The 72,089-nt window shown below is 38.6% G+C and overlaps 1 long non-coding RNA gene across 1 annotated transcript; it reads left to right on the forward strand.

The window, feature by feature from the left end:
• Positions 1-27,191: 27,191 nt before the first annotated feature.
• On the forward strand, positions 27,192-49,419 carry LOC143852053 (uncharacterized). Its single transcript, XR_013236636.1, has 3 exons — positions 27,192-27,351; positions 30,039-30,091; positions 48,882-49,419. It is a non-coding gene; the product is annotated as an uncharacterized LOC143852053 (long non-coding RNA).
• Positions 49,420-72,089: the final 22,670 nt, after the last annotated feature.

The raw sequence follows: 72,089 nt of genomic DNA on the forward strand, positions 1-72,089 counted from the left end.
TATATATATATATATATATATATATATATAATAAGGAGGAAATCTATTGTAATAACGAGGAAAGGTCAAGTTACTGTTCATGCCTACGTGTCAGCCTCCCCTGCGCCCTCGCATATATTGTTTTGGTTTTTGCTTTTTTTTTTCATTTTCCCTTGGCTTACGTGTCAGCCTCCCATTTGCCTTCACATGTAGAGAGTGAGAGAAAATAGAGTCGAAACAAATATTGCACGCGATAGGCCTAAAATCTCGGCGGATATTTTCTCACGAGTCTCTCTCTCTCTCTCTCTCTATTTCGGTTGGTATCCCCATCTCAGCGTCCCCACCTGCTATTCTCTCTTTTCGTTTTCCAAAAGCCTATAATTATTTCTCTTCACAACTTTCGACGCTAACGTTCCCACTTTCCCTGAGAATTCTAAGTAAGCTAGAATTAAGGGATTTACTCCTATCTTCTTGCCCATCTTTGGTCTGTTTCTTTAAGTTCGTTCTTTTTAATTCGGTAGATCTGTTTTTGTCTCTGTTTATCTACAACATCAAAATAGAATCTTCGTTTTTGATCTTTTGTGACGATCCAGCAGAAGCCTCTCTTATATCCCTCTTGTTAAAGAGTTTTACGTAATCTCTGCTGTCTATGAATCGTCGGTCATCAGCCTGTCCGGATGGCTTGAAACCCTAGCTATTTGAGGTATTTATTTAAGACTCTGATTTTGGTTTTCAATTTCGTTTTCTTCATCAAACAGAGATAGAAATGTTCCTTTTTCTTTCTATTAATATTCCAAGAATTTTTCTAGGAGAAGATAGCATTTCTTTAGCATTTCGGGTTTGAAGAACATCACAGAAAGGGAATTTCTTAATCTTTCTTCCATTTGATATCTATTCCCAATTACTATGTCCATCTTTCTTTCATTTTATGGCCGCCAGAAAACCGGCCGCGCAAGAACGACCAGAACATGGGTGATAAACACACCCATTTCACAGTCCTATGTATTCTCTCTTGATCTCAATCACTTTTTTTATGGTTTCAAAGCTGAACTCTGGCTCTTGCTCTCAATCCCTTTTTTTATGATTTTTTCCCCTGATTTTGATTTGTCGGCTGATTCGCTCTTTATCCCTTTTTTATGATTTTTTCCTCTGATTTTGATTTGTCGGCTGATTCACTATGCAGAGTTACAATTTGAGTTGAAGATGGTTTCTTAATGGCAAGCAAAAAGACCCAAGAGACTGATACTTTTATTTATCCAATGATTATTTGTGATAAGTGTTTGGTGTTTAGTCTGGGTTGCTCTCTCTATTGGGCTTCCTATTTATATTTCTCCTTCTTTTTATGGTTAATGTATATTTTTCCTTCTTTTAATGCCCATTGCTTTGCTTTCTAGACCAGCGCCCGCAAATTTGTCCAATATTTAATTGGATCGGTTTCTTCTAGCCTATAACTTACCAAATTATCATCGTTTGTTGAATGTAAATTTGTTGAAGGCAATTTTTCAAATAGATTTCCAAAACTTGAACTCTCCCGTTTTTCTTTGGGGTTTTGCTGGCTTTCCAATTCTTTACTCAGAGAGAGTAAAGAGAGAAATTGAGATTTTAAGACATTTTTTTGCAGGAATGAGCGCAAAAAGAGTGTAAAGAAACAGAGCCCTACTCTCTATCTCTCTCTCTCTCTCTCTCTCTCTCTCTCTCTCTCTCTCTCTCTGCCTATTTCCATCCGTAAACCATTGAGATCTTGATCAAAAAGGCCTTTAGTCTTGAAGATTCGTTTCTGCCCTCCTCTAATACGTGGATCGTGTGTGAACGGATGGCTGTTTTTATGATAAAAACATTGTATTGCTAGGCTATGGCTATTTTTAATACACTTCTCAGTTGCCTGTTTTTTGTTCTTCTTACTTGTGGGATTAATGTGGGTAAGGATTGAGAAACTTGGATTGTTCTGTTCTTTTTAGTTTTGAGTGGTAAATAGCATTTTTTGTTTGCTCTGTTTATATTTTTGGGTTTACTTTTCATTCCATTGTAAATATGGTTTCAATGTTCCACACCATACAGTGCCTATTCACTAGATTTATGCACATATGAAATGTACAGGGATGAGATCTTGGGGGTGCAGTTTGAAAGATGTGGCCAAAGTGCTTGCTGAACATTGATTGAAAACGAGGAGACAATTGAATTTGGGTAAGTCATAGATTAGGTGGATTTCAATGCCATTTTTTGTTTTGTTTTGGTCATGGGTTTTGTTTTCACCTTTTTAAGCTATCAGTAGCCTGAAAATTCTATTTGTGGCTATGGTATTCAAGGTGAAGTAAATCTCTCTCTCTCTCTCTCTCTCTCTCTCTCTCTCTCCTTCCTGTGATTCTTGCTGAGCATGCATTTTAGTAAAAGTAAACTTCAAACTATCGTAGAAAAAAAAGGATGCAACCATTATGTTTAATGTTTTAAGCTTATGTAAGATAGCTTTGGTTGTTTAATAGGGGACCTGGAATCATCTGATGGGATAGGATGAGATGGGATTAGGGGCATCAACCACAGTTTTTGTTGAAGTTAGGTGATGTTTCATGAATTTTGGTGTTCTTTTAGACCAGAAATCATTTGGTCCTTTGGTTCTTTTTTTTTTAACACTTGAGGGAGAAAGTGATAGACGAGGAGAGTGAAGCTGAGTTTCTGGCAGCGGTTGAACTTAATAAGAAACCTCTGGGGCGGCGGTGTTAAGACTTAATACAATGGTGCTAACCAACTTCTCTGGCAAGAATTGATGTCCGGGTCTTAGGAACCACATCATTGGAACCAACTTACCGTTGGGGACATGCATTTTGCGTTTAAGGTGCAACCCAAGTTTCAGAAGTATTCCACGTCATCGCCGACACATTTGATCTTAATCAGATTTTAGGCATCCTTAATTCCCTGTTTATATTGCAAGAATTTATTTGAAAAGAAAGACTTTTCCCAAATGTCCTGCTTATAAAACTCATAATACATAACTCATATATTTTGTTCTTCATTCATTCAACTTTCATTATTTTCGATCTAAAATAACTTTTCCCTCCCGTGCGCACGGGTTGTCCTACTAGTATATATATATATATATATATATATATATATATATATATATATATATATATATATGAGAAAAGAGAAGGTACTCCTTGGAGTAGATAACTTATCTACTCCCTACCTTAAAATAACAGTTGGGGCCACATTGTTTGGGTGATCCAAAGCATCCATTTGATGCGCCCTCACATAGATAGGGTGTGCCCAAAAAATCAGCTCGATAGGATCATCCTAACCCTACGAACTGTGGAGGCAAAAAATGGACAGATTTGTGCAAGCTTATACACGTCCATTTTTGCCTCCACAGTTCATATGGTTAGGATGATCCTATCGAGCTGATTTTTTGGGCACACCCTATCTATGCGAGGGCGCATCAAATGAATGCTTTGGATCACCCAAACAATGTGGCCCCAACTGCTATTTTTAGGTAGGGAGTAGATAAGTTATCTACTCCAGGGAGTACCTTCTCTTTCCTATATATATATATATATATATATATATATATATATATATATATATATAAGCTTAAGCTCACCAAACTTATGGTGAGCTAGCTTGCCCAATCGCATGGGTCCCACATTTTGGGGAGTGATCCAAACCATTCATTTCCAAGGCCTTATCATAAATAGGGGGTGTACCAAAAATCAGCTCCATAGGATCATCCTAACCCCTCCATTTGTGGAGGGCAAAAATGGGGCAGATTTGTGTCTGTCCATTTTTGTCCTCCACAAATGGAGGGGTTAGGATGATCCTATGGAGCTGATTTTTGGTACACCCCCCATCTATGTAAGGGACTTTCAAATGAATGGTTTGGATCATCCGGACAAAGTGGGCCCCCATGTGATTGGGCAAGCTAGCTCACCATAAGTTTGGTGAGCTTAAGCTCACCAACAGTTTCCTCTATATATATATATATATATATATATATATATATATATATATATATATATATATATATATATATGAGGAATAAGATTGTACGCTCGACCGTACCTAAAGTTAGGTACGGTAGAGTGCCAAATCACATGGGTCCCACATTTTTGGTGAGCATCTAAACCATTCTTTTGCAAGGCCCCATCATAGATAGGGTGCATACCAAAAATCAGCTCCATAGGGTCATCCTAACCCATCCATTTGTGGAGGCCAAATGGACAGACAGTGTTTGTCCACAAATCTGCCCATTTTGGCCTCCAGTTTTGGAGGGGTTAGGATGATTCAATGGTGCTGATTTTTGGTATGCACCCTATCTATGATGGGGCCTTGCAAATGAATGGTTTAGATGCCTACCAAAAATGGGGGACCCATGTGATTTGGCACTCTACCGTACCTAACTTTAGGTACGGTCGAGCGTACAATCCTTTTCCTTATATATATATGGGAAACGTTTTCTGCGTGATACCTCAGATAAGTTATCTGAGCAAGAGCTCAAAAAATCATGTGGGCCCACATTGTTTGGATGATCCAAAGCATTCATTTGATAGGCCCTTACATAGATAGGGTGTGCCCAAAAAATCAGCTCCATAGGACCATCCTAACCCTTAGATTTTTGGAAGTTAAAAATGGACAGATTTGTGGAGGTTTATACCCATCCACTTTAACCTCCACAAATCGAAGGGTTAGGATAATCCTGTGGAGCAGATTTTTTTGTGCACACTCTATCTGTCTTTGGACTATCCAAATGAATGCTTTGGATCATCCAAACAATGTGGGCTCATATGTTTTTTTGAGCTCTTGCTCAGATAACTTATTTAAGGTATCGCACAGAAAACGTTATATATCTATTATATTAAAGATGATTGACTTTCAACCATTTTTGCTGATGTGGACATCCTCTCTTTTGCCAACTGAGCCTCTAATCTCCTTAACAACGGATAATAATGGATGTCACAATGTACCGTTTCACAGTTTGTTTTCCAAAAGCACCCATCCTCCCGAAGAGATGCCAAATCAGCCCTTCTTTAACGCTAAAAATACACCCTTAAAAATTAGGTTCTACGTTTCACTTGATCCTTGAAAGCTGTCCTTAACTGGACACCATTCCAATCACGTCTTATCTGTATTTTTCCCATACGCCCCTTCTCCGTATGTGTTAATTTTTTTAAAGATTGCGTTCGCAGTTCGCACCGCTAAAAATTAGGTCCTTTATAGATCCCTACAAATCAACCAAAAACACACCCTTTGTTAGGCCCTTCTAAATCGTTTGAATCCCTAAAAATCAGCCAAAAACACACCCCTCTATATATATATATATATATATATATGAGAAAACGGTTCCTACACATATGTGTAGATAAGTTATCTACACACTAGCTTAAAATACAGTGGGGGCCACATTATTTGGGTGATCCAAACAATTCATTTTTAAGGCCCTCACATAGATAGGGTGTCCATAAAAAATCAGATCCCTAGGATCATCCTAACCATTCGAACTGTGGAGGCAAAAAATGGACTAATTTGTGAAGGTTTAAAGACATCCATTTTACCTCCACAAATCGTAGGGTTGGGATGATCCTATGGATCTGATTTTTTGTAGACACCCTATCTATGTGAGGGCCTTTAAAATGGATGGCTTGGATCACCCAAACAATGTGGGGCCCCACTGTATTTTAAGCAAATGTGTAGAGAACTCTCTACACATATGTGTAGGAACCGTTCTCTCTCTCTCTCTCTCTCTCTCTCTCTCTATATATATATATATATATATATATATATATATATATATATATATCTCAAAAAAAACCCCTCGAAATATCCATACTTCTTCATCACTCTCTCCCTCTCTTTGCATTTCTATCTCTATCTCTCAAACATTATATATTTTCAGAAATGCCTCCTCTCCTCTACCAAATTAAATACATTTCAGCATTGCATCTTTCTATTTCAACTTCAATATTCTAATCTAGAGTCCTCCACACCATCTTCCTTGCCTCTACCCTTCGTCAATCCCATATCTGCTCATTCTCATTTCTTTCGCTTCGGATCCACCATTGTTATTAGACACAGGTATTCTTTTATTGTGCTATGTTTATTTTGTATTTTATCCATCTGTGTTTTAGATGGACTTTTTCTGCATTCAGTTCCTTCTTGCACAATCAACATCATTTACACCATTTTGTCATAATTATCTACATTTAGATTCGGACAATAAAAATAGGACGATTATAAATTCGCCCCTTCTCGATACCATATTGATTTTTAGTCACGTCCCTATTTTCTAAATCGATCCCAAAAAATCACTTCACCCCTAAATTGATACCATCCACTCCCCTCTCTCTCTCTCTCTTCCCGAAAAAAACTCCCTAAAATCAGTCCCAAAAAATCTGTTGAAACATCCACACCCCTTCAATTAAGGCAACTCTGTGAAAATGATATATATATATACACATTATCTTTCCTTTTTTCCTTCAATTTGTTGTTTTATTTATATATCACCCTTTTTATTCAATTTAAAAAACCGAGCATCGCATGGATGGTACCACTAGTCCTACACACTCACACACACGCCCACACATATAGGGGAAACGTTTTCTGCGCGATACCTCAGATAAGTTATCTAAGCAAGAGCTCAAAAAATCATGTGGGCCCACATTGTTTGGATGATCCAAAGCATTCATTTGATAGGCCCTTACATAGATAGGGTGTGCCCAAAAAATCAGCTCCATAGGACCATCCTAACCCTTCGATTTTTGGAGGTTAAAAATGGATAGATTTGTGGAGGTTTATACCCATCCACTTTAACCTCCACAAATTGAAGGGTTAGGATAATCCTGTGGAGCAGATTTTTTGTGCAACACTCTATCTATCTTTGGACGATCCAAATGAATGCTTTGGATCATCCAAACAATGTGGGCCCATATGTTTTTTTGAGCTCTCGCTCAGATAACTTATCTGAGGTATCGCGCAGAAAATGTTTCCCCATACTGTTCACCGCTTACGTGGCAGCCCTCTCCTTCCTCCCTCAAATCTACGTGTCAACTTATTTTCCTACGTGGCACGCATTTTCACCGGATATTATAAAACAACTTTTCGAAAGATCACGATTCATCCCTAATTTATTTCCATAAATTAAGCATCCATTTACGTTTTCTCTTCCCCCTCTTTCCATTTGCAAAATCCCTTAAATTAAGTAGATTTCCTTCAATCCCTTAAATTAAGCAATCTATATCTACATAGATTTCCTTCAGGCCAACGTTCCCAATTCCCTAGCAGATTTTAATACTGCTATAATTAGGTGAATTTTTCCGTTTTTTCAATAATGGTTTTAAATAGAATTTAATTGAGAAACTTATCCCTAATAAAATTTGATAATTACCCCTTGAATCCAAACCAAATTAGAAGCGTTGGAAGGATTCCCATTAATTGCATAATGTCCTTCATCATACACCGTTTCCTATTCCCTCCCATCTCCCACTTAATCTTCCTCAACGACAACCCAATCCCTTCATCTTCCTCTTTACGAACTTTATAATTATTTTACCCGCCTTATCTTTCTCCTCATAACAACACCCTTCTCCCTCATGCTCTTACCATCATCCAAAAAATGGACAGATACTGTTTGTCCATTTTGCCCCACAAATGGACACCCTAAGGTGATTCAATGGAGCTGATTTTTGGTGGCCACACTACCCATGAAAGGGCCCATCAAATGAATGCTTCGGATCCCACTCAAAATGTTGCCCCACCCTTTTTCTGCGCTTGAGCACAGTAAATGCATGCTCATATATATATATATATATATATATATATATATATATATATATATATATATAATAAAGAGGAAGGGGGGTTTACTACTCACTGCTGATGTGGCAGCCCTCCCCTTCCTCCCTCGAATCTACTTGGCACCCTATTTCCAACGTGGCATCAGAATTTCCTACGTTGCATGTTAGAAATTGAAAGGAAATTTTGGCAATTTATTCCAAACGCGCCCTTACTCTTATTTCAAAAACTTATGAATTGTGATTCGTGTATCCCGATTCCAGAATTTATTGGCATTTATTAAAAACCTTAGCCCTTACCAATTCCACACTCAAACGTTTCCAATTGTAACGGACGTTTCCACTAGTGCACTTAATTTCCGCTATGCATGACATAATTTTGTTTTAGTTTTTCTCGCCCATTTAATTTGAAAAATGAACACATATTCATATCCAAGCACCTCTCTCTCTCTCTCTCTCTCTCTCTCTCTCTCTCTCTCATCTGTCCTGTATAGCTTTCATTTCTCTGGGGATGATTAAGGGTCTCCTTCAGCTTGATGAAGCTTTCAAGCCCTCTCCACCAACCTCTGTCTTTGGAACGTCTTCCCATCGCCACCTCCCCAACCAGATCCAACGGCAAACGAAGAGCAATATTCGCTATTTCTGATAAAAATAGAGATAAAGGAAACGCAAACACACTTCATTGATAATATTTGATCTGATTACAAAGATAAAAACTGATAAAATGAAAAGATATTATGTCATTTGATCTGATTACAAAGATAAAAACTGATAAAATGAAAAGATATTATGTCAAAACAATGAAACTCTGAATATCAAGATGTTTATGACATATGATAGATGAGACTCTCAATCCTCTATTTCGTCAAGTCTCGCCTTCTTCTGTTTACGACCTTCAATATCCTCCAGCAGCCATTGATAATAACCTGGGGATACTCTTCCACGTACTCCTCCCCCAGGTACTGCTCCTCCAATGCTTCCTCTAGGAGTCTTGTCTCGCAAAGAAACCAAGGTTACTTCAGATTTATGGTCCCAGTCTTCACAGATACTTTTGGCAATAGGACGATTGGATTTTTCGAGAGGACGGACTGGTGTAGAGAGATAAAATTCAGTTTGAAGGCCCCCATTTGGACATTCGGTCTGGAGTCCTTCATACTGAAGAAAAATTCGATCCGGGATATAGAAGGAAGTCTTGTCCAGACCGAGGAATTGAATACACCTACTATCTCGGGTTTGAATTAGACCCCAATGACCGAGGAAGAACCTCCAAGTGATTTGGTCAGCCTGAAGGGAGCTTAACCAATTAACCCATCTGCTTTGGTGAAATTGAAAGTTTTATGCTCCCATGACTTACGCTTGGATAAAACAGGATCTTTATGAGTTCGAGGTATAAAGATTCAGAGTTTTAAACAAAGCCAAACATATAGAAGGGCTGGAGAACCCTTGAAAGAAGTACAGACCTTATTGGCAATGTCATCCAATCCATTAAGGGTTTCCGCGAGGATAGTTGGTACTGGATTACTTCCCCTGGAAATTTGGTCAACAAAATCTAAGAGCGAAGGGGAAGTATTGTCAGTTTGGTGAGAAAGGAGCCACCTAGCATAAACACAAAGGACTAAGGCATGAATGCGACTGGTTTGGTGTTCGCGAGTGTATTTCCCCAAATTTGAAAAAACTGTGACCAATTGAGGAACTGATAAATCCTTTTCATTTAAGAAGAACTCAACATGCTTAGGTGAAGTGGGAAATAATTTCTTAAAACTAGTGTGGTAACCCAACTTAGATTCGAGCTTGACAAGAGGACCTTTAGAGTCATAGGACAATAAATGACACCAATCCTCAAAGATCGGACACATTTCTTGCTTGCCAAAGCGGAAGACGTGAAGATCGGGTTGCCAAAATTCAACAGCTGCTTTGAGGAAATTCCAGTCTATTTTGATATAGGGTAGACTTTGAAATGCATCAAGGTTATGACCGGCACGGTTTTCTACAAGGCGGTACCCTCTTTCATCATCCTTCCATTTTTTCAAATTCGCATTAGACATGATGGATCACCTGATAATCAAGGAAGGTAAATATGATGAGAATAATGTCAACCCTAAATATGAAGATTTAGAAGAATGATATTTGTAATAAATCATGTACTCAAAGGATACAAGTAAGATCGGATTTTTCATCTTTGATTTCGAGATGATCCAAGGGTAAAAAGGTAGATGATAAGCGAACATGGATCAAATTGATAATCAATGGCTCATATGATAGACCAAGGTCATAAAAATAACAAAGTAAGGTCATGGACCGGATCTAAAATCAGAATGATGGACAAATATATCTGATCAACTTAGACAAGGAATCCCTACTAAAAAGTAGGTTCTAATCTAATAATCAAGGAATATGGGTGTAGAATTTATCATCAATGGATTCAAGAGATAGACCATGGTCATAAGAGTAGAAAGTAGAAACTACTGACCAGGTCTAAATCTGAAGGATGGACTGATATCACAGATAAGGTTAGACCAGGAGACCTCACCAAATGAGTAGGTCCTAGTCTAATCAAATATATGGATCAAATTTACCATCACGGATTAAAAGATAAGCCATGGCCATGAGGGTGGCAGGTAGAAACCACTGACCAGGTCTAGACCAAAAAGATGACATGATATAATTGATTTGGATTAGATAAGGGGACCTCACTAAATAAGTAGGCCCTAATCTAATAATCAATATATATATATATATAAGTTTCCTCTATATATATATATATATATATATATATATATATATATATATATATATATATATAACCTGACTAGGGGCACCATCCCTAGACTAATCTAACGGAGTCAGGGAAGTCTTGACTCATGACAGACTAATGAGTGTAATAAGACCGTGTTGTAGCCACACGAGGTAAGCTACCATAGTCTATAAATGAGACAAGGTTCCTAACTCTAGGTTTCACATGTGTAAGTAACACATGTTCGTCTTTATATGGAAACAAAGTAACAATGCAATATATAAAGGGGGTAAGGCTGAGGTCCACTTGGCCGGGTGCATAGTTACTTGTATGCCGTGACTGTCGCCCAGCATACGAACTATGTCCGTTTTACACACGAAGTGTCCAACTGTTGAGTATACTACTAGTGCGGTAGCGCTAGAAGGCGGATATAGCCCTCGCGGCTCCTACTCATAGTATCCTGAATAGGTCATCTGATATCCCATCCACAACAAACCACAGCAGAAATAACCACAAAGTAGGAATATATATGCAAGGATGCAAGTGGTGTGTAAGCCCTTGTTTTATTTACGTACTTATTTTGGGCCCCTGGTTTTCTAACGATAAGTTCCCATTTAACTTGATTTTGGCCCAAATTTCTTCAAAATTAATAATAATGGCATTTTTAACAGAGTTAGGCAATTTTTCAAGAACTCCCTAGCAGAGTCGCCAGCCGGTGGGCCCTGATCCGAGGGCCTACCAGGATGTTTGGTTTTCCATTTCATTGCTCTGTTACTATATATGGAGGTAGTTCGATCTGAAAATAGGACTTTGGGATGAAGGCTAAGAGAATCAACATGAATTAGTTTGAATAGAGCAGATTAGCAAGAGCAAAGGGCTGCATGGAGTAATGTTTGTGTTCTTCACCTTCTAATTTCCATTGGCAAAGGGACCAATACTCTAGCAACCTGGGAAAAAAAGAAGAAGAAAAAAGAAAGCAAACCAAACCGTGAAAAGTTGTGCAAAATGAGGGGGAAAGAAGATAAAAGTAACTAAACAGAGGAAAGGAGAGGAAGAGGACCTGCAACCTAAGGAGAACGACTTCCCGAGTTATATGAAATGACCAAAATTCCTAAATATACACAATAAAAACCCAAATAAGTGGGCCACAAACATGTATTGAGAAACATTAAAGAGAGAGAGAGAGAGAGAGAAAGAGAGAGAGAGAGAGAATTACCCTGCAAGGAAGCCTTATTCGAGACAGAGTGGGTTTCAGATCTGGTCCTTGGTGCAGAGATCGGCTCTGGTTTCTCTCCGTTTCCTTTAATATATAAGCGAGGAATGGTTTCTCTCCGTTTCCTTTAATATAGAAGCGAGGAAGAGACACACGTATAAGGAAGATAGAATATGGGATCCCTAGAATATATATACGAAGTTGGGATCCCTAGTGTGTGTGTGTGTCTATATATATATATATATATATATATATATATATATATATAATAGGAGGAAATCTATTATAATAACGAGGAAAGGTCAAGTTACTGTTCATGCCTACGTGTCAGCCTCCCCTGCGTCCTCAAATATATTTTTTTAGTTTTTGCTTATTTTTTTCAGTTTCCCTTGCCTTACGTGTCAGCCTCCCATTCGCCTTCACATGTAGAGAGTGAGAGAAAATAGAGTCGAAACAAATATTGCACGCGATAGGCCTAAAATCTCGGCCCGAGATTTTGGATATTTTCTCACGAGTCTCTCTCTCTCTCTCTCTCTCTCTCTCGATTTCGGTTGGTATCCCCATCACAGCGTCCCCACCTTCTATTCTCTCTTTTCGTTTTCCAAAAGCCTATAATTATTTCTCTTCACAACTTTCAACGCTAACGTTCCCACTTTCCCTGAGAATTCTAAGTAAGCTAGAATTAAGGGATTTCCTCCTATCTTCTTGCCCATCTTTGGTCTGTTTCTTTAAGTTCGTTCTTTTTATTTCGGTAGATCTGTTTTTGTCTCTGTTTATCTACAACATCAAAGTAGAATCTTCGTTTTTGATCTTTTGTGACTATCCAGCAGAAACCTCTCTTATATCCCTCCTGTTAAAGAGTTTTACGTAATCTCTGCTATCTACGAATCGTCGGTCATCAGCCTGTCCGGATGACTTTAAACCCTAGCTATTTGAGGTATTTATTTAAGACTCTGATTTTGGTTTTCAATTTCGTTTTCTTTATCAAACAGAGATAGAAATGTTCCTTTTTCTTTCTATTAATATTCCAAGAATTTTTCTAGGAGAAGATAGCATTTCTTTAGCATTTCGGGTTTGAAGAACATCATAGAAAGGTAATTTCTTAATCTTTCTTCCATTTGATATCTATTCCCAATTACAATGGCCATCTTTCTTTCATTTTATGGCAGCCAGAAAACCGGCCGTGCAAGAACGACCAGAACATGGGTGATAAACACACCCATTTCACAGTCCTATGTATTCTCTCTTGATCTCAATCACTTTTTTTATGGTTTCAAAGCTGAACTCTGGCTCTTGCTCTTAATCCCTTTTTTTATGATTTTTTCCCCTTATTTTGATTTGTCGGCTGATTCACTCTTAATCCTTTTTTTATGATTTTTTCCCCTGATTTTGATTTGTAGGCTGATTCGCTATGCAGAGTTACAATTTGAGTTGAAGATGGTTTCTTAATGGCAAGCAAAAAAACCCAAGAGACCGATACTTTTATTTATCCAATGATTATTTGTGATAAGTGTTTGGTGTTTAGTCTGGGTTGCCCTCTCTATTGGGCGTCCTATTTATATTTCTCCTTCTTTTTATGGTTAATGTATATTTTTCCTTCTTTTATTGCCCATTGCTTTGCTTTCTAGACCAGCGCCCGCAAATTTGTCCAATATTTAATTGGATCGGTTTCTTCTAGCCTATAACTTACCAAATTATCATCGTTTGTTGAATGTAAATTTGTTGAAGGCAATTTATCAAATAGATTTCCAAGACTTGAACTCTCCCGTTTTTTTTTGGGGTTTTGCTGGTTTTCCAATTCTTTACTCAGAGAGAGTAAAGAGAGAAATTGAGATTTTAAGACATTTTTTTGCAGGAATGAGCGCAAAAAGAGTGTAAAGAAACAGAGCCCTACTCTCTCTCTCTCTCTCTCTGCCTATTTCCATCCGTAAATCATTGAGATCTTGATAGAAAGGCCTTTAGTCTTGAAGATTCGTTTATGCCCTCCTCTAATACGTGGATCATGTGTGAACGGAAGGCTGTTTTTACGATAAAACATTGTATAGCTAGGCTATGGCTATTTTTAATACACTTCTCAGTTGCCTGTTTTTTGTTCTTCTTACTTGTGGGATTAATGTGGGTAAGGATTGAGAAACTTGGATTGTTCTGTTCTTTTTAGTTTTGAGTGGTAAATAGCATTTTTTGTTTGCTCTGTTTATATTTTTGGGTTTACTTTTCATTCCATTGTAAATATGGTTTCAATGTTCCACACCATACAGTGCCTATTCACTAGATTTATGCACATATGAAATGTACAGGGATGAGATCTTGGGGGTGCAGTTTGAAAGATGTGGCCAAAGTGCTTGCTGAACATTGATTGAAAACGAGGAGACAATTGAATTTGGGTAAGTCATAGATTAGGTGGATTTCAATGCCATTTTTTGTTTTGTTTTGGTCATGGGTTTTGTTTTCACTTTTTTTAAGCTATCAGTAGCCTGAAAATTCAATTTGTGGCTATCATATTCAAGGTGAAGTAAATCTCTCTCTCTCTCTCTCTCTCTCTCTCCTTCCTGTTATTCATGCTGAGCATGCATTTTAGTAAAAGTAAACTTCAAACTATCGTAGAAAAAAAAGGATGCAACCATTATGTTTGATGTTTTAAGCTTAGGTAAGATAGCTTTGGTTGTTTAATAGGGGACCTGGAATCATCTGATGGGATGGGATGGGATTAGGGGCATCAACCACAGTTTTTGTTGAAGTTAGGTGATGTTTCATGAATTTTGGTGTTCTTTTAGACCAGAAATCATTTGGTCCTTTGGTTCTTTTTTTTAACACTTGCGGGAGAAAGTGATAGACGAGGAGAGTGAAGCTGAGTTTCTGGCAGCGGTTGAACTTAATAAGAAACCTCTGGGGCGGCGGTGTTAAGACCTAATACAATGGTGCTAACCAACTTCTCTGGCAAGAATTGATGTCCGGGTCTTAGGAACCACATCATTGGAACCAACTTACCGATGGGGACATGCATTTTGCTTTTAAGGTGCAACCCAAGTTTCAGAAGTATTCCACGTCATCGCCGACACATTTGATCTTGATCAGATTTTAGGCATCCTTAATTCCCTGTTTATATTGCAAGAATTTATTTGAAAGTTTTGAAAAGAAAGACTTTTCCCAAATGTCCTGCTTATAAACCTCATAATACATAACTCATATATTTTGTTCTTCATTCATTCAACTTTCATTATTTTTGATCTAAAATAACTTTTCCCTCCGTGCATCGCACGGGTTGTCCCACTAGTGTGTGTGTGTGTGTGTGTGTGTGTGTCTATACATATATATATATATATATATATATATATATATATATATATATATATATATATATATATATATGGGGAAACGTTTTCTGCGCGATACCTCAGATAAGTTATCTGACCAAGAGCTCAAAATATCATGTGGGCCCACATTGTTTGGATGATCCAAAGCATTCATTTGATAGGCCCTTACATAGATAGGGTGTGCCCAAAAAATCAGCTCCATAGGACCATCCTCACCCTTAGATTTTTGGAGGTTAAAAATGGACAGATTTGTGGAGGTTTATACCCATCCACTTTAACCTCCACAAATCGAAGGGTTAGGATAATCTTGTGGAGCAGATTTTTTTGTGCACACTCTATCCATCTTTGGACTATCCGAATGAATGCTTTGGATCATCCAAACAATGTGGGCCCATATGTTTTTTTGAGCTCTTGCTCAGATAACTTATCTAAGGTATCGCGTAGAAAACGTTATATATCTATTATATTAAAGATGATTGACTTTCAACCATTTTTGCTGATGTGGACATCCCCTCTTTTGCCAACTCAGCCTCTAATCTCCTTAACAACGGATAATAATGGATGTTTCAATGTACCGTTTCACGGTTTGTTTTCCAAAAGCACCCATCCTCCCGAAGAGATGCCAAATCAGCCCTTCTTTAACTCTAAAAATACACCCCTAAAAATTAGGTTCTACGTTTCACTTAATCTTTGAAAGCTCTCCTTAACTGGACACCATTCCAATCACGTTTTCTCTGTATTTTTCCCATACGTCCCTTCTCCGTATGTGTTAATTTTTTTAAAGATTGCGTTCGCAGTTCGCACCGCTAAAAATTAGGTCCTTTATAGATCCCTACAAATCAACCAAAAACACACCCTTTCATAGGCCCTTCTAAATCGTTTGAATCCCTAAAAATCAGCCAAAAACACACCTCTATATATATAGATATATATATATATATATATATATATATATATATATATATATAGAGAGAGAGAGAGAGAGAGAGAGAGAGAGTTAAGTGAAGCTACACATACGTGTAGCTAACTTACCTACACCGACGGTTTAAAATATAGTAGACCCACATTGTTTGGGTGATCCAAACAATTCATTTGATAGGCCCTCACATTGATAGGGTGTGCTCAAAAAATCAGCTCCATTGGATGATCCCAGCCCTTCAAACTGTGGAGGTAAAAATGGACAGATTTGTGAAGGTTTTTACACGTCCATTTTTGCCTCCACAAATCGTAGGGTTGAGATGATCCTAAGGAGCTGATTTTTTGGGAACACCCTATCTATGTGAGGGCCCATCAAATGAATGGTTTGCATCACCCAAACAATATGGGGCCGACTGTATTTTAAGTCGTCGGTGTAGCTAAGTTAGCAACACGTATGTGTAGCTACACTTTTCTCATATATATATATATATATATATATATATATATATATATATCTCAAAAAAAAAAAAAAAACCTCTCGAAATATCCATACACTTTCATCACTCTCTCCCTCTCTTTGCATTTCTATCTCTATCTCTCAAACATTATGTCTTTTCAGAAATGCCTCCTCTCCTCTACCAAATTAAATACATTCCAGCATTAAATCTTTCTATTTCAACTTCAATATTCTAATCTAGAGTCGTCCACACCATCTTCCTTGCCTCTACCCTTCGTCAATCCCATATCTGCTCCTTCTCATTTCTTTCGCTTTGGATCCACCATTATTATCAGACACAGGTACTCTTTTATTGTGCTATGATTATTTTGTATTTTATCCATCTGTGTTTTAGATGGACTTTTTCTGCATTCACTTCCTTCCTGCACAATCAACATCATTTACACCATTTTCTCATAATTATCTGCTGGCACAAAATTACTGATGTTTTTTTGGGCACTTTATACCATATCTAATATATGTTTTTTGTTTTCCTAATTGGGTTTTGAATTTACTACCTCTGTATGTCATTTTCTACATTTAGATTCGGCCAATAAAAATAGGACGATTATAAATTCGCCCCTTCTCGATACCATATTGATTTTTAGTCACGTCCCTATTTTCTAAATCGATCCCAAAAAATCACTTCACCCCTAAAAATCAGCCCCAAAAATATATGTAGAAACCATCCACTCCTCTCTCTCTCTCTCTCTCTCTCTCTCTCTCTCTCTCCTCCCGAAAAAAACTCCCTAAAATCAGTCCCAAAAAATCTGTTGAAATATCCATACCCCTTCAATTGAGGCAACACTGTGAAAATGATATATATACATTATCTTTCCTTTTTTCCTTCAATTTGTTGTTTTATTTATATATCACCCTTTTTATTCAATTTAAAAAACCGAGCATCGCACGGATGGTGCCACTAGTCCTACACACTCACACAGACGCACACACACACACACACACATATAGGGGAAACGTTTTCTGCGCGATACCTCAGATAAGTTATCTAAGCAAGAGCTCAAAAGAGCTCAAAAAATATGTGGGCCCACATTGTTTGGATGATCCAAAGCATTCATTTGATAGGCCCTTACATAGATAGGGTGTGCCCAAAAAATCAGCTCCATAGGATCATCCTAACCCTTCGATTTTTAGAGGTTAAAAATGGACAGATTTGTGGAGGTTTATACCCATCTACTTTAACCTCCACAAATTGAAGGGTTAGGATAATCCTGTTGAGCAGATTTTTTGTGCACACTCTATCTATCTTTGGACGATCCAAATGAATGCTTTGGATCAGTCAAACAATGTGGGCCCATATGTTTTTTTGAGCTCTATAACTTATCCGAGGTATCGAGCAGAAAATGTTTCCCCATATTGTTCACCGCTTACGTCGCAGCCCTCGCCTTCCTCCCTCAAATCTACGTGCAGCTTATTTTGAGCTCTTGCTCAGATAACTTATCTGAGGTATCGCGCAGAAAACGTTTCCCCATATATGTATATGAGGAAACTGTTGGTGCGCTTAAGCTCACCAAGCTTATCGTGCGCTTAAGCGCTCAATCACATGGGTCCCACATTTTCTGTGGTGATCCAAACTATTCATTTGCAAGGTCCTATCATAGATAGGGGTGTACCAAAAATCAGCTCCATAGGATCATCCTAACCCCTCCATTTGTGGAGGACAAAATTGGGCAGATTTGTAGACAAACGATGTATCTCCATTTTGACCTCCAAAAATGGATGGGTTAGGATGATTCTATGGAGCTAATTTTTGGTACACCCCCCATCTATGTAAGGGCATTTCAAATGAATGCTTTGGACCATCCTAACAAAGTGGGCCCCCATGTGATTGGGCGCTTAAGCGCACCATAAGTTTGGTGAGCTTAAGCGCATCAACAGTTTCCTATATATATATATATATATATATATATATATATATATATATATATATATATAGAGAGAGAGAGAGAGAGAGAGAGAGAGAGAGAGAGAAGGGTTGCTGCGCTCAAGCACAGAAACAGGGGGTGGGGCCACTGGTGGGGGGGGGGGGTTGATCCTAGGCATTCATCATGGATGGGGGGGGCTACCAAAAATCAGCTCCATTAGATCACCTTAGGGTGTCCATTTGTGGGGCAAAAAATGGACAGATACTATTTGTCCACAAATCTGTGCATTTTTTGCCCCACAAATGGACAACCTAAGGTAATTCAACGGAGCTGATTTTTGGTGGCCACACTACCCATGAAAGGGTCCATCAAATGAATGCTTCGGATCCCACCCAAAATGTGGCCCCACCCTTTTTCTGCGCTCGAGCGCCGTAAATGCATGCTCATATATATATATATATATATATATATATATATATATATATATATATAAAGAAGAAGGGGGGTTTACTGTTCACTGCTGATGTGGCAGCCCTCCCCTTCCTCCCTCGAATCTACTTGGCACCCTATTTCCAACGTGGCATCAGAATTTCCTAGGTTGCATGTTAGAAATTGAAAGGAAATTTTGGCAATTTATTCCAAACGTGCCCTTACTCTTATTTCAAAAACTTATGAATTGTGATTCGTGTATCCCGATTCCAGAATTTATTGGCATTTATTAAAAACCTAGCCCTTACCAATTCCACACTCAAACGTTTCCAATTGTAACGGATGTTTCCACTAATGCACTTAATTTCCGCTATGCATGACATAATTTTGTTTTAGTTTTTCTCGCCCATTTAATTTGAAAAATGAACACATATTCATATCCAAGCACCTCTCTCTCTCTCTCTCTCTCTCTCTCTCATCCGTCCTGTATAGCTTTCATTTCTCTGGGAATGATTAAGGGTCTCCTTGAGCTTGATGAAGCTTTCAAGCCCTCTCCACCAACCTCTGTCTTTGGAACGTCTTCCCATCGCCACCTCCCCAACCAGATCCAACGGCAACCGAAGAGCAATATTCGCTAGCCCTTCCCATCTCACTCTCCTTTATTTTCCCCATCTTACCCTGCTATCTTCTTCCCATCCCCCCGTTTCATTCTCTTGCCCAAATCCGGCAAACAATTTTGCAAATAATGTACAAAGGCTCACACAATCCGGCAAGCAATTTTTTTTATTTTTTTTGACACTGCTATGAATGTCTTTGATCCGATACCCAAAATTGGAGGAAAGAAGGATTTTAGAGCTAATTTATCGCCGAAATTGTAGAAGAAAGGGGCCATTTTCGCTAAATAGAAGAGTCATTTCCCATTTCCATAAGGTTGTTGGAAATTCTCTATTTTCTTCCGTCACTTTCTTTTTTCCTTATTTTTTTCATTAACAGCAGTATTTTCTATTGAATGTTGTCGAGAATAGCTTACTCTTTGATTAGAAGGAGAACAACCATTTTGTTTATTTTCTATTCAGTGAAATTGAAGATTTAGTTTTTGGAGATGATATAAATTTTCATTTTTCAAGTAGCCACCACATCATTTTTTTGAGAAAGTGATATCTGCTACATTCCTTTGGTCTTCCCTTCTATGAAAGAGGGTGGAATTATGATCTCCATTTCATGTTAATTACATTTCCAATTCAAATAGAGAAAGCACGAGAATGGGAAATTTCCCTCTTCCTTTTACCTTCTCTGATTCATGTAAGCCTTTCATTGGTTGTGGGGAATCATGGCTACCTTTCTGGAATAAGAGGAGCTTGTGCTTCGAAATTATATTTCGCTGGGTTAGGTGGATCAATGGCCATGTAAAGAACCCATTTTACTCAAAAAAAAAAAAAAAGAATCCATTTTTCGTCAATTTAACTTTAATAAAATTATAATTATCATACAGTTTTTTAATACAATTTTTAAATATATTTTATAAAATGATTATAATAATATCCTTACATACTTAACACTAAATGAAAACTTGTGAACTTTCAATTTCTCACATTTTCTTTTGGATATAAATCCCGTGCATTGCACGGTTGGTCCCACTAGTATCTACTATAATAAGCCGGAAGCTTTTTTTACTGTTCACCCCTGCCGCGTGTCATCGTCCCTTCCTCCCCCAGCTGCTTTTTGTCTGCTTCTTTACGGTTCAGCCCTCCAACAAATTTTGATTTCTCCACGTGTCCCACCCATCCCAATTCCTCCCTCAGAGATATTTCTCTTTCGTCTTCTCTTGCAGATATTTTTAAATAGAAGACTTCTCCTGCAGATATTTTGAAAGAGAAGAAGAGCTTTAATACTCATTGTCATATTACCCTCATTACTATTGTCAAAGATTTTTGACTTTTTCCCCGTAATTGTCATATATTAATACATTGTTTTTGTAGTTTAAAAACTTTGTAACCATTTGTACGTAATTTTTCATTGAAAACTTTATACTTTAGCTAATTTTTTTTCTGTGTAATGATTATTTTTTTGCAACATTTGCCGTGCCATCTTTTCACCGAGGATGGCTTTGATGTGTAATGATTACCTTTTTTTCGTTTGCTACCAACATTTGCCATGCGCATTTTGCACCGAGATTAGATGCCACGTCGCTGTACACGCAGCTTCTGTGTATACATCATCAGCCTTATCTCTTCCGATACGTGTCTAAAAGACAATAAAAAAAACCTCTCATCGTCGGAGATATTTTATTACGTCTCTCAGTTCCCTTCTCTCTCTCCAACGTCTCTGCATCTCAAACACCGAATTTGAAGATCTTGCGAATCGGTAAAACACTATCCAACACATTTGTGTTCTTTCTCAGTTTTTCTAAGATTTCTTGGGTTTTTCATTAAATTTTGTTAGGGCTTTCCAATTTTGTGGAGATTTTGTTTGGGTTTCTTGGGCTTTCATCTCCCCACAATGATTTTGGGTGTGTGTCCCAAAACCCTTTTTTTTTTTTAATTTTACTTTAGGATTCTAGGGTTTTGGGGGTTTCTACAAACCCTACTTTCTCTATCTAACATTCCCTTGATTCTTCTTATTCTTTTCTCAATTGATTATAGGAACGAATGACTTGGGACTTGGATTTGCAGAGATTTGGGTAACATCAAAGGGGATTTTATAAATCCTAATCTTAACTTTTGTGAAATCCATCTCAAGGATTGGTTTAGGTGTGCTTCATTCGTCGGCTGAGGAATTGTGAAGTTTTATTTATTTCCTTTCTTCAATTTGATTATATTTATGTGTTTAACAACTAAGTATGGGTCGTTCTATCCTGGATGTAGGAGTTCTCAAGCCCAAAATGATGAAGAGCCGTATAACAATGTTTTCTCTTTTCGGTCTTATACTAAATACATTTTCAGTTTGTATTTGAATTAATTCTTGGGTCACTCGAAAAATATATAAATTTTCATGCCGCCCCGTGCATCGTGCATCGGCGGGTCTTTACTAGTATATATAAAGCGGAATCCTTAAGCGGTGGTGGTGCCACATGTCAGCCTCTCTCCATCCCGTTTAACTTTTCATCTATATATGTAAAGATCATTTAGTTATAAAAATGAACTGCAAGTACGTTTTTCCAATATTTTAGGCAACGATGATCTTCCCCAAACGTCAACTATAGAATCACAGTTCCTTCTCCCAAATCAGAAGTAAATAAAAGTCGGTCGTAACGGCATAATATTTTGTAAATGGGATTCCGAAAACCGCATAACGTTTCCAAATCTTTCATTTTTTGCTTATTTGCCAGTATTGCATAGACTCCTTCCATTTCCCCTTTTTTGAATTCCAATTTCCCTTCTCATTTTCCATTTGCACAAAACTTGCTGTCTGTCTCTTTACATATTTAGACATTTTCTTCTTCTCTTTCAACAGCCCCATCTCCAAATACTCACCTTTCAACAGATTCGCCGGAGATTTTCGAGTCGTGGATCCCTGGCCTCGGATTTGCCACTGCTGACTTCAAAGGACACAGTCTTCATTTCCTCAATCTAAAAGCAAAACCTTACTCGATCTCTCTCCATCAATGGGTATAGATGGTTGAGTATATGTGTATAAAAAGACAGGTAAATTAGAGGCTTAGAGGTCAATAGTCATAAGGATTGAAACATGACGCTGTTTTCCTTTTTGTTCCATTGTTTTCTCTGAAATGGAGAAACCCAATCAATGGGTTCGATTGTTCGAACTCCATATCTGATATCTTCTTCGTGCCATCTTCTGGTTTTTTTTTACCAATCTAATCATTATTTATTTTTCTTCTTTTGCAGGGCCGCAAGGCTGTGGAAGGATACTTGCAATTTTTTACATGGCTACTTTATTTTTTAGTCCTTCTTTCATTTTTTTTTAAAACTTCTATAAGATTTTCAACCTATCGACATGTTTCACTGAATACTTGAAATCATCACATCCAATAAGATCGTGACCTAAAAATACAGGCCAGAAACACGCAAGGCTGTGGAAGGATACTTGCAATTTTTTACATGGTTGCTTTATTTTTCTAGTCCATCTTTCATTTTTTTTTACTTCTATAAAATTTTCAACCTATCAACATTTTTTACTTCTAAGTAATTGTGTAAATCAGGGATTATGACAGCTATTGAGCTATAGGCTCATGATTTGTTGAATTACATTTTGTTGCTTTGTTATTATATGTTCATTTGCAATGTTTCTGTTTTTGCTTTTCACAAGATATTCTAGATGAAGTTTTACGATTGTTACTTGAGATTTTGATACATAAGCTTGACATCTCTGATGGGGAAAATAAGCTTATATTATTGGCTAGCAATTTTATTTTCACTATGCTTTCAACTAAATATTTGTTTTCTTTCTGGAGTAATATTTTTTGTCAACATTCTACTGTGCTAATGTAGGAAAAACCCTATTAGTTATTTGTAGGATAAAGATTTTCTCGAGGAAAATAGAAGTCTATACGATAGAGTATATCTTTCTTCTAATGTTCATCTGTTTCCTACTTTGAATTTTTTCTATAAGTTAAGAGTCATAAATTCATTGTTGGAAATGTTTTTCCCTTCCAAATGGGCAAAAAAATTGTTTTACTCCCATTTTATATTGAAATAAACAGGCTTTGGTTCCATCAGGTAGTTTCCTTTCTATTTACTACTAATATTTGTTTCTTATAACTGTCGAGGTTTAAAATTTCGGTTTCGGTACCGGTTTCGGACCTTGAAATTTCGAAATTTGGTCGAAAATTTGAAATTTCGGTCGAAATCTGGTACCAAACCCGAAACTAATATTTTATTTAATATTAAATTTCGGCCGAAATTTCCGTGGCCACCTTGTTTGGGTTAGAGATGATTGTTCATTGTTGGAAAAGTGTGCTGCAAGGGTCGTTTAATTTCACTTCATGCATATAAGTCTTGAAGAGGGGTATTTAGTAGCATCAAGTTGCAATCTTTTTTATTTATTTATTATTTATTTTCACACACAAGGCCCTGTTTGGATTTCTATCTCTTCCCCTGGAACCCGGGTCCCATTTCGTGGGCTCATTCCGGGAGGTTTGAAATCTTGAGATTTGGCCTGCTGTGTTGTTTCTGGTGCTGCTTGTATTTGGTTGCCTGGTCTAGGCTGTGTTGTGTTCTTTTGGTCTCCTTATATCGTTGTTGTTCGGTTTTTTCTATTTTGTTGTGTTGCATCTGCTTTTTTGTTTGTCCCTTGGCCACCTTGTTTGGTCTTTTGTTTGCCTCCTCTACAGATGTGAGGGGGCTTGCTCTCCTGCTTTCATGTTGTATCTTTGTTGATTTTTTAAAAGGCCCTGTTTGGATTGCCAGAGAAATGGATGTGAATGAGGCAGGGACTTTTGCCAGGTACATTGAATTGGGGTGCTGATGGGAATCATACATCCAATTGGAAAATATAACCATATCTCCGAACAGGATCAGGGCTGGATTTTCCAACCCTGAGGGTGGGTCAGGGTTCATTTTTTTAGACCCTGACTTAGGTCGGGTTGGATTCTGGGTTAATGCCTTGGGTACCCTGACCCGACCCGACCCTAAGTTTTCTATTATAGAATTGAACCATCTATGCATGTTTCTTTTGCTAATGTTTTCTATTATCTTGGATTGATGTTTCTTTAGATTATTATTATTAATTGTCTCTGTTACCCGTCATGTTGTTGAATTCATATTGTCTTATTTTGTTCCCTTTCTCTGTTTATTGATCATTTTGTTCTATATGATAAGTGGTTGCTTTATTTTTGGCACGCTTAACAAGTTAACAGGTATTTGCACTAGGGTCAATTAGGGCTGTCCCGGCCCAATTAGGGCCAGCCCTATAGGGCGGGCCATGGGTTGAGGTTCTTCAGCCCTGACTCAGGGTCAGGGTGGGTCAGGCCCGAGATAATGGGATACAGGGTTTGGCTAGGGTTTTGAAAAACCCGACCCTGTTGCAGCCCTAGAAAGAAGCATCGAGCTGTTTTTTCACAAAATAGCAAACGATATATGCCTAGTCAGCCGTGAATAAGAACTGAAAAAGGGGCATCACCTTCAAGAATTGGAGATAGGAGATTGAAGATGTCGGAAATGTTGCAGCGATTCTTTCTACCTAATTTTGATGTCAGATCCAGAGGCCATGAGACACCAACTTAAACACACCCAATCATGTAATAGAAACAAGAAAGAACATCGGTTGCTCTTAGATGAAATGCCTAAAACTGAGAAATAAATCCAGGATTAAAAAACGAAAATGAATAAAAGATGGAATATCTGCTGCAATTTTATTCTTTGTCAATAACACAAAATCACAACTAATAACCACCCCCAAACTACATTTTTCAATCTACGGTGGAGCAGCTTGAATATTTGAACCGAAATAGTGTAGGAGATCTTCTTCTTCAAAAAAATAGTGTAGGAGATGTTTTTTTTATTATTAAATATATCAGGGCGGGTCAGGGCTGACAGGGCCAAACTTGCACCCCTACTTCAGTCCTTTTAATTTCAAGCCACAAAAAATGAAATTTCAAGCCACAAAAAAAAAACTAAAAGATACATGCCAAAGGACAATCTTCATCGGATGTATCCGTTGGATCCAACATCAAAGGTAAAATAAAGATTCGCTGCAACATTTCAATATTCTAATCATATTTTCTTAAAATGATTGGATCCCCACTTAATTTCACATTTTAAGTTTTGTTCATCTTTTTTCATCACAACCTGCATTTCCAAATTGAGAATTTCCATTGAGAATTACACTTCTCTGCTTTTCTACTTTCTAAAAGTTTTTCCGCTTCTTTAATTTTTTTCCTTATTAGCCCTCCAATCTAATCTGTATAGAAATTGAAATTGATTATTATGGAAATGATTTTCAGGCAAAACATATTTACATGGTAGCCAGTCAAATGGACTATTTGGATCATCCTATGGTTACACCATAGCCTCCGTTCTAATCTGTACGGAAATTGATTATATGGAAATGATTTTCCAGGCAAAACATATTTACATGGTGGCCCATAAAATAGTGGATCCCGCTATTTGATTGAAAATAAAGTGATTGAAAAGTTGATCAGCTACTGTATGACTTTGTTTTTTAACACCGAATGGTTGATTAGAAATTATAAGTCAACTTTTTCTGTTATATCAATGAATCTTAGCCTCTATAATAGCAAAATATTGCAACCTGTTTCTTTCAAGCGTTCAGGTTTTTTTAATGCCTTAGTAGCATTTTTATTTTCCCCTTTCAGCTAATTAATTTCTAATTTGGTTTCAGATTCATGATTTGTTTGGAGAAATATCATGAATTCCTTTGTTTTTGGGCTTAAATTTGTTATATATTTCAATTATTCATTATTTTTTGTTCAAGATATATGTCCTTGCTTCTTTGGATGGATTTCTTATGGTATCTTCCGTTGAAATTTTCTATTTTATGAATGTTTTTTTTTTTTTTTTTGAACAAAAAATTACAAATCTTTCTTTTTGGGTCCGCCCCGTGCATCGCACGGGTCTGCAACTAGTATCTATATCTATATAAAGAGGAAGGGGGGTTTACTATTCACCGCTGATGTAGCGGCCCTCCCCTTCCCCATCGAATCTACTTGGCATTTAATTTCTAACGTGGAATTTTGCTTTGCAAAAACTTCCGTCCAAAAGCCCTATACAAACCGATTCGATAGCACTGATGCCGATTAGTTAACGATTCGAGCCCTTTCTTATTCCGAAAATCCCATTAAATCTCATTCCAAAATGTTCCCAAATGTCCCATTAAATCTCCTTCCAAAACGTTACCAAATGTTTTTAGTATCCTTTAAAAATATGGCCTTTATAATTAAATGTTACCATATATGACGGGATATGTCATATGTGTACGTAGCACCGAAATTTGGTTGCTCGTAGATGGCTGGGAGAATAGGAGAAAAATAAGTCAAAAGAGAATTAGACAAGAATGGAAGATGGGGAGAATATTAGGAGGGAGATTTGCGAGTAGTGTTTGGTTGCGCGAGGAAATTAGCGGAAGATGTAGGGCGTCATTATCAAAATATAAGTGGAAGAGAGAGAAAAGTAACAGAGAGAGAGAGAGAGAGAGAGAGAGAGAGAGAGAGAGAGAGATTTTGACAAGAATTTCTCTTAATTCCCCTAACAAATTTCTCCATTTTGGTGAAAAAAGGGGAGAAGATTATGGAGGGAACATCTCCTCCACGTAGGCGACACCTAGGATATAAACCAATAATGATGTCTAGAAGTTGTCTAGCAGTCAAATGTGTAAATGACAACCAAACATGCTTTGGGGAGATCTCATGCATTTGAAACTCCGACAATCCCCCCCAAAACAAGCAACCAAACAGATTATTTCCAAAGTAATAGGGCAGCCCAAACGTTTTCTCTTCCCTTCCATTTCATCCCTGATTTATTTCCAATAATAGGGCAGCCAAAACGTTTTCTCTTCCCTTCTTCGTTCCAATTCCTTTCTAATTCTCTCCAATCTCTTTGACTTCTCCACCATTCCATCATTCCTACTATCCCATTGATTGCTCGAAGAGAGAAACTGCATCTTCTATTCAAGGTTTTGGCACTTGCAGAGGTAAGGAAGTGACGGTAATTTATCTTCCTCAATTTGTTTTAGGTATAGTCTACTTTCACCCCTAAATCCTTCTCCCCCGTTTCATCTTACATAATATAGAAAGATATAAAGCGTTCCTTTCCTTTTTTATTTGTGCGAAAGTGAGATTTATAAAAAACTTCATTGTGACCCATAACGGTAGATTGTTTGTGATTTGTCATCAACCACTCTTTTGAAGGCAATTGGTTGAACCAGTGAGGTCATCCAATCTGTGGCATGGTCCACCATATGAACAGCAGAGAATTTGTAATCATTTATAATCATACAAAATTGTGGCATGGAGAGAAACCTTCTCACCAAAATATGTGGTTAGTAGTAATTAGGATACACAAGGACTTGAACAGCAGATAAGCTTTGTGAAACAGAATATGTGTTTGAATTATAAATAACTTCATTGGCAAGGAACTCTAAATGTGACTTCAGTTTTTATAGTAGTCAATTTAGTTGGTTTTTAATTGGTCTCCAGTACTTTTCAAAAACTACAGTATGGCTTACACCACAGAAAAAAGAAGAAGAACCAACCTTGATCAATTTTTATCAAGAGGCACCTTCAATTTATGTGGATATCCCTCTATACTAATCATAACCATATTATTTCCCTCTTAATTTGGAGAAGAAAGAAAATCCGGTGGATTTTTTTTGTTCGTTATTTCTAATTTATTGTTGATATGCATGCCAAGATCAAAGGTTTTTGTGGATTTCAAAAGAAATTTGTGAGAGGAATTGTAAATCGAATTTTGTGGTTTTGGAAAAAAAAAGTGAAGTAAAATAACTGGAATAAAACATGGGTCTGTATACCATGATCATTATTTGTTGCTTCTTTGCTTATGATACTTTTGAAAATGTGTTCATGTTTGACTACAAATTTTCTCCATGATTTTTTTTTTTTGAGACGGTAAAAGAATATATTAAGAACCGAGCTGGTTCGATCAGGATACATAAAGAAAAAAACAAAATACAATATCAAGGAGGTAAATAATCAAACTGCTCCAGGCTAGAGCGAAATACACCACTCCGAGCGAGAGAGTCAGCCTCTGAATTAGCTGCTCTCCTCACGTGCCTAAAGGATATAGCCGAGAGAAGAGCTAAATCATTTAGTTCATCAAAAAGAGATAAAAACCGCCACGGAGGAGAGGCCTCCCCCCGAAGCCAGAGAATGACATTAGAGGAGTCCCCTTCCACTATCACCTTATCAAAGACAGACGGATCCAACAGTTTGAGCCCACAATGAGCAGCTCTTACTTCCGCTTCAGACGAATCCGCCACTCCAATGGGGCCCGAGAACGCCCAGAGAACATCCCCCTTGGAATTACGGCATAATCCCCCAATGCCTGCGTCCCCAGGATTGCCAATAGAGGATCCATCAAAATTCAGCTTTATCATTCCATCAGGAGGAGGGAGCCAGCGTTGAGAAATTTTAAGTTTGGAAGACCCCTTATTGCAAATAGTCAGCCATCCTTCCCAAAGAGCATATGGAAAGACGAAATGAAACAAAGGAAGGCATCTAGCCCAAGAGATAACCGCGGAGATGATAGATATAAATACCCAAGAAGACGATTTCGCTACGCCCTCAAACACTCGGGAGTTGCGTTCCTTCCAAATGAACCACTATGAAGCCACCAAACACATCTTCCAGAGCAGCTTACCCTTCCTTTGCCAGGGGCACCATTCCCAACTTTTAATGAAATCAGAGATGGAGTAAGGAAGAGCCCAAGATACCCCAAAGCGAGAGAGAACAGAACCCCAGATATCTCGAGCAAACTTACAGTGAATGAATAGATGGTTTATGGATTCACGGATTCACCCGCCGAATAGCATAAAGGGCAATGGTTGACCAAAATCATCCCTCTTTGCCTCAGGAAATCTATTGTTTGGATACGACCACGACAAACTGACCACGCAAAGAAGGATATCCTTGGGGGGCAAGAAAACCTCCATATCGATGCAAAAGGAACCTCTACTTCACTACTCACCAGCTGACGATAAAACGATTGAACAGAGAAAATTCCGGATGAGCACCCATGCCATATTCGGAAGTCAATCCCACTCTTCTTAATATAACATCCTTCGAGCAAGGCCATTAATTGAAGAACAGAGTTCAACTCTCTATCAAAAAAGTGACGACGGAACTGCGGCTTCCATACCACAACTGAGTTTATCCTTGATGTAAGCCCTTCATGCAGTTTGTGTTTTGTTAGGCCTGAGATACCCTCTACAACCACTGTCTCATCATCAGTGCCAGAAGATAATTTTCATCGCATGCATTAGTATAATAATTAGAGACTACATCATTTGCGAACCTACGGATCTATCTTGGCATCCTTTATATTTTGGTTGTCGGTTTCTGCATGCTACTACTTATCTGCATTGTAGCTTGACTTTATTTGCTAACTCCTGCACTCTATTAGATAACCTTCAGAGTTGGTGACAAGAAGAAAAACAGGGGACTGAGAAAAAAAAAAGTGTTCTAGAAGTTGATTGTAGACATGATTGATTTTTTTTTTCAATGGTAGCCAATTTTATTGTAGTTAAAAGGGGACCGAGATGGTCGATACTTCAACTTTCCATTATGCCTATTCACTTGATTTTGAAATCATCCAATTTCTAGGCCACTACTAATAGCCTTTCACTTTCTCTTCATTTCTCAGAAGTACCAGCATTAGTAATAGAAGCCAGAGTTCTTCTTCTCCTTTTCCAAGAGGTAAGCACCTTTCTTAATATTTGATATAGATTATATTTGATTTTTTACCTTTGCAAACAAGATTGACCTTGCAAAGGAGACACTCTACCTGTTCATCTCTTTCCCTAACCTTTTTTTGAAATCATTGTTGATGACTCCTCTAGAGTTCTGTACATTCGGATGTAATTAACGCACTAATAGGGGTATTCCTAACCCATCTTACCCATAAAAAAAAAGAAGAAAAAAGGACCAACCCTGTTCAATTTTTATCAAGAGGCACTTTCAATTTAGGTTGATATCCCTCTATATTAATCATAATCCCCCTTTTAAAGTTTTTCGTTAAGTTTTCAAGCAAACAAAAACGTTAAAGGGGGTGAATTTATCCTCATCCAGTGAACTGTTCTCACATAAACAATGGGGGGGGGGGGATTTTATCCACTTAAGAGGGGGGTGGAATATCATTTTCCTTTAGGATTTAGTTACATCTAATTTACCGAAAAACCATATTATTTAGATTTATCCTGCTGTTGAACTTTCTGTATGGTATAGATGGATCTTTTAATTTTCAATTGGTATTTGATTATTGTAGCATTTCTTCATTTGATTAGATTGCAAAAAAAAAAAGAAAAAAAAGATAGTCCTTTTAATCTCTGGACTTCTTTATATCTTTATATTTTTGGTATCATTAGCTCTCTTTTTTTTCTTTTTAAATGGCAATATATTGGAAGAATGGAACCGAGATGGTCCAAAAAATACAATGAAAAGAAAAATTACATCAAAATAGACTAGAAATACATTTCACGGAGGGAGATGATCAAACCATTCCAAACCCTCTTTATGGACCCCCGATCTCACAAGGGAATCAGCTTCACCATTGGCTGATCTTCTAACAAATTTAAACACTATGGATGAACCTGAAACAAGGTCGGCGATTTCCTCAAAGAAGCTAAGAAAGCGCCACGGAGGTGCAATCTTCCCAGATAGCCAACTGATTACGTTAGAAGAATCACCTTCCACAACCACCTTATCGAACATATCCCTACTCAGACGATGTATACCTTGGAAAGCCGCTTTAGATGAGTCGCTTCTACCAATTGGGCCAGCAAAAGCCCAAGACACCATCTCTGCAGAATTCCTAGCAAGTCCACGAATACCTGCCGAACCCGGATTACCCAAACTAGACCCGTCAAAGTTTATTTTCAAATACCCTTCAGGAGAAGCCTCCCATCTTTGAACTATCTTCTCTCTCCTCACCCCTTCCCAACACACAATTCTCCAACCTTCCCATAGATCAAAAGCTGAAACAAATTGAAACTGAGGAAGACTTTTTGCCCAAAAAATCACCAAAGCAATAATTTTCATAAATAACCAGTAAGTTGACTTAGCCACTCCCATCGTTGACTCAGCACAAAGTCAATGATTATCTGAACCTAAAAAAAAGAGAGCTTAATCTGAGGAAGAATCTGTAGAAAGATCTATGAATGCCATGGGACTTAGAGGGCGTGGTGATCTTCTTCTTCGGCGATTGATGGGTGCCTGGTAAGCGGCTCGGAGAGATTCGGAGTTGGGTGGAAGTGGAGAGGGGGTTCTTCTCAGGCGAGTTCTACTCGGTGTGGCTTGGTCACCTTCCCTAGTTCTCTCCATTACAGCCTCGATTTCTTCCATCTCCGACCCGGTTGCTGAAGTTTCTGATGTAGAGGTTTCTACGCCGTACACGTAGGGCTCATCGTACTCCTCTTCTGTTTAATTTTCCGTCTCGGTGTCATCGTGGATATCGGAGCCGGAGTCTGGTGGATTTCTCCTATCTAGTGACCTGCACATTTTTTTTGATTCGAGGAGTGGTTGTGTGGCTTTTTCTTTATGAGGAGAGGTGGACTTAGATCTTTTGCTGGTCCTGGAGGGTTTCGAGTAGAAGGTTGGGTTCCCGTAGGGGTGGCCACTGGTGCAAACTTGATCCCTTTAGGAGGAAATCCTATCCAAAGAGCCACTGGAGCAAATGCCGTCCCTTTAGGAGGTAATCTTGTCTACAGAACCCCCACTGAGAACCACTGGTCTTTGGTGAAGGACAAGAGAACTAAAAGAATTGAAAGGGTAGCGAGGCGAAGAATGCAAGAAGCCTTTGGGGACTGGAGATGTTGTAGATGTGGTTTTAGGAATTTTCAGAGAAGAAAGGTTTGCTGGGAGTGTAAGAAAATATGGTCAGGTTTTGATTTTAATTTCCCCCCTCACCAAGGAAGGGTAACTCCGGTGGCAGAAAACTTCGTTGGGATGGAAGTAGATCGGGAAGAGCCTTCTCAAAATCTAGGTGTTGATTGAGTGGATCCTCTCTCATCGGAGGGGGTATCTTATAACCTGGAAGCTGTTCCTCTGAAGTCTATAAGTAATGTTGATTTAGGTTTTTGGGGAAGGATCAAACAAGGGTGGTCAGGTGATTTAAAAGCGTTGGAAAATTGGTTGAGTAGCAGGAAGGATATTAATTGTGAAGTTATTGTTCACAAAATATCAGCAATGGAGGTTCTGATCTCTGCCCAGATAGGAGCTGACAGACAAAATCTAATTAATGTCTGGACAGAGGCAATTAATTCTCCTTTTCTTGAACTTTTATTTTGTGGGGAAAAATTTAGTCGTGAAGGGAGTGCACACTGGTGGAGTGTTGAAGCTGTGCCACCTCAGGTTTGGTGTGAGGAAAATTTTAGTAGAATTGGGGAGAAAGTTGGAAGAGTGGTGGAGTTGGACCAGTCGTGCTAGGCTGGGGAGGGGTACTCTCTTGCAAAAGTGCTTATTTCTACAGTTGGGGTGATAAATAAGGAAGTACCTATCCAAGTCTCTCTGGATGGTGCAGTTAGGTGGGTGAGCGTAAGGATGGTGGAGGAGGTGGGGAATGTGGTTGTAGATGAGGACAGTTTATCGGGCAAGGGTTTGGACGATGATGTTTTTTTTGAGGTGGGAGCTTCGGAAGGAGGTCATAGTAGCGAGGGTCTGGGTGGTGGGTCGGAGGAGGGGTTTTTGAATGATGATGATTCTTAGGTTGCAGAGGTGCCCAGAGTAGAAGAAGAAGTTTACGTTAGCATTGAATGCTATCCTGCGCTACATGGGGGGCATGATAGCCCTCTAACATCTGGCGGAAATTTTGAATTTCAAAATAGCCTGTCTCCCATAGAGTACAGATGGCGGAGTGTGTGTGACTTTAGGCCTGACTCATCAGATCTAGTGGACCCCACTTGCCGTATTAACAGCTATATGGATATTTATGAGGCGCTTTCTCCAAGATCTTCTTCAGAGGACTTTTTTAAATTTCATCGGGAGATGGATCTAAGTATAAGTCCGAATGGGCTGCGGGAGGTGGGCTCTATTGAAGAAATCCTTAATCCTTTTCGGGAAGTGGATCAGGAGCTTGGTGGTGGTGGGCCTGGGATGGTGGGCTCCCAATCGCCCTCAGTGGTTTCCGGACGAAGGGAGGTGGCCCATCTTCCGGAGAGGGTTAGGGGTGGACCCTCTCCATCTATTTTTGGGCCTGTGGGTCGGTGTGGCGTATGGGGTGCTTTGGAATCCCCTGAGGGTTACTCGAGTATTGGGATCTCAATTCCATTCCTGTCTAATCAGTTACTCTTTACAAGTGGAATGGAATGCCCTTTTTCCTGTTGCTTGTCTTTCGTTCTCGCCTGAGGTAAAGTCTTTAAGATCAAAGACATTATCCCACGGTTGTAGCACGGAGCTTGAAGATCTTTCTGAAGAACTGGCGGATGTGGTTAGGCATCTAGATTTTGAATCAGTTTCAGAGGAGGATATCTCTGTGGAGGTGGATAGACTATAGAGGGATGATGTTCTGCTCATTGAGGGTACCTCGGAGTCCCTGGAATTTTTCCGTTTTAGTGTGTGCTCGGCGTCCAGGGCTGTGGTGATAAGAGAATGTATTGATCCTTGGGTTTTTAAGCAAGTAGGGGTGGTCTCTTTGAATCTCGGAAGTATTTTTTAGACAAATCAGTGGAGCAGGTTTGTCTTTCGGAAATGGTAAATAAGTTTAAAGGAATTATGGTTCGGTATAATTATCCATCTGAGGCTAGGGAGCTAAGAAGGATCGAGGGCTGTCCTAAGCCAAAGTCGGGCCTAAGTTACTGTAGAAAGAAGAGATCTTGTCGCGACAAAGGAATAATTTTATCTGCAAATATGGAAATGAATACAGACGGTGTCATGCCTGTTTCTCCAAAGCAGCCTCTGAAGCCCTTTCTGGAGAAAGTCGAAGTTCCAATTGGGGATACTATTGGCGATTCTTCACTTGTGGTGGTTTTTGGGGGTAAAGTAGCAAGTAGCCCAGAAAAACTGGATGCGGAATCAAATAGTGTTTCATAAGATATTCAAATAAAGCCTTTGAAGGCTCGTTCGGAGACGGTGGAAGGGTTATTTGGGGATGAAGTCGGGGAGGTCGTTAATATGGAGGACATTGATGGTTTGGTGTCTCATATTCTGGGAGTTAGCAAGAATCTGGGATTGGTTTATGCTAGGTCAGAGGAGGATTTCATATCTGACATTAAAAGCGCTGAGTTAAGGGATTCAAAGGAACAAGAGTCTTTGCGTAAGGGTCCTATCGAGTCTTCAAGGAGGAAGATCAGGGAACTTGAGAAGCTGAGGATGGACATTAACTTTGGTAATGATTTGGTAGGGGACGGGGTTTCTAGTGATATGCAAAAAAGAAAACCTAGCGGGAGGAAGGGGAAGCCGTCTGCCAAGTTAGATTTATAATGAAGATTGTATCTTGGAGTGTCAATGGCCTAAACCATCAGGACAAAAGAATTCAAGTTAAGGAGCTGGTTAAGAAGATTAAGCCGGATCTCATCTGCTTGCAAGAAACCAAAATGGAGTCAGTTAATAGGGGAGATCTTAGAGGGTTGGGGATTCGGACTGAGTGGGAGTTTTCCTTTGTAGGATCTAATGGTGCCTCAGGTGGTATTCTTGTAGCTTGGAATGAGAACGTTTGGAAAAAGCAGGAGGAATGGATAGGAAGGTATTCTCTGTTGATTGCTTTGAAAAAGGAGGCAGATAATTCGATGTGGTTGTTCTCTGGAGTTTATGGTCCGGTTCTTCAAGTGGAAAAGGCTTTGTTTTGGGAGGAACTGGAGAAGGTCAGAGATGCTTGTTCTCTGCCGTGGTGCATTAGGGTGATTTCAATGAGATTATGAAAGTAGGAGAAAGATTAGGTTGTGTAAGAACCAATTCTCAGATCAAAGCCTTTGCTGATTTTGTGACAAAGTTTGAGCTAATCGATTTTCCTTTAGCGGGTGCTTCCTTCACGTGGTCCAGAGGTCCTAGTCGGAGTCGTCTGGATAGATTTATTATGTGCTCAGGGTGGCTGAATTTAGTTTCTGACAGCTCTCAGAAAGCATTGGTGCATTCGGTTTCGGATCACTGTCCCTTTCTTCTTGACCCTCATCTTGAGTCGTGGAGTCCTCCACCTTTTCGATTTGAGTTGGCTTGGCTTAGTTTCCCCCAGATGGAGGATAGATTGGGGAGTTGGTGGTCTTCATGCAGTTTTGAGGGCCCGGCGGATGTGGTGATTGGAAAAAAGCTTAGATTTGTTAAAATCAAGTTAAAAGAATGGTCTAAGGAGCAAAATCAGCAGGTAAATAGTAGAAAGTTTTGGTTGGCAAATAGGATAACAGAATTAATCGCTTTGGATGAGTGTGGTTTAAGGTCTGAGGAAGATTAGCAGGAGTTAGGGAATGTTAAACAGGAACACAAAGGGCTATTGCTGCAGGAGGAAATATCTTGGAGGCAAAAATCAAGGGTAAAATGGTTGGTGGAGGGTGATAAGAATACTGCTTATTTTCATGCGATGGCTAGTGCTCGAGGGAGGTCGAACAGAATTGAGTCTATTTGAGTAAATAGTGCTTTAATTAGCTCTAAGGAAGAGGTATCTTCAGCCATAGTAGACTTTTATTCTGCTCTGTATGCTTCAGAAGGAGTTCTTCGCCCTATTGCTGAAGAAGTGGAGTTTAAGAGTTTGAATCTGGAGGTTAGCTCAAATTTGGAACAACCGTTTGTAGAAGAGGAAGTTGAAAGAGGTCTTTTTTCGATGCCTAAAGATAAAGCTCCTGGACCCGATGGTTTTTGCCTAACTTTCTTCCAAGTTTGCTGGCCGGTTGTGAAATGTGATATTCTAAGATTCTTTAGAGACTTCTATGAGGGGTTGACTCTTGACCGAGGCACAGGGGCTACTTTTATAACTTTAATACCCCAGATCAAAGGTGCTACTAAGGTGACTGATTTTCGGCCAATAAGCTTGGTGGGGTGCTTGTACAAGCTATTGGCTAAGGTGTTAGCTGATAGAATTAAAGTGGTCCTACCCCATATTATCTCGGATAGTCAAAGTGCGTTTGTCAGTAAGAGGCAAATTTTGGATTGTTCTTTAATCGCAAATGAAGTTATCGAATCTTACTCGAAAAGTGAAGCTGGAGGTGTGCTATGTATGTTAGACATGGAAAAAGCTTATGATAGAGTGGATTGGGATTGCTTAGATTTTCTGCTTGGAAGAATGGGTTTTGGAAATCGGTGGAGAGGTTGGATGAGAAAGTGTGTTTCCTTTTCGTGGTTTTCCATCTTGGTAAATGGTTCTCTAAAAGGTTTTTTCAAGTCTTCTCGGGGTTTAAGGCAAGGGGATCCCCTTTCTCCTTTTCTTTTTGTTATCATTGCGGAAACTCTTAGTAGGTTGATGAGTAAAGGTTGTTGCTCGGGTCTGCTGGAAGGTTTTGTTATTGGATGTGATAGAGTGGAAGTTTCTCTTCTGCAATTTGCTGACGATACCATTCTTTTCTGTGCCCCTGATAGGAAGATGATATTAAATTTGAAGGCTACTCTAAGATGCTATGAATTGGTTACTGGTCAAAGATCAAATTTTAGGAAATCTAGCTTGCTTGCTATTAATCTTCCCCCTTCCGAAGCTGAGGAGTTTGCTAAGGTGATGGGGTGTTGGCTGGATTCCCTGCCTTCCTTGTATTTAGGGCTTCCATTGGGGGTGGGAAAACCTGGAAAAGCGCTCTGGACTCCTATAGTGGAAAGGATAGAAAGTCGGTTGGAAACTTGGAAGAGAAATCTTGTTTCTAAGGGGGGAGACTCATCTTGGTCAAAGCAGTGTTAGCTAATATACCAGTGTATTACTTATCTTTGTTCAACTGCCCGGTTAGTGTAGTGTTGAGAATAGAACAGATTCAAAGAAGATTTCTTTGGGGAGGTACCGATAGTAAGGGTGGTATACCCTTAGTGAAGTGGGAAAACGTTTGTATGCCGATAAAGAATGGTGGTCTGGGGATAAGAAAGTTGAGAGAGTTCAACCGTGCATTGTTAGGAAGTGGCTTTGGCGTTTTGGTATGGAACAATCTTCTTTGTGGGTAAAGGTGATTGGTAGCAAATATGGCTTTTTAAATGGGAATTGGTTCTCGGACGATTCATATAGTAAAAAATGTGGGACTGTTTGGCGAAACATTTTGAGGTTCAAGCAAAGATTTGAGGAGGGGATTTAGTTTAAAGTTTACAAAGGGGATCGTATAAAATTTTGGGTGGATGCTTGGTGCTCTGAGGAACCCTTGAAGACTCTTTTTCCTGATTTGTTCTCGGCAGCTTTGAAGAAAGATGTGTTGGTGTGTGATTGTTTTGAGAGGGTGGACACCCAGGTGGTTTGGAAGCCTAGCTTCAGAAGGAATTTTTTTTACAGGGAGTTAAACTCCATTTCTCGGTTACTTTTTTTGATTGAGAATTGCTATATAAAAAGAAGTGGGGTGGATAAAAGAATTTGGATCTGGGATCCATCCGGCTTCTTCTCTGTGAAGTCATTTTACTCTTGGTTGGTGCATGCTTCAGGCTCTCCTCTCGCAGCTAATGTTTGGAAATTCCTTCGGCCTCCATCAGTTTCCTTTTTTGGTTGGGCAGTCTGCTGGGGGAGGATTCAGACCATTGAATTTCTTAGAAGAATGGGAATGTGGCTGGTAGATTATTGTTCGCTTTGTATGGAAGATGGTGAATCTATTGATCATCTGTTTATTCATTGCAAGGTTGCAAGGGAGATTTGGGGCCTCATTCTGGATAGGTTTGGTATCTGCTGGATTTGGGAGAGTTCAACCGTGCATTGTTGGGAAAGTGGCTTTGGCGTTTTGGTATGGAACAATCTTCTTTGTGGGTAAAGGTGATTGGTAGCAAATATAGCTTTTTAAATGGGAATTGGTGCTCGGACGATTCATATAGTAAAACAGGTGGGACTGTTTGGCGAAACATTTTGAGGTTCAAGAAAAGATTTGAGGAGGGTATTCAGTTTAAAGTTTACAAAGGTGATCGTATAAAATTTTGGGTGGATGCTTGGTGCTCTGAGGAACCCTGGAAGACTCTTTTTCCTGATTTGTTCTCAGCGGCTTTGAAGAAAGATGTGTTGGTGTGTGATTGTTTTGAGAGGGTGGACACCAAGGTGGTTTGGAAGCCTAGCTTCAGAAGGAATTTTTTTGACAGGGAGTTAAACTCCATTTCTCGGTTACTTTTTTTGATTGAGAATTGCTATATAAAAAGAAGTGGGGTGGATAAAAGAATTTGGATCTGGGATCCATCCGGCTTCTTCTCTGTGAAGTCATTTTACTCTTGGTTGGTGCATGCTTCAGGCTCTCCTCTCGCAGTTGATGTTTGGAAATTCCTTAGGCCTCCATCAGTTTTCTTTTTTGGTTGGGCAGTCTGCTGGCGGCATAATTGTAAATTCCGTTTCGGTCGCCATTTCGTTTTGGCCACCGAAACGAAATTTCGGTGGGATTTCGGTCATTTCTGTCGAAACTTTTCATTCGCACAAAAAATATATTAAAAAATATGAGCATAATCCAAAAAAATAAAAAATCAATAGAAAAAGATGAAAAACTAATAAATAGTCCAAAATATGAGTCTCAAAAGACATATTCATTACTTAAACACATAAAGTCTTGCACAAGTCCAACTGATAGTCTGATACATAGAAAAACATTAAAAAAAAGGGATACATGAAAGTGAAATATAGACAATAGCTAGTTGCAACAACTCTCAGTCATCATAACCCGGATGATCATACTCAATGTCTTTTTCGTCGTCGTCGTCGCCGCCGTCATCAGCACCTGGACCACCAGTAGGGACATCTTCTTCAAGAGGCATGAGAAAGTCGTCGTCGTCGTCCCCGGCCCCAACCACAGCAGTAGGTGCTTCAAGATTTTCTCACCCAATGTCTTCCGGCGTGAATATGACATCTTCTTCTTCTGCAACCCAATCCATCATGACATCCAGGTGGTTTATGCTCGAAGGGTCACTAGTGGTAGATGATTTCCTCAACAAGTCCCTGAAAAGGAAAACATTAAGTTTAATGTCAAAGGTTAAACTTAAAAGCTTAAAGTGATGAGGTGAGAGTTGAAAACATTATATTACGCTGTATACCTTTCTCGAAACTTAAGATTGTAATGGATAAACACCAAGTCATCTAATCTCTGGTGCTCCAACCTATTTCTCTTTGCAGAGTGAATGTGTTCGAAGGTGCTCCAATTCCTTTCACACCCAGTCGCACTGCAGGCCTGACTGAGGATTCTGATTGCAAAGGTCTGTAATTCTTCCACGTCACCTCCGAATTGATTCAACCATGCAACTGTAAAGTAACAAATAGTAAAGCATTATTTGTTGAGAAACTGAAAGTTAAAATGAATTATACTTAATTAAACAAACAACTCAAATATACCTGGTCCCAACTTCGTTCGGTTGCGGATTGCAAGCTTCATTCCAAGCATACCCTTAGCCTCTCGATAATCCTCAATCTGATTGGTGATGAGGTCTTGTGTAGCTTCAGCAGGTACCACTCGAGTGATGCATGCCAACAAGCCTCTGGATACTTCACTGTGCCTAGAGAAGGTAGGAGTGAAAAAGAGAGCAGGGTTAAGAAAATATCCTGCTGCATGGTGGGGACTGTGGAGTTGCCTATCCCATCTTTGGTCGATGATCCTCCAGATGGGCATGTAATCTGATTTTCTCTTCAACCTCTCCTTGATGTTCTCTTTGGCCTTATCCATTGCCTCATATAGGTAACACATCGCCGGTTTGTCCTGCTGATCTACCAAACACAGCACTCTCACTAAAGGCTCGCTGATGTTTAGAATGTACTTGCATTGGTCCCAAAAAGATTTATCCAACACAGTACTAACTACCCCTTTACTCAGTGGGTGTTGGACAAACCTACTAGTACTATACTCATCAGACACAAACATCTGCTGAAGTGCTTTCCGATTCAACACCAGACTTTGTATGCTAATGAAATTTGTAGCAAATCTGGTTGCAGCAGGGCGGCACAACTCCTTCCCACCTGTGAACTTCTTCCTCATCAAATTCAAGAGGCTTCCATGGTTGTAGATGAACTTTGTAATCGTTCGAGCCCTCTCAACTGTGGTTGCTATGTGAGGAAATACAGTCGGTTTGCACAGATGCTCCAAGATGAGATCTAAGCAATGAGCTGCGCACGGAGTCCAGAAGAATGTACCAAATGCGGCTTCTAGTCTTTTCCCAGCAGCTTTGTAACTTGGCTCACTGTTAGTTACAAATTGCACCACATATTCCGGATTCACCTCTCCGACAATATTTTCAAAGATATTGTATAATTCATCGGCATTCTTCACTATGCCAGATGCATCAACGGATTTGAGGAATATGACTCCTTTAGGGCAGTACACCAAAAAGTTGATTAGGGAACGTTGTTTGGTGTCTGTCCATCCATCTGCCATAATGCTACAGCCAGTGTATCTCAATGACATCTTAATCTCCTCTAAGTAGTTGTTTACCTCATCCACTGTATTCTTCAAAATGAAACCCCTTAAAGCATCATAAGTAGGTGCCTTATAACTCGAACCCACGGCATTCACAGCAACAAACATAGGTTGCCAGAAAGGTGAATTGGCAACGTTGAAAGGGAGATTGGCATCGTAGCAAAGCATGCCAACCGCAATGTCTGCTCTATCCATTATTTCTTTGGTAGCCAAAGCACTTTTAATGCTTGGTTGGGCTCCAGGGGTTGTTCGTGGTGCAAAGAAATTCCTGATCCCTCCTGTGATTTCCTTCTTCTTCCTTTTTGTACCACTCGGTTCTACAAGAACTTCCTTATCTCTTCGTTGAGGCAATTGTGTGCCAATGTCTTCTTCATCCGGCTCTTCTTCTTCGTCTGGTGTGCCATAAAAACCTCCAACCTCTGCTCTGGATAGGCTCATCCTAGCCCTTTCTTTTCTCTTTGCATCTAAAAGTTGCTTCATTCGATATTTTACATCTTCAGTCACTTTTTTGCATGATGCTACTTCACCAGGAACAGCCGCTAAATGTTCTTTCAAGCGGGTTATACCTCTACCCGATATGACTTTGCCACAGAATATGCAAGTTACTTTATTTTTTTGACCCGGAACCAATGTACCGTAAGCCCATGCCGGGTCATCCGATCTAGCGGGTGCCAAACCAATAGAGGATGCTCCTGCAGAAGGTCCCGAGCCCGACCCACTCATTCTGAAATGAAGTAGAAGAAGGGGAAAAATGAATTAGAAGAAAGAAAATTGAAACAAATTACAAAAAAATGAAGTAGAAGAGGACAAATGAAGTAAGAAATAAAAGAAAAGAAATGGAAAGAAATAAAGAGAACCTTGAGGTTGAACTTGAGTTGAAGAGAAGAAAAAAAAATTAGCCTTCACTCACTTGAAATAAGCCTTTGGAAATAGTTCTTGACTTCTTGTAGTGGTAAGTTGAATGTATGCCTTCCTTTTGCTCCAAAATAAACTTGGATTGAGTTGAAGAAGAGGGTAGACTTGTAGGAAATTTAGTAGAATAGATAATGTAAGTGAAAGTAGAGAAAGAAGGAGAATCACTTATGTGAAGGTGGAGGATAAGAAGGTAGGAAAAAGGCTATTTATAGAGTTTTTAATTGATTGTGCATTTAAAATGACTAAAATACCCTTCCCAACAGCTATAAACGGTCACATTTTGAGGTTAAAATGGTCAAAAACCAAAAAGAGCTGTTCCAGGGGCATTGTTGTAAAATCTGCAAAATCCAGTCAAACTAGCCGTTATGCACGATTCCGGCCGGAATGGAGCGGATGAAATTCCGGATTTTGGAAAATTTCGTCCGGAATGGCCGGAATGGAATTCGTTCCGGAATTGGAACGAAACCGGTTCCTTTCGTCCATTCCAGACGAAATGAAACGGAATTTACAACAATGGCTGGGGGAGGATTCAGACCATTGAATTTCTTAGAAGAAGGGGATTGTGGCTAGTAGATTATTGTTCGCTTTGTATGGAAGATGGTGAATCTATTGATCATCTGTTTATTCATTGCAAGGTTACAAGGGAGATTTGGGGCCTCATTCTGGATAGGTTTGGTATCTGCTGGATTTTCCCAAACTCTATACTAGAACTAGTGTTAAGTTGGGATTTTGTGCCTTGGAAGAAGAAAGGGAAATTGCTTTGGAAGCTGTGTTTGATAGCTTTGTGGTGGGTGATTTGGAAATAAAGAAATTCACGAGTTTTTAAGGGAGTGGCTAAGTCAACTTACTGGTTATTTATGAAAATTATTGCTTTGGTGATTTTTTGGGCAAAGAGTCTTCATCAGTTTCAATTTGTTTCAGCTTTTGATCTATGGGAAGGTTGGAGAATTGTGTGTTGGGAAGGGGTGAGGAGAGAGAAGATAGTTCAAAGATGGGAGGCTCCTCCTGAAGGGTATTTGAAAATAAACTTTGACGGGTCTAGTTTGGGTAATCCGGGTCCGGCAGGTATTGGTGAACTTGCTAGGAATTCTGCAGGGGTGGTGTCTTGGGCTTTTGCTAGCCCAATTGGTAGAAGCGACTCATCTGAAGCGGAGGTTAAAGCGGCTTTCCAAGGTATACATTGTCTAAGTAGGGATATGTTCGATAAGGTGATTGTGGAAGGTGATTCTTCTAACGTAATTAGTTGGCTATCTGGGAAGATTGCACCTCCGTGGCGCTTTCTTAGCTTCTTTGAGGAAATCGCCGACCTTGTTTCAGGTTCATCCATAGTGTTTAAATTTGTTAGAAGATCAGCCAATGGTGAAGCTGATTCCCTTGCGAGATCGGGCGTCCATAAAGAGGGTTTGGAATGGTTTGATCATCTCCCTCCGGGAAATGTATTTTTAGTCTTTTTTGATGTAATTTTTCTTTTCTTTATAATTTTTAGGACCATCTCGGTTCCATTCTTCCAATATATTGCCATTTCAAAAAAAAAAAAGAAAGAAATATATATATATATATATATATATATATATATATATATATATATATATAGAGAGGAAACTGTTGGTGCGCTTAAGCTCACCAAACTTATGGTGAGCTTAAGCGCCCAATCACATGGGGGGCCACTTTGTTAGGATGATCCAAAGCATTCATTTTAAAGTCCCTTACATAGATAGGGAGTGTACCAAAAATCAGCTCCATAGGATCATCCTAACCCCTCCATTTGTGGAGGACAAAAATGGACAGACACAAATCTACCCATTTTTTGTCCTCCACAAATGGAGGGGTTAGGATGATCCTATGGAGCTGATTTTTGGTACACCCCCTATCTATCATAAGGCCTTGCAAATGAATGATTTGGATCACCACATGTGATTGGGGAGCCATGTCATTGGGGAGCTTAAGCGCACCATAGGTTTGGTGCGCTTAAGCTCACCAGCAGTTTCCTCATATATATATATATATATATATGAAGTTTTGTTTTTTTGCTATTTAATAAGATACGACGTGCAGATTTTTAGGAAAGTGACTTTTGGAATTCCTACTCTACATAGATACGAACGACTTTCGGAATTCTAACTTTTGAAATTCGGCATACAGAAGGGTGCCACGTGGCCACAACGTTGCGTGTAAAATCCAAACGGGGATGCATTTACAAGGGGGAGATTTTATTACTTAATTTATAGAGAAAAATCGGGAAACGAAAGAAATAACAGTAGGCTATATTGTAGGGCGGGATATCAGGCACGATTTTATTTCACCGTATGCGTTTTGAAATATCTATCTTTTTTGTGGAAATATTAAAGAGTAACGTGGTTTGAAGGATATTAAAGAGTTACGTGGAATATTAAAGAGTTACCATTGTTTTAAAAATTGTATATCTATCTTTTTTGGAATAATAAAGAGTATCGTGGTTTGAAGGATATTAAAGAGTTACGTGGGATATAGGAGGGGCTGCCACATGGCAGCACCATAGCTTATAGGATTCCGCTTTATATATATATATATATATATATATATATATATATATATATATATATATATATATATATATATATATATATAGGATGCGGAACATGCAAGTTATTCTATTTCCATACAAAAATCACAAAAAGCGTCAAAACATCATAAAAATATAAAGGATACTATCATGATGTGTTCAATATATATATATATATATATATATATATATATATATAGGATGCGGAACATGCAAGTTATTCTATTTCCATACAAAAATCACAAAAAAGAGAACTAAATCAGGAAAAAAGCGTCAAAACATCATAAAAATGTAAAGGATACTATCATGATGTGTTCAATATAATGGAAGCATTGCCTTAATGATGAACCCCACTGAAATGTGACGAGAGGTAGCCCAATATTTGAGGATAGTGAACTAAGTATCTTTGGAAGTCAACTGAGAAGGCCATCTATATAAAACATATATTACTTGGAAAAGTCAAAGAAAGTTTAAATAGGAGAAAACATGATCAGTGGTTCGTTGAAATCGGGAATTAGGCTTTAGATGATGCTATTACTCATTGCAACACACTGTTGTTCTCTTTTCGAGAAAAGCATGGAGGTTTAGCCCCTCTCTCTCATCCAAGAGGATGCCCATGACATGGTGTGTTCACTGAGAAGGAAATTGTATTATTTTGATACTAAGTGGGTTACTTATGATTAGGGTTGCAACTCGGGTCTGGCGGGTCGGGTTTTCTAAAACCCTACCCTACCTGAGAAAGTATCTCGGGTCGAGTCGGGTTTTTTTTTTTGGAAAACCCGGGATTCTTAAACCCAACCCGGCCCTGCCCGAGGTAGTTTTTCGGGTTGGATTGGGCCGGGTCGGGTTTCAACGGAAAATGGTCAGTTGATACCTGCAAATATTCCTTCAAGTTGCAATAGATATAAAATTCGTAAAAAAAGTATCATAATCTTTTGCCCAATCTGAAGGATACTCCACCTAGTATCAAAGATGAGATATAAAGAAATTAATAGAGATGAGATAAAAAAAAAGAATCAGAACTGAGAACCCTGCAAAAAAGGAATTTAAAGATGTGTACCTGATACTATTAGATTCGGACACTTGAACAACTAAAATGAGTTGAGAGAGGAGGTCGTTTATCTCAAAGGGTTCTTTTTTATTCGTGGGCTAATTTCGAAGGAACCCTAATCTCAAACCCAAATCTGGAAGAATATGAACCCTATTCCCAAACCCAAATCAGAACCCACATGTTAGAAAAGCCTAAAACATCAAATCTGAAATTGTCCAAAAAAAATATAGTGAGATAGAGAGGGGGTTTGTGGTGGTGGTATTGGTGTAACCTAAACCTGATTAGGTTCAGGTTCTTGGCAAAAACTTTGGGCTGAAAAAAAACCCAGAAAACCCCCTTCTTGCTTCTGCTCAGAGAGAGAGAGAAAGAGAGAGAGAGAGAGAGAGAGAGAGAGAGAGAGAGAGAGAGAGACCTTGGTTTAAGCTGAGGCCGGAGGCGATTCAGTTCTCGTCCAGCTGAGGTAGTGAGGAGGGGAGACGAAGGCCGGAGGCGGAAGTTAGAGAGTGAGGAGCAGGGTCACGAACTTAGAGAGAGGCGGAAGTTATAACTCATAAGTATAATTTTATAATATTAAAAAATGGAAAAAAGCGGGTTCTCGGGTCGGCCAGGTTTTCCACCTTTAAAACCGGCCCGACCTGAGAATCGCTCTGGCTTTGGAAAATTAAACCGGACCCAACTCCTTACCGAACCCGACCCATGCTTTTTTCGGGCCGGGTTGATGCGGGTCGGGTTGATGCGACCCAAGTTGCAACCCTACTTATGATGGGTTTGAGTTTTCATTTGGGATGCTTGAGGGTGCGATTTGTTTTGTATTATTCTTACGCCTTTTTCTTATTTTTTGTAGAGAGGGAGATTTGTGAAGAAAAGGATGAAAGATAGTTAATTCTATTTTTCATATTTTTTTTCTCAGTTTGTCACTGAGTGGCCAATTATGGTCAAATTCCTTTTTTTTTGTAGTTTGTGACGGGATTTTTATGCAATACTAGTTCATTTTGGAAGAGGATTTGCTTGAACATGACTGTAAGTTAATTTATTGATGTGAAACTCAATTAGATATGAAATTCTTCATTGTGGATAGTAACTGTACTTTTTATCATTCAAAAACATGCTACAACCATAAAACAATATCACTTCTTGCATAAGGGATACATATATATGCATGTTTTGTTTTTGATAAATAGATATTGTAGTCTCTCTATCATTTGATTCTTTGTTTTTCTTTGTTTTTTGTTTACGTTTTATCGACATTTTTGTTTTCTCCTTCCTTTATTACAAATACACATATACCGTTTCCTGCGAAGCTATTTGAAAAAGGAGAGGATCTGCTAATATTCCCGGTATTTATCCCAACATTAATCACTTCTTGCATGAGGGATACATATCTATGCAGGTTTTATATGTTGGAAATTTATAATGCTTTTGGTCTACATATATATATTTTTCGTTCGCTTCATTTAACTCTTTTTTTTTTCATTTGATTCTTTGTTTTCTGTCCTCGTGCAACACACGGATCTTCAACTACTTGCATATAATAGCCGAATGATATGAATGAAGGAATGTGATGGAGGATGGTATCCCAAGCACTTTGAGTAGAAAAACTGCAGTCCAAAGATGGCTTCCAACCCAAGCACATGAAGCTTCTTCTAGGGTGTAAACCATATCTTTCTAATTCTAGACTAATAGTACTTTCTAAATCAACCCAAAGGCAACTCCTTTGTGCTCTAAATTGTTAAAACTTAAGTAACTAAAACTAGTTTTTGCATAGAAAACTCAGAAGATAAAAAAAAGCTATCATGAAACAACTAAATTTAGACTTCCTACCTCCAAAAAATAAATGGAGACTATTTCTCCTAATACAAGTTACTAATCTCATCCTAAGTACAATACTTTCCAATTAAGTAAATGTTCCAGTTTAGAAAGTATACAGATTGTGTACATTGTAGTTCTGGTTCATACACTATTGACAACTTGAGGGATTTACGGAATTGGTTTATAAACTATTAGTAGTCTCTTTAACTCAAAAGGAGACCTTCTAACATGAAGCCCTACTCAAATGAACTCCCATTCCCCTTTTTGGAACCTTTTAAAGTGGAAAAGCTCAAAATTGTCAGTCTCTAAACTTACTGATTTGAGCTTTAAAAAGTATTATCAAAATTAGTTATAAAATGTCTTAAAAATTCAGCATACATCGAAGTAGATAGGAATGGTCTGAAATGGAAGTTTTGGTTCTTTTTTGTAGTCGGGAGTCATTGCTGACATCAACAAGAGACTCTTTGGACCCACATTTCCCACCGCACCTTTCTTCATCCTTTGTGTGCATGTTTAAATAATTCTTTGGGACTTTTGGGTTTAATGATTTGCATCACTAATTTTACATCCAGGCATACAGATGTTTTCTTTTTTCTGCAACTTTTCTAATCTGGGGATGTTAAATTTGCATTTGAGTATATTTGATTAAATATTTATGCAATGTACTAAGTTTCTGCAAACCTTTTTCATAGATTAATATACCTCACTAAATTTCTTTTATTGTGACTACTAGGTGACTCTCTTGACCTAGTCTTTCAATTTTTAAACTATGAAACTCATGTTAATTAACTACTTGCTTGAATATGTTCATAGATAATTCTTGCAGGATGTTATCGAAAAGTTTACTATCATATCCTCTATTAGCACAACAGGATGGAAGGACTAGCACTTCTGTCACAAGAACCTTGTATTTGTAAAGATTTCTTAGAGAGAACAACCTCAATGGAGAAACTCTAAATTTAGCATAAAAATTCTCCTTTGATATAACATAAACATTAACTCTTTACAAAAGCTATATATTTATGATAAAAATTCTCCTTTGATAACAGAAACATTTACTCTACAAGGTTCATAAAAATTCTCCTTTGATAACAAAAACATTAACTCTATAAGGAGAAGCATATATCAGTGTCAATATTTACAATCTTTTGCTAATGTTGTATGCTGAAGAAGGGGAAGGAGCAGTTCTTTTATTCTGTATCCATAGAAATATCTATTCCGACATCCTTGTGGCATATGGATATTATATTCCTCTACGACTTTCATATGGATATTACATTTATTTTCTTTTCCTAGTGAAGATCTTTGTTGTAATCGAAGCATTCGAATAGATTTTAAATTAAATTTGAAATTTTAATGGCAAATGCAGCTACCCCCCACCTTTTTTTAATTTCTCTATAAGCCTGTACGAGTGAAATGCATGGAATATTGATTTTTCCTTGATAATAAGACTGAATGTTTGTTTTGATTCTTCCTGGAGACATGAGTGTATGACCGTTGGTAATTACCTGCAGTTGGTGAAGACATGTTTTACAATCCATCATATCCATAAAATCTCATATTAGTGCTCTTGAGATGGACATTGGATTTTAAGTTGAATACATTGCGATACTTAACAATGCCTTTGTTTCTCCTACATCGTTTACTAAAATTTCTTGAAAATCCATGGATTTGTTTATGACATTTTCCCATTTATAGGTGACAGAGATAAGAAGCAGAAGTTAGAGTCAGGAAAGGAACGACAGGTTTCTTTCGATTATCACTCCCAACGTCATTATCTTGAATATATAGCTTCCGTATAGAGTTAATGGTTCTGTCATATCAAGGAGAATTTTTATGCTAAATCTAGAGCTTCACCATTGAGGTTGTTCTCTCTAAGAAATCTTTACAAATACAAGCATCTTGTGATAGAAGTGCTAGTCCTTGCATCTAGTTATGTTATTAGTCAAGGGGGAATATACTGATGTCCTACTCGGGCGCGATAGGGATTTGTGATGGAAACAGGCGGAAGTAAGAGCTCTATTGTTTGGAATCAAATGGTATTCAACACATTCCTCTAACCCCCTTATTGTTGAAGGGGATTCATCTAATGTGATCGCGTGGGCATCAGATAATTCAAAAGGGCCCTGACGGCTGCAAAATTACATCGCGGAGGTTAAGGATCTAGTACGACGGATTCGTCCAACAATCAAACACAGAAGGCGTTTTGTGAATGAAATGGCGGATGAGTTGGCCAAACAGGGTGTGTTGCTGGATTCGATGCAGATTAGTATTCCGGGTGATGTAATGGGAATGGGGACGGGAAGGCTATTACTGTTATTGAAACTCACTTTATTGTAATTTCTTTGGGCTGGAATTATTGTAGCCCGTGCAGGGACATCTTGTCCCCTCTTTGGTTCTTTCTGGGTTAATAAAAGTCAATTTTCAAAAAGAAAAAAAGAAAAAAGATCCATATGTCCCTCTGTATCAATGTGCTCCTCTAATGGTGCCTCAAATGAATCCATTGCTGAAGTAGACGCCTTAATCTCTCTATCATTAGTCTCAACATATGTATCATTAGCCCTCAATAGAAATCAGATCCTCTATCTGCTCTCTCAACACCTCCTGATGGAACTCCTCCTCACCATTAGTCTCAACATATGTATCATTAGCCTCATATGTAGGAATAGGAGATGTTTGTGCGAGACTCAGTTGCCTATGTAATTAAGACATGTTCTTGGTTGCCTCACTTGGGGCCCATTGCTCTTGCCTGGCCTTAGCTTCTCGTTTCCACTTCAACCACAACTCCTCAAATTCTCTTTGTTTGGATTTTTCTTCTTGTCTTCACTTAGCCTCTTGCTCCCTACGTCGAACTTCTGCCTTGTGCCATTGTCAATAGATGGAGGGTGCATAAAGTCTCAAGAAATGGTCTTGAACCTCTTCCCATCAAGGAAGAGAAGAGAGGCCCTGTTCACGGTGTTCCTTCAGTAAATCGACCCATGAAAGCATAGTATCATGCTTCACGGTATCTCGGACACGACATATTCTCTAATGATGGTTTTGACTATAGTATTAATGATAATCCTCAAGAGCATCTATCCATCGCACACAAGTGGCCTGGCAATCACCATAAGTGTAACTGGCATCGTAATATGGCGCATAAGGTGGAGCCATTCCTGTGGGTATCAAATTAATATACCAACTCTCAATGCCGGAATCAATGGGGTCACGAACCACCTCAAACCCACCCTAGCCACACAGCTGCTAGGTCTTAATGAACCAGTTAGGACTGCCCAAACCACTCTAGTTAAAGACTTCGTCAAGATTGCACTTTCAAGATTGAATTGTCCTTCTCTCTAGAAGCTATGATGTTTGCACCATAGGACTTATTGTCATTCTCCAATCTTTTTTGCTGTCAACCTTACAAAATTTCAGAAAATGATGAAGGCGGATAAGAATCAGTGCTGCTGGCAGGTCAAATTTGAAGGCTAATCCCAAGCTTTGTCCATTGCTTGGGGAAGATGGCAAGTAGTGGTCAAAATTACAGCAGTGTGAAGATGTTTTTTGGCTGAAAATCTGCCAGATTCTGCCCTCTGCCTGGCCCAAATCGACGGAAAAGACAACAAAGCTTCAAATCTAAAATTTTCGTAAAGCTGAAACAAAATGCACAAAACCCTTTACCTGCTGCACGTGGTTTGCGGGTGATTGCGTGCATCCATAGGGACTAGGAAATGAACAAAATGAACAAAGCCCGCCAATCACATGGAATCACAACTGCCAATGCAGACTAGGAAATTATAATGCAATTCTAGAATAAAGAAATGCAGTCCTGGGCTGACCTTCTCCAAGCAACACTTCCAAATTCCCACATGAATGAACTATTGAAAAAAATCTGCTGCTCTTTCAACGGAGATAGGCACTGTGGCTTCCTGTTCTATTGTAGTTTTGCACTAACCCCGTGTATCTAGATTTTATCAACTAGATCTTAGTTCTTGCATGCAATTCCACTACTTGGCAAAGAATATAAATCTGGAATACTGCTGGAGGTGTATACACACCCAATCTTTATGATTTTAATGCTATAAGAAGTGGAATGGAGCCAGCTAAGTGCAACAGAGAATGAATACACGATTCTGTAGCAGAAATTCCATTACCAATGATTGCTAATTTTGATGCATTCACCAGAGTCCTTAATTTGCCCAAAATTGTATCAATTTCGAATGAACTCTAACTCCAGACAAGGAAAAAGTCTAAAATTCCAGACCCAACTATTCTGTGAGTCCTTAAGCACACATGGATGTTTATTGAAAGTTGAAATGCAAACCCTAGATAGGATATGAAGGAAGGATCAAACAAAGAATCCACTTGATCCCCAAACCCAACATATGTCTGGTTGCCTTGCTGAAATGTATCTTTCCTCCATTCTAAAGGACCAATTCCAGCACACCTTGTTGCCCTCTGAGTAATACAACCGAGCCATCATCACATGTTTGTTTATCACAAGCACGTGTAAGCCTGAGAAATGATCCTTCAATAGAATCTCGATGTTTAATATCCTCCCAAAATCTGATTTCATTGCCCATATCTATGCTGAATTTAATTCCCTCATTGGGTTTATTAAAAACCTTGCATATGGATCTCCAAGCAGGACTTTTTCCATGATGAGTTGTTTTCACTTCCATAGCTTCGAAGCCATATTTTGCTAAAATCACGCCACCCGAAAGAGCCTCCTTTTCTTCCCCATTTCTCCACAGCATTTACCAAGTAGGGCCCAATTCTTTCATTTGAAATTGCCACTTGGTGCAGCAGAAATGAAAATTACAAGTTTTAAACTCAAATTAAAACCCAAAACAAAACCAAGCACGTACCCAAATAAAAGCCAATATATGGACTAGGGTATGGTGCTGTTTCCAAGACAAACAACAAATAAAACGCTAAAAATCCTTTTATATACTTCAGCTTCGGGACGGGCTGAAGTCTTGGTCGACCATTCACTTAGTGCTTCGACAGGCACTAGAAGTCTTTCCTTGTCTGTGATGGCCTTTCTGATGTGCCGATTGCCCAAGTTTTACTTCAACTTTATTGGCTAATGGAAAAGAGTCATTAACAATCCAAATTTGTTTGGTGACAAGCTCATTACGAGTTTGAATTCGAAGGCTTCCAACATTGCAAGCAACAAGTTGTTGTTCAGTTAGGCGAGTCATAGCCAAAACCCTGTTTGTCATTAGGGTAATTGTAACGAGCACATTTTTCAAAGAGGACTGCGCAAGGATTGTGGAACCTTTATAACCTCCTAAGTAAAGAAAACCTTTGCCTCTCCACATTCGTAGGCCGTCTCGGCTAATGCCATTTCGAGGGCTAAACGAGATGAGCCCTAGGCGAGAATCGCAGATAAGCCTTAATGCTCATCAGAGCCTGAGGATAAAACTCTTTGATGTGGATCCGGTTCAACAGATCCAATGTCGTTCACTGACTCTTCTGATTATTATTCACAAGTAGTGGTCGTACGGGCGTACTAGATTCGGCTTGGGGAACTACGAACTACAGTTAGCCGACAAACACTCCTAATAGGTAGTGTAGGATATGTTGTACCCCTCTGGCATACCTCTAGTGGTAGGCGCTGCCTCCCGAACCTTTGGTGCTCGTAAGCGCCAGCATTCAATTCGGGAATATGTGATGAGTCCTCACGAGAATATACCAAAAAGGGTGCTAGAGTTTATGTTCGTGTCCGAAAAGGGAGGATGATGATTCCAGGCTCGAACACAAAGGGATGCTACGGATTTGCTGCTCCTACGGAATCAAAACAAAGAATAAGCTACTTCTTGACACCTCACGTACTCTTATTTGTTTGGCTAAAACCTTGTCAAAGGGCAGGCAGTGAGAAGATCTGATGAGCACCCATATGGATCAAGATCGGCCCATGAATACTTAAGAGCCATTACTCGACGAGGCTTGTTATGATGCCAGTGCTTCAATATCGGGGATGGTATCCCTCTCGAAAAAGAATCTGAACTTCCACCTTAGACCCACCAGAGGGCCTCTAAGCAGAAGCAGTGGGCTAAACTAGGCCAACTCTTGTTAGCTTGAAAAATTCATCTGTATTCTTCCACTCTTCACCTGTTGTCGTGAATTATGTTACCGGATCAGCAAAGCTTGTGCATAATCACCCGATAGAAACCTTTACCTAATCATCTCTTTAATATTGTTGAATTCAGGGTCGTCCTTGTCAACCCCTTGACTGTTGTTGACACCTAATTGATAAAGTTCAACTAGGTGTTATTTTTCTTAGGCATGTTACCAAATAAAGTTCTATGATCAAAATTGTTCTGTTACCAATTATGGTACACCAATATATCAATAACAAATTTTAAAGTTGATTCAAACTCATAAGGATGATCCCCACTTCTTGCGATAAAACAATAACGACATTAAGTGGCACCCAATGAACACATAGGAGTAGGAAAGCCATCTCTCTCTCTCTCTCTCTCTCTCTCTCTCTCTCTCTCTCTCTCCTTCTTTATTGGGTCTTGCCATAGAGAAGTTGAACAACAAAAAAATGTGCATGACATGTTGAACAACTTATCCTATAATTCACTCCAAGAGAGAGCAGGAGCGAGAGAGAAAGCAATGTCTAGGGCAGACTGTTTCCCTATTCAATTATGTATGCTGAATCAATTGGTGGGAAAAATATTTGCAAAGGTGTTGTTGGGTGCTATTTACAGAGAGACTAGGAAGACACCCCGTGCGATGGAGAGCAAAAAAAGAACTAAATGTTTAAAAAAGAAATTTGGGCAATTTTTTTGATGTAAAGCAGAAAAAAATGAATATAGAAACTTTCTACATACATACACAGATTATGTGAAAAAGAGTTGTTAGTACACTAGAAATATTAGTATTGTCTATGGCGAAAGGACTGCGTAGTCATAGATCCAAGAAGGAAAAGATGAGAGAAATAATATAAGTATCAGTTGTTTAAATTTGTGAAAGTTTGTAATGTTCTGTGAATGCATTTACATACATCCATACACTAGTATTTCGGACCCATGCTATGTATGGGTGTAAAATGGTAGGACCAACCCATTTAAGAAAATATTGCGTCCCATCCTAATGCATAGGTTTGGATAGAGATGGTGTCCTTGGCTTTGTTTATCCTCCGTCGATTATAATCTGGCATGTTCCTTTGAAGGGGAGTGTACATTGATAAATTGAGATATAGAGAAAAATTATGTAGGTTTATAAATTGATGGAGTTTCACCTCAACAATTTTTTTATGGGGGCCTATGTGCAAGATTACAATGAATTTAGAGAAAAATGTAGGTTCATCGGATTTCATCTCAACAATTGATTTTTTTACAAGGGCCTACGTGACAAATGACAGCTGACAGCCGATATTTATCTGCCGATTTTTGTTTTTTATGAATCCACAAAAAATGGCCATAACAAATAAATATTGTGTTATAAGGAGAGATAAAAGCAAACATTAGCAGAGGGACTCGGTTGCCTAGACTCAACTCTATTGATTCATGTGCAAACCTGGTTTGAGGGAGACTGTAACTGATCAGAATTCCTGCCCGTAATGGCCCTGCCTTAGTCATAGGGTTGTAGCAGGTTGGGTTATGGCTGGGCGGAGGGGACATATGATACCGGGCCGTCTGCTAGTGGAGAGCACATAGAATAATAAAAAACAAAAACCATTTCATGAAAAGTGGGAAAAAAAGGAGAAGGCTAGAACGAAGAATTGAAAGAGAGAGAAAACCTTTGGAAATGGAAACAAATCTGTGATTTATTTGGCTAAAATCAATTATTAATCCAACTGTGCACATTTAGAGATTTACGGGAAATGTTTCCTATTCTCCAATTGGTAACATTTCCTAATCTTGTAGGATGTTTAGAGAGATTAATGCCAAACATTTCCAATTATTAATGTTTCCTATTAATTATTCTCTCTCTCTCTCTGTCTCGGTTTTTTTGACGTGCACAAGTAGGGTTGCAAAATCCCATGTTTTGGGTTTTTAATAGCTAATGAGTTTTGTGCTTAAAGTGGGTTTCCCAATTAGATTTAATGTTAAAGGTTAGTTTCTTAATCCAAGTCTTCTACAATTAGCAAGAGTCCATCTTTATTAAACTCTCTATGGGTGTACTTATCAAATTTAATAAGTAAACTAAAGTTTTTAAACAAAAATGAATACCCAAAAGTTGCCTAATAAGACAAAACTCGTAACTATGCCTAACCCTGGCAGAAAAAGGGTTATAACTTGCTCAAACCACGTCCGAATCACTGAATCTTGGAGCTTCAAGAGAATGATTTAGAGTTCTTGCAGAGTGGAACCATGCAGTACCAGACACGAGATAGATCTTCCAAAGAACAAAGCTTTTTTCGAATAAGCCAATTCATTTGGGTTTGTTAGATAGGTATTCGAAAATACCCATCTACTGGGACCAAAATCATGTCGAACGGACAAGATTTGATGTCTCAAAAATTGGTTATACTAAAAAAAATGAAAATACACTGTGATTTTTGGTCTGGGGATCTACGGTCCAGATTTAATTAAGGTTATTAACATTTTAGGCCTGTGTGGGGCTGGGTATTTGTAGAGGCACAAAATGGACCATTTTATATCCGTCCCGTTTAAACCTCCACAAATCAAGGGTTAGCGTCATCCTATGGACATTATTTTCTAGGAAGACCCTATCTATGTTAGGTCCTATGGAATCAATACCTAGCATCACCCAAACGACATAGGCACCTACCCTATTTCCGAGTGTAGCTCAAATAAGCTATCTAAGGGATAGATCAGATAATTTTATCTAATATATTATATATAAATATATATATATATATATATATATATTTAAATTTTTTATTTTATTTAATAAAAATTACCGAATCCACGGATCTTACTTTTTGGGGTTTGCCGAATCTGATACCTCGAATCCGTGTCAGATCTCAACATGCGAATCTGAATCCATGCAACATATATTGTAAGCATCATCAATCAACTTTTCTAGCACTTCTCAAGGAAAATGGTACTTTATGGTGATCTTGTTGATGACTCAGCTTTCAAAGCACAACCTTCATGTGCTGTGACTACTGTCCTTCTTGGGTACCAACAAAGCAGGCACGACACACACACACAAATTGATGCTTTCACCAATATACTCCTTGTCAATCAAATCTTTTACTTGCCTCCACCATTCTTCATCTTCTTTAGGCGACATCTGGTATTATTGCTTGTCTGGAAACAAGACATCGAGATTGAGATCCATTTTATGCTATATATCTCACCGTAGGTAAACCCAATTTGAATCCATTTGGAAATACGCCTGAAAACTCTTCCACGATGGGCTTAGCATACTCCGAAACACTAGAAACGCCATCACCACTTTTTGATTGCGTTTAGACACTAGAGCGAATACAACATCATTGCCTTTCAGGGATTGTTCGAACTCAAGGCGAGACAAAGCACCATACTTAAGGCACTTTCTAGTCACCTTTAAATGGCACTTATATGAACTTCTTTTGATATATTAGAATAAAGGATTCAATGACGATTTCTTAATTTGGAATAGCATTATAATTTGTTTGAACGTCTTTCATTGCCAAGATATTCCATCAATTTTCTTAGTATCCGAAATACCTTTTTAGATTATTGCAGGTGGTTCTTCCGGGCAATTCCACTAGTTGATAAGCCCCTCTTGTTTGGGTTGCTCCTGTTACTTCGAGATGTCAATATAATTGATTGAACCTGACTGACTCACTGGGGCTACTACTTTCAGAACTGGAGTTGTTTGTGGTAGAGATTGTCAGCCATTTTTTTGTGATTTCATTGTACTCTCTTTTTCAAAATATGGCGTATAGTTGAGAGATTAATCACTGTTCACTCATTGGCAGTTCCGATGAGGATGTGAGTTTAGTGTGTGGCACATCCTTGGAGGTTTTCTGCTAAATGATCAGGGGAAAATAAAGACATGAATATCGCACTGAAGGGGACATTTCTGAAACTTAAACAGTTATGAAAAGCATGTTTTTAAATGAAAAAAATCAAGTGACATGGAATTTATGGTCTATTTTTATCTAATTTTGATGTGCAAAGTTGGTGGATGTTAAAAGTTCTGAAATGGATGCTGGTGGATGTTAAAGGACACTACTAGTTTTATCTATTTTGAGAAGCTTAATATCTTGCTATGAAAGAAGAAAGAAACTTATAAAGATTATACCCATTTCTGAACTAGTTTTACACTTTTGCTGGATATAGCCTATACTCTGTAGCAAATTTCATCAGCATCCATTTCAGAAGTTTTTTGAGAAACAAAGGAATTCATAAAATTAATAGCATTTTCGTTTTAGTTCAATTAATTGAAGAAGAAAATGTTTTTTCTTGGAAATGCAGGAAGTGTTTGAAGGTTTCATATGCTACTTGAATTGAAAAAAAAAATGATAATACACAAACATGCTGTATCTTAAACTGTGATTCTGATTTTGAAATCTAAATATCTTGGTAAGAAACGGATGAATTTATGCCAGTCTTCTACTATTTTATCTGTCAGAGAATTCCAAATCTAAGCCTTCTCAATAGGCCACCCTTCCATTGTCTTATACTTAAACTTCTACCAGGATTTAGCCAATGCACTTTGCTCACATTGAAGCAGCTACTACATTATGACATGTGCATTTAATAGAAACGAGTTCAGGCTGATAAACAGAGATGTTCTATCATGGATGTAAAATATAAAAGTTGTTCTCCCATTGCTGGAAGAGAAAATCCACAAAATTCAAATACTAAAACTCTCTTTTTAAAGAGGGTGAAAGTGTGTACCATTTGGATCATAGTTTTAAATCTCTACGGTCATCTTCGACTGCCAAGTCAACTCTCTTTTTCTATGGCCGTGTTCTTGTTCGAGTCAATCTTTTGCCCTACAAATTCAATTAAAACTTCTTTCACTCTCTTGAGTTATGACCAGGTCAATCGGTGCGTCAACCAGGTACTCGACTGCTTGACTAAGATCTATTTTGGCAATGTTTTGACCCTCATGTGCATTTTAAAACACTGGTTTGAATTGTTCTTAGCAAAGATATAGTTTCCCTTTATCGATTTCCTTGTATAACTGATGTGGACTATGTCCCCGATCAAAGTGATTGGATATTGGTAGCATAGGTAGTGATAGTACTTTTTGTTATAGCGGGGGCATTCTTGTCATTTTTTTAATAATAATGTAGCAATTAGGGGCTACTAAGGCAATTAGAGAGAATAATGGAGGGGAAATTGTATTGACATTTTATTGTAATATGGAATAGGAAAGAAGTGAATTGTACAAAGAAGAGGACCACAAAGGATGGCCCATGATTAGACCTGGCAAACGAGCGGGCCGGGCCGGTTGTGACCCGGCCCGTACGGGTCCAGGTAAAATGGGCCGGGTCATTTTGACCCGGAAAATTTTACGGGTCACTATGCTTAGACCCGGACCCGGACCGTACGGGCCGGGCCGACCTGCGGGCCGCCGGATTTCTGACATATTATTATTTACGAATTTTTTTTTATAATAGGGATTCGCTAGCCACCTTCCCCTAGTCTACTTCTCGGCTTGTACACATCCTTTGCTGCAAAGATCTGACAGAAGTACGAATTGCGCAAAGGTGGCTAGCAATAAAATAATAGGAATTTATAATAATCAAACAGTTACTAAGTTTTAAATGAAAAATTACCGAAAAAAGGAACCAAAGTAGAAAAATTACCAAAAAAGTACCAAAAGAAAGTATTAAAATATGACAATTACCAAAAAAGCTACAAAGAAAATAAAAAGAATATGACAATTACGGGAATAAAACGTCAAAATATAACTTTTGTAATTCTCTACGGGCACCCGCGGGTCCACCCGGCCTGGCCCAGTTTTGACGGGCCGGGTGGACCTGCGGGTCCCGGTCACTTTTTGCCAGGTCTACCCATGATCTTCAAGCATGACACATGCCCACTTGGGGACCACTTGTGTAACAAACCACCCGTGTGATTGGGTGATAAGCGTCCTTGGGACCACTTACAAGTGGCAACCAAGGAGGATATAATCTCTCTCATTATGCCTAGTGTCCTAGGGAACACAAGAAAGAAGAGGACAAGTTTGAACACTTATTTGGCTACTAGTCCAACCCTCTCCCCATAAGGGTCTACTTTCCCACTCTTGTTCTATTTTGAATCCAATAGCAGAAGCAGCTTCTTCTCCTTACCTTATCTATCTTTGTTCTAGCTTCACTTCTATATTACTAGTAGGTCGAAGTAGTTAGTTGATCTTTCTTTGAATTCTCCTAGTGAAGCTTAGGAAATCAACTAACAAATATCGAATAGGTTATTCTCAGAAATGCTAAGCTGGAAATTCCGGTGTGGATACCTCGTAGATTATAATTCATAGATCCAGAGACTGAAGATAGATGATCTGTTTTCTTTAACCAGTTACTGTAACTTCCATCAACTTCATCATTGAGTGTTGTTCAAAATCTAATGAAACTCGTCTACAGCTTATCTCTTTTCTGTTAGTTTGATTTTCGTGTACCTCTCAATTATTAGCCTACCAGGATCAGTGTCAAGAAGAATTGAATCTTTTGAAACCCGCAATCAGCCTTGCTATTTGAACTTCAAATAGTTTGTGAATCCTTAATCTGATCTGGTTGAGATCTGTTGGAAACTTGCGTTGATCCAGGCGTCATCGGTTGATCTTGAATTTTCACCGATAACTTCTCAACTATCCTTCCCTGAGTTGCTTTCTTGTTCCTTTCCTATCTGAACCACATCAGCCAAGACCTTGTGTCAGTTACAGAAGCAACAAGTCTGGCTCAAGCATCTTCTATTCCTACATTTGAGGTTGATATCACATATGTAGAGACTGATGGTGAGGAGAGGCCACGTAAGGATGCATTGACAGGCATATAGAGGATCCAGTTTATGTTATGGTTCACAGAGAGGTTGAGGCATCCACTACAAACGGGGATTCATTTGAGGCATCGGTAGAGGAGCCTATTGATACAATGGTTCTTTGGACATTCATGAAGAGCAGGAAGGGTCCAGTAATTAGGATGAGCTTGAGACAGAGATCGCAGTGGATGATTATGGCGAGGCAGTGGACAAATTTTCACCGACAGAAGGTACCTTGGACTTCGCCTTGGTAGAGTTAGACTGATTTATTGAGCTGAGCTTCTGGCAGATGGGCAAAATACACATTGATGGAGACAGATAGGAACTATCGCCAAGATGGGCAAAATACACATCTACGGAGACAGATAGGAGCCTTGGCCATTTAGATTGAGATGGTGGTGGATCCTTGCACAGAGATATCTCCACATAGAGAAAAATGGGCCCTGGGTGAAGGGTTACATCTTTGACCCCGGCATCGTAGTTATGTTGCCTTTGGCCGGTTAGTGAGAGACAATATCCTTGCCTACCCATGACTTGAGCATACACCTCCAATAGCGGAGTTAAGTTTCAGGACAAGCTCTTTTTTAAAGAGGGAGGGGGAGTTTGATATAAACCAAGTCACTGGTCAGAGCTTATGGGGCATCTTTGATAGAGTATGGGTAATTAGTTCGTAGTTTTCTTGTTTTGATTGGGGGTATTTTGTAATATTATGAGATGAGGGGAGTATTTGTAGTGAGGACAAGATTGTAATTAGCGACAGAAGTGTGGGAGATTCTGTAGTGATGCCATATTTGTAAATTAGAAGAATAGAAGAGGTAAAGGATGTGGGGGATGAGGTGTGTACTAGAAGCACAAAACGGGTGCGGGAACGGGGGCTGGGAAGCGTAAGGGTCAAGAAGAGTCTAAGGTTGGGAGCACCGCGGGAGCGTTTATGTAATATTTTCTTTATATGTTTTTCAAAATTCAAGTGCATAAAAAAATTGTAATTTATAACTTTCTTAACATATATCTTTCAAATTTTAAGTACATCTAAAATTAATAATCTCTAACCGTCTTCATGTTGTGCCCTCTTTCCTTGTGCCTTATGAAGATGCCTTTGGGCTTGCTCCAATGAAGTACTTTGAAGAGTTGGAGGAGTTTGATACAAGGAAGTTGGTGATAGTGAGAGTGTGAGACTAATGGTGTAATAGGAGTAGGTTGGGAGCACCATGGGAGCGGTTCCCGTCTCTTTGGGAGTGCCATGGGAGCGGTTCCCATCCAAAGGACCTCCAAATCACGATTTTATCATGGGACAGGCGGCACCCATGAGGAAGGTTCCTGCTTCTAAGGGAGGGGACCACACCTTCGTCACTTGGAGAGCTCCCATGCTTGCACAAGAGGGAGACCACTCAAGGTAATTTCCTAGGCTGCCACTTGTCAGGTAATCCACAAATTGAGGACGGGACCTGCAATAAACAAGTCATTTGAAGACTCATGGCAGCCAATGCAACATGTGGCCTCTATGTTTGCCAATTGTCCTCTGGACCACAGGACCATGGGACACATACCACATCTATATTCATCTTGTTTCCTTGCTTGACAAGTGTCCATGAGGGAACAAGACACTTGTCAAGTTCTCAGCCCATCAAGGACCTCAACCCTCTACTATAATTTGGGGTGAAGTCCTTGCCATTCAAAAAAAAAAGTCCTCTCATTTCAGTAGTTTTGAAGATGAAAATTTGAAATAGTTTTCAAAATTTGGAGGCAGGCTTGGACGAGTTCCACCCCTTTTTTCTTGTAGTTTGTTTGTTTTCCTTTGGACTTAATCTTGAATTTGGCAACAAGGAGTCCTCTCGGCTTGTAAGAGTCCTTTCCCATCCCTCTACTTGTGCTTCAAAGGATTATAACGGTGAGTGTTGGGCGTAAAATCTGACCTTCAGCAGTAGCCAGCTGACCTGAGCTAGCCAGAGTGCCCTCTTTTAGTGATTTTAGAGATGAAAAAGTTTTGGCTTTAATAGTGTTATCAATGACTTTCATTGTGAATGGTATTGATGTCCTCTTTTATTTAATTGGGATTTTAGCTTGGTAATTTGTACTTAATTGGCCCTGAGATGATAGCTAAGATTTCAATATAGGATAGCAATGGGAATCTTCTATAGTAGAGAATATATTAAGACGGAGTAAGATCATTCTGTAGGAGCATATTTTTTTCAATGATATTGAAAGATTTGATTTAATAAGCGCAAACACATCTTCTCATATCTGAGAAAGATGATACATCAAGTTTATATTGTATTGAAGGGAAAGTATACCCTGATGGAAAGTGACCAAAATAACCTTAATTCTGATACATATGAGGATAAATAAACCAAGAGCTCATAGATGCATAGTTTGCTTTCTATTCTATAAGCGATCGATGGGTTGAACTCTGTTTTAAGTTACCCATTCATATATGCCGGCTATGTTTCCTCCTAGAAGAACTGTGCCATCATAAACACTTACATGAATTATCCATTCAATTTAGAGGTACTGTTCCCCAAGATGGCTTCACAGGTTTCTTTTGTGGGACTGGTGCAACACTTTGCCGTGAAGTTTCTTTCTATGTTGCTGGAATGAGACTATGCAGAGGCCAAAAGTATGAAGATTATCTTGCATGTATGTGTTGTACATTAGCTTGTTTTGTGTGCAAGATGGCTTGTCTTCTTTAATCATTGAATCTAATTTACCAGATTTTTCATTCCATTTGTTGAAGTGTGGCTAGTTTTGTGTTGGAATTATGAACAATCTTGGGTTCAGAGTCAATCAACCAACTAACACTTAGATTTCATTGCCCCAAATATTTGTTGGCTAAAAAGATTACAAGAATTTATTTGTCTAAACTTTTCACATGTGGTTGCCGTGTTTCTCAGGTTTCTTGCAACTTTCTGTTGCATTTAGCAGAAAATGAGAAGCATGCCTTCTTGGACAGATCCCAAGTCACAATGGTACCTTCAATTGTTATATTTGATGGTTAGGTAAGACATTACAAGGCATACAAAGTACCTCCCAGATGGCCTAAAACAGGAACAAAATGCTTCTAAAGCCTCAGAATCATGGATGAGTGTTTCATCATTGTGTAGAAATAACAAAAACCCTCTTCACTCTCCTAAAACATAGAAATCTTCTTACTGGATTAGATCTATGGAGCCCTCCTAAAACAAAAAACCTCCTCAGTCTCCCCTAACATTGTTGGATTTCTTTTGTGAGAATACTCAGTAAATGAGAAAGATCTCATCTTTCTTCAATTATAATTTCTCGAGTAGCTGCATCTGGGTAGCTCAAATTTCATGTTTTGCTCATCTTATTTGCCATGGCGAGTGTTTGAATGCTTATTTGTTCTTGTATGCTGATGCCTCAAGACATGTGATTCTGGTAAACTACACACTTTATCACCAATACACTAAACTATTCTCTCAGGGTATGCAAATAGATGCTTCAATTATAAGGTCAAATCTTACCTTTAACATGCCATTGAGTTATGCTTAATAGTAGCGATTGTGTTCATGTTCTAATGATTTTTGTATGTTCTATTGAATTTGATATACGTGCTACACCAACCTCACGATCGGAGCAGGTTAATTCTCGCATCAACTTATAGCTCAATTGGATGGAGGTGAATACCTCTCCTTTGAGGTCAAAAAAGGAAAAAATTCCTCCATTTGCCGAATGAGTTGCAAGTTTTGTAGGACTTATGCCACTTCATTTCTAGGACTTCAAATAACGATGTGAACAAATGACTAGATGTCATTAGTGAATATCTGTTTTGGGAACAATGTTTCCTAAAGGCCACAGAATAGGAAGGTCAAGTCTCAATTCTGGAGACCATCATACTGAAATTAATTTGGGGAGTAGGCAAGTATCTATGGTTGGGCTAGAATATCTACCTCATCTTCTTGCTATTTCGCCACATAAGTTTTTTGCACTATGCCTGTGTAGCATCATTGTTTTACAATCTCAATTTTGCATGCTCTCTGTCTTATGCTTTTTCATTTACCGATATATAGCATCATGATTTTTCATCTCCAATTTTGAGTGCTTTCTTCAGTTAGATGATACGGCAGTTCATTTCTTGAAGCTAACATAGTCCATGCTGTTCTGCTTCTCATTTCTTCAAGTGTGAGAATCACAAGATTTTATGTTATTGATAGTGAATGCACCATCATTTCTGTAAAATATACTTAATGGTCCACAACCAATGGATTTGCTGTTTGTGGATAACTCCACTCTTTTCTGTAAGGAATACTTCATCGCTTGACCCAGCTAGTAATTATTGTTATTATTGGTCGCACAACCAAAGGATTTGCTGTTTGTGGATTGCTTACAGGTAATTCATTGTATCCCAGTTTTGGATTTACATATCTTTTAATTATATTTTTTTTTCAAAATCTGAATTACCAGGCGCTGCAACAAACAAGTCATTTGAAGACACATGGCAGCGAATGCGACAAGTGGCCTCTACGATTGCCAATTGTCCTCAGGACCAGTGGAACATGGGACACATGCAACATCTATTGACAAGTGTCTATGAGGAAACAAGACACTTGTCAAGTTATCAGCCCATCAAGGACCTCAACCCTCTACTATAATTTGGGGTGAAGTCCTTGCCATCCAAAAAATAAGTGCTCTCATTTCAGTAGTTTTGAAGATGAAAATTTGAAATGGTTTTGGAAATTTGGAGAAAGGCTTGGACAAATTCCAGCCCCCCTTTTCTTGTAGTTTGTTTGTTTTCCTATGGACTTACTTTTGAATTTGCAAGGAGTCCTCTCGGCTTGTAAGAGTCCTTTCCCAGCCCTCTACTTGTGCTTCAAAGGATTCTAATGGTGAGTGTTGAGTGTAAAATCCGGCCTTCAGCTGTAGCCAGCCAACCTGAGCTAGTCAGAGTGGCCTCTTTTAGAGATGAAAAACTTTTGGCTTTAATTGTGTTATCAATGACTTTCATTGTGAATGGTATTGATGTCCTCTTTTATTCAATTGGGATTTTAGCTTGGTAATTTGTACTTACTTGGCTCTGAGATGATAGTTAAGATTTCAATATAGTATAGCAATGGGAATCTTCTATAGTCCAGATGATATTAAGACAGAGTAAGATCATTCTGTAGGAACATATTTTTTTCAATGATATTGAAAGATTTGATTTAATAAGCGCAAACACATCTTCTCATATCTGAGAAAGATTATACATCGAGTATATATTGTATTGAAGGGAAAGTATACTCTGATGGAAAGTGACCAAAATAACCTTAATTCTGATACATATGAGCATAAATAAACCCAAGAGCTCATAGATGCATAGTTTGCTTTCTATTCTATGTGCGATCGATGGGTTGAACTCTGTTTTAAGTTACCCATTCATATATGCCGGCTATGTTTCCTCCAAGAACAACTGTGCCATCATAAACACTAACATGAATTATCCATTCAATTTAGAGGTACTGTTCCCCAAGATGGCTTCACAGGTTTCTTTTGTGGGACTGGTGCAACACTTTGCCATGAAGTTTCTTTCTATGTTGCTGGAATGAGACTATGCAGAAGCCAAAAGTATGAAGATTATCTTGCATGTAAGTGTTGTACATCAGCTTGTTTTGTGTGAAAGATGGCTTGTCTTCTTTAATCATTGAATCTAATTTACCAGATTTTCCATTCCATTTGTTGAAGTGTGGCTAGTTCTGTGTTGGAATTATGAACAATCTTGGGTTCAGAGTCAATCAACCAACTAACACTTAGATTTCATTACCCCAAATATTTGTTGGCTAAAAAGATTACAAGAATTTATTTGTCTAAACTTTTCACATGTGGTTGCCGTGTTTCTCAGGTTTCTTGCAACTTTCTGTTGCATTTAGCAGAAAATGAGAAGCATGCCTTCTTGGACAGATCCCAAGTCACAATAGTACCTTCAATTGTTATATTTGATGGTTAGGTAAGACATTACAAGGCATACAAAGTACCTCCCAGATGGCCTAAAACAGGAACAAAATGCTTCTAAAGCCTCAGAATCATGGATGAGTGTTTCATCATTGTGTAGAAATAACAAAAACCCTCTTCACTCTCCTAAAACATAGAAATCTTCTTACTGGATTAGATCTATGGAGCCCTCCTAAAACAAAAAACCTCCTCAGTCTCCCCTAACATTGTTGGATTTCTTTTGTGAGAATACTCAGTAAATGAGAAAGATCTCATCTTTCTTCAATTATAATTTCTCGAGTAGCTGCATCTGGGTAGCTCAAATTTCATGTTTTGCTCATCTTATTTGCCATGGCGAGTGTTTGAATGCTTATTTGTTCTTGTATGCTGATGCCTCAAGACATGTGATTCTGGTAAACTACACACTTTATCACCAATACACTAAACTATTCTCTCAGGGTATGCAAATAGATGCTTCAATTATAAGGTCAAATCTTACCTTTAACATGCCATTGAGTTATGCTTAATAGTAGCGATTGTGTTCATGTTCTAATGATTTTTGCATGTTCTATTGAATTTGATATACGTGCTACACCAACCTCACGATCGGAGCAGGTTAATTCTCGCATCAAATCATAGCTCAATTGGATGGAGGTGAATACCTCTCCTTTGAGGTCAAAAAAGGAAAAAATTCCTCCATTTGCCGAATGAGTTGCATGTTTTGTAGGACTTATGCCACTTCATTTCTAGGACTTCAAATAACGATGTGAACAAATGACTAGATGTCATTAGTGAATATCTGTTTTGGGAACAATGTTTCCTAAAGGCCACAAAATAGGAAGGTCAAGTCTCAATTCTGGAGACCATTATACTGAAATTAATTTGGGGAGTAGGCAAGTATCTATGGTTGGGCTAGAATCTCTACCTCATCTTCTTGCTATTTCGCCACATAACGTTTTTGCACTATGCCTGTGTAGCATCATTGTTTTACATTCTCAATTTTGCATGCTCTCTGTCCTATGCTTTTTCATTTATCGATATATAGCATCATGATTTTTCATCTCCAATTTTGAGTGCTTTCTTTGTGTGCTATTTCAGTTATATATATATATCACAAATTCAGTTAGATGATACGGCAGTTCTGCTTCTCATTTCTTCCAGTGTGAGAATCACAAGATTTTATGTTATTGATAGTGAATGCACCATCATTTCTGTAAAATATACTTAATGGTCCACAACCAATGGATTTGCTGTTTGTGGATAACTCCACTCTTTTCTGTAAGGAATACTTCATCGCTTGACCCAGCTAGTAATTCTTGTTATTATTGGTCGCACAACCAAAGGATTTGCTGTTAATCTCAGGGAACTTCGAACGCATCCTAATTGTTTTTTTTTTTTCGTTCTTTTCTTTTTTTGTTGTGCGTTGGTATTCTCAGGGAAAACATTAGCCGACAGTTCTAATGATGTTGGCCGGTGTTGATGACTACCGGACAAAAGCTAAGTTGGTGTACGGTACTCATAATTCACCAAAAAATGAGGGTAAAACAACTATAAATGAATACATAATTCACAAATTACAACATGTGAAGAAGGGGAAACAATAAGAGGATTATCAAGATTTTAAAAGTTTCTACCGCTGATATATTAGAATGATATTTGGAAATAGATAAGCTAAAGGAGGGGGAAAAAACCAAATCATGGAGCAAATGTTCTTTGAAAGTACCACGACCAAGTAACACGTGTTTATAGTCACAAAGTTAAATTGCCCATTGTAACTTACAGATATGGGTGCCTGTGACGTACAAGAACCACAAATTAGCGTCAGTTTCTCCTTGGCAGAATGGATGATAGGGGTGCAGCTTGGGTCGGGTCGGTTGAGCTTTTGCTAAAAAATGAATTGGAATCAACCTGAACCCAACCCGATTTTAAGGTAAATGCTTAACTCGAATTCCGAAAATCGACCCGAATTGCACCCTTAATGGATGAGCTCGTCCCACAACCCAAAAGTGGGGCATATGCTAACCAGCAGAACAAAAACATATGATGTGATCCAAGTAGTACATAGGTTCTTTAAATTGAAGGATGACAAAGGAATATGAAGCAAAAGGGGGAGAACTCTCAATAATCAAACTCAATGTAAGAACATGTTATCATTCCTGTATGTGTACCGATGAACTTGAAACAGTTGTAAGAACATAAGAATGAAAATCATAAAAAGAGAAGTCTCTCACAGTTAAGAGCCATACGTTTCAGAATGATAGAATTAAAGAAAAAGGAAACGGTGACAAGTAAACGAAACCACAGATAGAATACATTGGGAAATATACAAAGGCTTTATAAGGAAACGGTAACTAATTCAGTCTCAGTTCAATCTACATAATCAGCAATTTGATATATTTCTAATGGATTCAATAGGAAAAAAGCGTAAATTAGCCACCCAACTTCATCGGTTTGGAACAATTTTTGTAAACTCCAACTTAGACCAAGTATGGTAAAAGATACGGTTGAGCCCATGACTGATGCAGCAAGTTTCTTATAAACATGTAAGAGAAGTTTTCTATTGACTTAATATGGCCAAAACCAAGTCGACTCGGTGAGTCAATAACTGCCTTAAAATTTTCTAACATTGGTGCAGAATTCGGTGTGGGTTGAATGGGTGAAGACTTGTAGTGCATTTAATAGTGGAAGTGATATGAAACCCCCATAATATGGTAGGTGGTCTCATCACTTCCACCAATAAGGAAGCGCATGTTATTGAAGGGAATATTAGGCCTAGCTTTTAGAACTGCAACTTTGACAAAGATCAGTAGCAAAGGCCATACCTTAAGATGTGAGTAGACACCGGAAAATATGCTTGAAATTTCAAAAATACAATACAAGTTGGGAAATGTTATCAGCACTACGGTATTTTGATGAGGGCACTCCTCACTTTATTAAAAGTACGGTATGGCCCGCACCATAGGATGATCCAAACCGTCCATTAGATGGGCCACAGCCTAAATAGGTTGTGCCCTAAAAAATATTTCCATAGGTTGATCCTAACTCTCAGATCTATAGAGGGTTAGGATCAACCCTCTAACATTCAGATCGGAGGGTTAGGATCAACCTATGGAAATGATTTTTGGGGCACAACCTATTTAGGCTATGGCCCATCTAATGGACGGTTTGGATCATCCTATGGTGAGGGCCATACCGTACTTCTAATAAAGTGAGGAGTGCCCTCATCAAAATACAGTAGTGCGGATAACATTTCCCTACAAGTTTCATCAAATAATGCACAGTAGAATTTCAGCTAAAATATGCACCAAGATACAAAAAGGAACAAATAGAGAAACATTTATATGTTGTAGTGCTCATTGCCGCTCACCCGCACACAGCCCCACCGCTGTGTGCATTTACTTGCATAGCACAAAATATCCATAATAATCTAATAGAAATATAAATTAAACCATAATTATTCCAAATGAACAAGTCTCCATGATTCACTAACAACAACTGTTTGCCATAAACAATAACTGTATCAGTAAAACCTGCCTCCATACACGCATTAGGGTGACTTATCTCGGTCACTGGTGTAGTGGACCCTAAGCAGATAGAATGGGTGCGATGAATGACTCATGCATTGAACGGATCACTTTACAGAATAGCATGTGGACAAAGATATGGATAAGGTTATTCCGTCAGTCAGGACCCTTTATATGTCCTTAAACCTGAGATGTCCTTTTAGTCTATGGGCGAGCCTTATGGCTTTGGTCTACCTAAGAGTGGTTCCTGGTTTAGGATCACTTACGGGGCAATGCTACGTCATCAGGTAACCCATGATATTAATAGTGAAGCCCAACAAGGAGTCCTCCAACCCAACAAGGAGTCCTCCAACTGTCTTGTAGAGGAAAATCATTTACAGTTATGATCTTAGTAAAGGCCTTCAATAATGGATGGCTAGCTAGCTTTGATAATTTTTTATCAAATGGTTTTCGTAAAACAATGGTGGTCTTCAAAAGGTATTTGGATATGCATTTGCGGGTTCGAGCTGATAGATTGAATGATATACCATTGGGTGGGCCCAAGGGGTAATTGATGTCCATCCTCCGTTGGACCCAAACTGGAAAATGAGAATGAGAGGAAGAATGTACACATTGGATGTGATTATGGGTATGTTGATCTGATGGTCTTCTTTAGGGTAATGTCCTGGTGGAGGTTACTTTCCTAATGCGATCGTAACTAGACTACTTGCATGAGATTGCAGTAGGGCCTTTCATGACTCCCTCGAACCATATGGATCGTTGGATGATCTTGGTACCGGATTTGATCGTTTGCATGGATGGATATGATCCACTGTATGAGATACAGGGAGGAGGTACACTATACATATAGTGTGCACAAGTTATTAGAAAGGAGTACTTATGGTGGGTGCATATTTATTAACATATGCTAAATTGATACTTTAATCCTATTGGTTGGAGGTTAAGTGAAATCCTATTGGCTAGTTTTTATCTTGATTCCTATTGGATAAAATAAAAGGGAGAGAGAGAAATTTAATTAAAAAAGGTTTCTAATTTTCATGTTGCCAAATAAAAGGAGTTTTATTTGGAAAAAAACATTTTGGCCATACCTAATTGTTTTGTGTTTATCAACAAATTATATAAAAGTTGTTTTATTCTAAAGAAAAAATGACGGATGGGGGACATACTTTTTGCTGAATTTTCACCGGGTCCCATCAATTGAAAAGCTTAGTGACGGGGGACAATTTACTGTTTCTGACAGAAAAATGATCACAATGTCCTGTTACAAAAGAAACACGTTATACATGTTCCCGCCCCTTTTTTCTCTTCCCATTTCACCATTCTTCCTTGCTTTTTCACCTTCGTCCCTCCGGGAATATGACTTTGCTGGCATATGCTACCTCCCGGGAAGTTTTTCAGTCGAAAGCTTACCATCCTCCTCACAGGAACTCTATTATGTGAGTTTTTTTTTTTTTTTTTTTTTTTTTTTTTTAGAGTTTTGCTCTCTTTTTTATAGCTTTTTCTTAGTTTTTTTTACCTTTTTTTTTAGTTTTTAGGTTTTTAGAGGGAGGGCAAGATTAGGGCTTGGGAAAGAGAGTGGCATGAGGGTTTGGCCGTTAGGGTTTAGGGAAGAGCAAGGGCGAGATTAGGATTTTGGGACAGTGCATTGTCAAGGTATTTAAAAAATTAAACAAACTCTTGGATAGTGGACTATCAATTGACAGTGCATTGTTCAGGAATTTTAAAGCAACCATAAACTCCTGGACAATGGACTATTAATCATGATGCACTGTCCAGTTTTCGACCCAAAACACATTAGGGAAAAATGGGGGGTTGTGAAGTCAAAATTTGAGGTTATCAAATTACCTAAAAGGGATCATAAATTTCGGGTTATCAGTTATCTAAAGGAGGGTTATGATGGGGTTACAAGTATGTGAATGTGGTTATTAATTCCTAAAATAGGGTTATCAATTATCTAAATGGGTTAAGAATGTACTTATCTAAGATGGGGATTCCAACAATGTAAAATGGGGTTATCAAATGAATTAATGGGGATTATCAAGTATTTTAATGGGGTTATCAACCCATGCAGATACCTATATAAGCACATTACTAGGCATCTTCATGGGGTTATCAAGTCCTAAAATGGGGTGTTCATCCATCTAGAAGGGGTTTCCAAATGTCTTCATGGGGTTATCAAATGCAAATACTCTGTTTACAAATTGCTTAACAATGTGCTTATCTAAATTGGGGGTTTCAACTATGTAAATGGGGTTATCAAATGAATTAATGGGGGATTTCAAGTATGTGAAAGGGTTATTAACCGCCTAAGCTGGGCTTACTAGGTGTACCTGCATGGGGTTATCCGGTAATAAAATGGGGTGGGTTTTGAACCCTTTAGAAGGGGTTTTCAAATATCTGAATGCGGTTATCAAATACAAATTGATGCCACCCTATTTACAAATTGATGCACATAAACACAAATTTACAAAGAGTACACATCAACTCCATATAAACTCCATTCACATTTAAAAATTTACAAAAAATCCACATAAACTCCACCATAAACTCCACCTAAAACATCATGTCAACAATGAGAATAA

Source organism: Tasmannia lanceolata, unplaced genomic scaffold (assembly GCF_043159265.1).
Source record: "Tasmannia lanceolata isolate RefF3 unplaced genomic scaffold, GAP_Taslan_0.1 ptg000018l, whole genome shotgun sequence".
Lineage (NCBI taxonomy): Eukaryota > Viridiplantae > Streptophyta > Magnoliopsida > Canellales > Winteraceae > Tasmannia > Tasmannia lanceolata.